This window comes from Oncorhynchus tshawytscha, unplaced genomic scaffold, assembly GCF_018296145.1.
Source record: "Oncorhynchus tshawytscha isolate Ot180627B unplaced genomic scaffold, Otsh_v2.0 Un_contig_10153_pilon_pilon, whole genome shotgun sequence".
Taxonomy (NCBI): Eukaryota; Metazoa; Chordata; class Actinopteri; order Salmoniformes; family Salmonidae; genus Oncorhynchus; species Oncorhynchus tshawytscha.
Window position 1 is genome coordinate 1 of NW_024608568.1, and position 67925 is coordinate 67925.

The 67925-nt window shown below is 44.7% G+C and overlaps 1 non-coding gene across 1 annotated transcript; it reads left to right on the plus strand.

Moving 5' to 3' along the window:
- Positions 1–27738: 27738 nt before the first annotated feature.
- trnas-gcu lies at positions 27739–27820 on the plus strand. The gene has a single exon. It is a non-coding gene; the product is annotated as a tRNA-Ser (tRNA).
- Positions 27821–67925: the final 40105 nt, after the last annotated feature.

Genomic DNA, 67925 nt, shown 5'->3' on the forward strand with positions numbered 1-67925 from the left:
TTTAGCTTTACGAGTGTTTCAACGATGTATCTTTCCTACAACTGCCGAAAATGTAACATGAGTTTCCCAAAACACCACGCAGAGAGAGTATGTATGCTAAGTGCGTCGATACTGATCGGATCGAATCAGCTTTCTCCATTCAAATTCTACCTTAACATTATAACTATTTCACAATACTGACAACGGATCAGCTGCTAGACAAATATGACCACATATGGTTGCAGTTATTGGGGAGGCTTATTCTAATGCTTACCCCCCTCCTCCCCCTCCCCCCTCCCTCCCCGTGCACTGAATCACCGCTCTGGCAAGTGATTGCGCACGTTAGGCTACACATCATGAAATATATTGAGACAAATTACAGAGACTAGTCTACAAGTAGCAAAATAAAACTCAATTGTTTGTATCAATTGCAAAGACATTGTCAACTTTGTATTTGTAGTCAACTTTGTTCTGAAGTTATCGGAGGTTACAGAGACACGGATAAACGTCTGTGATTCTGTGTTTAGCAGAGATCTTATTGTGTTGGCCAATAAAGTGACGCGAGAGGGCAAATAAGCATCTAACTACGCACTTAGCTGTTCTATGCGTAGTTCCGAGGCAGTCGGTAAATAACGAACGTTTTCAAGTTACCTTGGTTTTGGAAAACAGTTCGGGGATTTTGATTTAACGATGCTCCTAGGAAGGTTATAGCGAGGAACTTTGCCTGAATATGGTTTTGGGAAACCGGGCCCTACCCTCTTTGAAAATAACGTAAATGTTATCCTAGTTGATTTGATATAGACCTACCCTCTTTGAAAATAACAAATGTTATCCTAGTTGATTTGATAAAGGCCTACCCTCTTTGAAAATACCCTATACGTTATCCTAGTTGATTTGGAGTAATATTGTTCAGTATTATATTCATGTTACAATATCTTCAGTTCCAGCTGGTTTGGCTCTAGAGGTCGGTGTTGAGGTTGTCGTGAAGATCATTACAGCCAATCACAGTGGTCTACTACACAGAACATACAATCTCAGTTACAACAAGATAATCATTTCCCCTTCTATTTGGTCAGTTTTCGTTTCAGGAAAACAAAGTGTTTGCAGTACGGGATAACGTTGTGCTTATTGTGACTCTCAGGGAAATCACAATGTACACTTTTCAGTCAAGGATCAAGGTAAGATTGGCAGATGTTACCTTTGTCTGAGACACTCTCATAGTTGTTGTCATACGTGTTAGCCTACTTTAACTTGGTAACCCTCATTTATGTGCTTTCTGCCGAGCGCGGGTAAAATTAGTCGACCTATTTGTGCTTTGCCGATATAACTTGTCAGCTGTTCGGTGATACTTGTTGTGGTCTTCCACGTGTTGATAATCTTTCGTGCTAAGGGCTAGTTAGATACGTTGTCAAACTAACGTTCATACGAGCTATCTGTACTGTAAAGAACATGTAGGCCTAGGATTGTACATTCAACATTGTTAAAAAGTTATCCAACAGGCCAGTCTATTCAACTAGTTATATGGTTTATACTATTACGTTTACCTATTCAAATTATAATTGACATAAAGCTGACTTTTAAAAAAGACAAGTGTCCTACATGCTTTATTTTTGTAGAATACAGACAATCACATATAAATAACAGACACTGGGATGTAGAATACAGACAATGACAAGTAAATAACAGACACTGGGATGTAGAATACAGACAATGACAAGTAAATAACAGACACGGATGTAGAATACAGACAATGACAAATAAATAACAGACACTGGGATGTAGAATACAGACAATGACAAGTAAATAACAGACACGGATGTAGAATACAGACAATCACATATAAATAACAGACACGGATGTAGAATACAGACAATGACAAGTAAATAACAGACACGGATGTAGAATACAGACAATCACATATAAATAACAGACACGGATGTAGAATACAGACAATCACATATAAATAACAGACACTGGGCTGAATTTGTACACAATGCAATAATATTGTTTGATGATTGTGTCTGTGTGGTTCTAGTGATGATGATGATTGTGTCTGTGTGGTTCTAGTGATGATGATGGTGTCTGTGTGGTTCTAGTGATGATGATGATTGTGTCTGTGTGGTTCTAGTGATGATGATGATTGTGTCTGTGTGGTTCTACTGATGATGATTTGTGTCTGTGTGGTTCTAGTGATGATGATGATTTGTGTCTGTGTGGTTCTAGTGATGATGATGATTGGGTCTGTGTGGTTCTAGTGATGATGATGATTGTGTCTGTGTGGTTCTAGTGATGATGATGATTGTGTCTGTGTGGTTCTAGTGATGATGATGATTGGGTCTGTGTGGTTCTAGTGATGATGATGATTGGGTCTGTGTGGTTCTAGTGATGATGATGATTGGGTCTGTGTGGTTCTAGTGATGATGATGATTGGGTCTGTGTGGTTCTAGTGATGATGATGATTGGGTCTGTGTGGTTCTAGTGATGATGATGATTGGGTCTGTGTGGTTCTAGTGATGATGATGATTGGGTCTGTGTGGTTCTAGTGATGATGATGATTGTGTCTGTGTGGTTCTAGTGATGATGATGATTGGGTCTGTGTGGTTCTAGTGATGATGATGATTGGGTCTGTGTGGTTCTAGTGATGATGATGATTGGGTCTGTGTGGTTCTAGTGATGATGATGATTGTGTCTGTGTGGTTCTACTGATGATGATTTGTGTCTGTGTGGTTCTAGTGATGATGATGATTTGTGTCTGTGTGGTTCTAGTGATGATGATGATTGGGTCTGTGTGGTTCTAGTGATGATGATGATTGGGTCTGTGTGGTTCTAGTGATGATGATGATTGTGTCTGTGTGGTTCTAGTGATGATGATGATTGGGTCTGTGTGGTTCTAGTGATGATGATGATTGGGTCTGTGTGGTTCTAGTGATGATGATGATTGGGTCTGTGTGGTTCTAGTGATGATGATGATTGGGTCTGTGTGGTTCTAGTGATGATGATGATTGGGTCTGTGTGGTTCTAGTGATGATGATTGTGTCTGTGTGGTTCTAGTGATGATGATGATTGGGTCTGTGGTTCTAGTGATGATGATGATTGGGTCTGTGTGGTTCTAGTGATGATGATGATTGGGTCTGTGTGGTTCTAGTGATGATGATGATTGGGTCTGTGTGGTTCTAGGGATGATGATGATTGGGTCTGTGTGGTTCTAGGGATGATGATGATTGGGTCTGTGTGGTTCTAGGGATGATGATGACTGGGTCTGTGTGGTTCTAGTGATGATGACTGGGTCTGTGTGGTTCTACTGATGATGATTTGTGTCTGTGTGGTTCTAGTGATGATGATGATTTGTGTCTGTGTGGTTCTAGTGATGATGATGATTGGGTCTGTGTGGTTCTAGTGATGATGATTGGGTCTGTGTGGTTCTAGTGATGATGATGACTGGGTCTGTGTGGTTCTAGTGATGATGATGACTGGGTCTGTGTGGTTCTAGTGATGATGATGACTGGGTCTGTGTGGTTCTAGTGATGATGATGACTGGGTCTGTGTGGTTCTAGTGATGAAGATGATTGGGTCTGTGTGGTTCTAGTGATGATGATGATTGGGTCTGTGTGGTTCTAGTGATGATGATTGGGTCTGTGTGGTTCTAGTGATGATGACTGGGTCTGTGGTTCTAGTGATGATGACGATTGGGTCTGTGGTTCTAGTGATGATGATGATTGGGTCTTTGTGGTTCTAGTGATGATGATGATGATGATGATGGTGATTGTGTCTGTGTGGTTCTAGTGATGGTCAGCAGTGGTCATCAGAGGATCAGGAAGCTCATAGCCAGATGGGCAACAGAACTGTTGGTCAACGTGTCCTGTGATAGTATGTCCCTGACAACAGATCTGTTGGTCAACATGTCCTGTGATAGTATGTCCCTGACAACAGAGCTGTTGGTCAACGTGTCCTGTGATAGTATGTCCCTGACAACAGAGCTGTTGGTCAACGTGTCCTGTGATAGTATGTCCCTGTCAGCAGAGCTGTTGGTCAACGTGTCCTGTGATAGTATGTCCCTGACAACAGAGCTGTTGGTCAACGTGTCCTGTGATAGTATGTCCCTGTCAGCAGAGCTGTTGGTCAACGTGTCCTGTGATAGTATGTCCCTGACAACAGAGCTGTTGGTCAACGTGTCCTGTGATAGTATGTCTCTGACAACAGAGCTGTTGGTCAACGTGTCCTGTGATAGTATGTCCCTGACAACAGAGCTGTTGGTCAACATGTCCTGTGATAGTATGTCCCTGACAACAGAGCTGTTGGTCAACATGTCCTGTGATAGTATGTCCCTGACAACAGAGCTGTTGGTCAACATGTCCTGTGATAGTATGTCCCTGACAGCAGAGGAGGTGAAACATCTGTTTACCAGGTCTATAGGTAGGTAGTTTGGTCCTGTACTGTTGATGCTGTAGACAACTCGTCTATCCCTTAGTCTGCTCTGGTCCTGTACTGTTGATGCTGTAGACAACTCGTCTATCCCTTAGTCTGGTCTGGTCCTGTACTGTTGATGCTGTAGACAACTCGTCTATCCCTTAGTCTGGTCTGGTCCTATACTGTTGATGCTGTAGACAACTCGTCTATCCCTTAGTCTGGTCTGGTCCTATACGGTTGATGCTGTAGACAACTCGTCTATCCCTTAGTCTGGTCTGGTCCTATACTGTTGATGCTGTAGACAACTCGTCTATCCCTTAGTCTGGTCTGGTCCTATACTGTTGATGTTGTAGACAACTCGTCTATCCCTTAGTCTGGTCTGGTCCTATACTGTTGATGCTGTAGACAACTCGTCTATCCCTTAGTCTGCTCTGGTCCTATACTGTTGATGCTGTAGACAACTCGTCTATCCCTTAGTCTGGTCTGGTCCTATACTGTTGATGCTGTAGACAACTCGTCTATCCCTTAGTCTGGTCTGGTCCTATACTGTTGATGCTGAGAGAATGCCAAGAGTGTGCAAAGCTGTCATCAAGGCAAAGGGTGGCTACTTTGAAATTCCAAGATGGAGGAAAATCTGTCCTGAAGGACCTCATGGATCCTGAGACAAATTTGTTCTGCATGAGGAAAGATGCCTACGTACAAAGATTCAAATCTCTAGGTCTAACAGGGCAGCGGATATCAGGAGGTAAGTGAAAGTGCTTATAACAGCGCCACCTACAGGTCAATCGGTGCCATTCTTTTAGACCCACTTACTCATGGCTTCTAATTTCTGTGTCCCAAATTTAAAAAACAGTTACCAATCTATGCTTGAGTTATTTGACTATGTCAAGAAAATAACAATTAATTAAGAGAATAACAATATGTTTCACAGCCTCTCTGTCGACCTCTAATAACACCTGGTGTCTCTGTCAACCTCTAATAACACCTGGTGTCTCTGGCCATCTCTAATAACACCTGGTGTCTCTGGCAACCTCTAATAACACCTGGTGTCTCTGGCCATCTCTAATAACACCTGGTGTCTCTGGCAACCTCTAATAACACCTGGTGTCTCTGTCAACCTCTAATAACACCTGGTGTCTCTGGCCATCTCTAATAACACCTGGTGTCTCTGGCCATCTCTAATAACACCTGGTGTCTCTGTCAACCTCTAATAACACCTGGTGTCTCTGTCAACCTCTAATAACACCTGGTGTCTCTGGCCATCTCTAATAACACCTGGTGTCTCTGGCAACCTCTAATAACACCTGGTGTCTCTGTCAACCTCTAATAACACCTGGTGTCTCTGGCCATCTCTAATAACACCTGGTGTCTCTGGCCATCTCTAATAACACCTGGTGTCTCTGGCAACCTCTAATAACACCTGGTGTCTCTGTCAACCTCTAATAACACCTGGTGTCTCTGGCCATCTCTAATAACACCTGGTGTCTCTGGCAACCTCTAATAACACCTGGTGTCTCTGGCAACCTCTAATAACACCTGGTGTCTCTGTCAACCTCTAATAACACCTGGTGTCTCTGTCAACCTCTAATAACACCTGGTGTCTCTGGCCATCTCTAATAACACCTGGTGTCTCTGTCAACCTCTAATAACACCTGGTGTCTCTGTCAACCTCTAATAACACCTGGTGTCTCTGTCAACCTCTAATAACACCTGGTGTCTCTGTCAACTTCTAATAACACCTGGTGTCTCTGTCAACCTCTAATAACACCTGGTGTCTCTGTCAACCTCTAATAATACCTGGTGTCTCTGTCAACCTCTAATAACACCTGGTGTCTCTGTCAACCTCTAATAACACCTGGTGTCTCTGTCAACCTCTAATAACACCTGGTGTCTCTGTCAACCTCTAATAACACCTGGTGTCTCTGTCAACCTCTAATAACACCTGGTGTCTCTGTCAACCTCTAATAACACCTGGTGTCTCTGTCAACCTCTAATAACACCTGGTGTCTCTGTCCACCTCTAATAACACCTGGTGTCTCTGTCAACCTCTAATAACACCTGGTGTCTCTGGCAACCTCTAATAACACCTGGTGTCTCTGGCAACCTCTAATAACACCTGGTGTCTCTGGCAACCTCTAATAACACCTGGTGTCTCTGGCAACCTCTAATAACACCTGGTGTCTCTGGCAACCTCTAATAACACCTGGTGTCTCTGGCAACCTCTAATAACACCTGGTGTCTCTGGCAACCTCTAATAACACCTGGTGTCTCTGTCGACCTCTAATAACACCTGGTGTCTCTGTCGACCTCTAATAACACCTGGTGTCTCTGGCGACCTCTAATAACACCTGGTGTCTCTGTCAACCTCTAATAACACCTGGTGTCTCTGTCAACTTCTAATAACACCTGGTGTCTCTGGCAACCTCTAATAACACCTGGTGTCTCTGGCCATCTCTAATAACACCTGGTGTCTCTGTCGACCTCTAATAACACCTGGTGTCTCTGTCAACCTCTGATAACACCTGGTGTCTCTGTCAACCTCTAATAACACCTGGTGTCTCTGGCAACCTCTGATAACACCTGGTGTCTCTGTCAACCTCTAATAACACCTGGTGTCTCTGTCAACTTCTAATAACACCTGGTGTCTCTGTCAACCTCTAATAACACCTGGTGTCTCTGTCAACTTCTAATAACACCTGGTGTCTCTGGCAACCTCTGATAACACCTGGTGTCTCTGTCAACCTCTAATAACACCTGGTGTCTCTGTCAACTTCTAATAACACCTGGTGTCTCTGTCAACCTCTAATAACACCTGGTGTCTCTGTCAACTTCAAATAACACCTGGTGTCTCTGTCAACCTCTAATAACACCTGGTGTCTCTGTCAACCTCTAATAACACCTGGTGTCTCTGTCAACCTCTAATAACACCTGGTGTCTCTGTCAACCTCTAATAATACCTGGTGTCTCTGTCAACCTCTAATAACACCTGGTGTCTCTGGCAACCCTCTAACACCTGGTGTCTCTGTCAACCTTCTAATAACACCTGGTGTCTCTGGCAACCTCTAATAACACCTGGTGTCTCTGGCCATCTCTAATAACACCTGGTGTCTCTGTCGACCTCTAATAACACCTGGTGTCTCTGTCAACCTCTGATAACACCTGGTGTCTCTGTCAACCTCTAATAACACCTGGTGTCTCTGGCCAATCTCTAATAACACCTGGTGTCTCTGTCGACCTCTCATAACACCTGGTGTCTCTGTCAACCTCTGATAACACCTGGTGTCTCTGTCAACCTCTAATAACACCTGGTGTCTCTGGCAACCTCTAACACCTGGTGTCTCTGGCAACCTCTGATAACACCTGGTGTCTCTGTCAACCTCTGATAACACCTGGTGTCTCTGTCAACTTCTAATAACACCTGGTGTCTCTGTCAACCTCCAATAACACCTGGTGTCTCTGTCAACTCTAATAACACCTGGTGTCTCTGTCAACCTCTAATAACACCTGGTGTCTCTGTCAACCTCTAACACCTGGTGTCTCTGTCAACCTCTAATAACACCTGGTGTCTCTGTCAACCTCTAACACCTGGTGTCTCTGTCAACCTCTAATAACACCTGGTGTCTCTGGCAACCTCTAATAACACCTGGTGTCTCTGTCAACCTCTAATAACACCTGGTGTCTCTGTCAACTTCTAATAACACCTGGTGTCTCTGGCAACCTCTAATAACACCTGTGTCTCTGGCATCCCAATAACACCTGGTGTCTCTGTCGACCTCTAATAACACCTGGTGTCTCTGTCGACCTCTAATAACACCTGGTGTCTCTAGCAACCTCTAATAACACCTGGTGTCTCTAGCAACCTCTAATAACACCTGGTGTCTCTAGCAACCTCTAATAACACCTGGTGTCTCTGTCAACCTCTGATAACACCTGGTGTCTCTGTCAACCTCTGATAACACCTGGTGTCTCTGTCAACCTCTAATACCCCTGATGTCTCTGTCAACCTCTAATAACACCTGGTGTCTCTGTCAACCTCTAATAACACCTGGTGTCTCTGGCCATCTCTAATAACACCTGGTGTCTCTGTCAACCTCTAATAACACCTGGTGTCTCTGGCCATCTCTAATAACACCTGGTGTCTCTGTCAACCTCTAATAACACCTGGTGTCTCTGGCAGCCTCTAATAACACCTGGTGTCTCTGGCAACCTCTAATAACACCTGGTGTCTCTGGCAACCTCTAATAACACCTGGTGTCTCTGGCAACCTCTAATAACACCTGGTGTCTCTGGCAACCTCTAATAACACCTGGTGTCTCTGGCAACCTCTAATAACACCTGGTGTCTCTGTCGACCTCTAATAACACCTGGTGTCTCTGTCAACCTCTAATAACACCTGGTGTCTCTGACCTCTAATAACACCTGGTGTCTCTGTCAACTTCTAATAACACCTGGTGTCTCTGGCAACCTCTAATAACACCTGGTGTCTCTGTCAACTTCTAATAACACCTGGTGTCTCTGGCAACCTCTAATAACACCTGGTGTCTCTGGCCATCTCTAATAACACCTGGTGTCTCTGTCGACCTCTAATAACACCTGGTGTCTCTGTCAACCTCTGATAACACCTGGTGTCTCTGTCAACCTCTAATAACACCTGGTGTCTCTGGCCATCTCTAATAACACCTGGTGTCTCTGTCGACCTCTAATAACACCTGGTGTCTCTGTCAACCTCTGATAACACCTGGTGTCTCTGTCAACCTCTAATAACACCTGGTGTCTCTGGCAACCTCTGATAACACCTGGTGTCTCTGTCAACCTCTAATAACACCTGGTGTCTCTGTCAACTTCTAATAACACCTGGTGTCTCTGTCAACCTCCAATAACACCTGGTGTCTCTGTCAACTTCTAATAACACCTGGTGTCTCTGTCAACCTCTAATAACACCTGGTGTCTCTGTCAACCTCTAATACCCCTAATGTCTCTGTCAACCTCTAATAACACCTGGTGTCTCTGTCAACCTCTAATAACACCTGGTGTCTCTGGCCATCTCTAATAACACCTGGTGTCTCTGTCAACCTCTAATAACACCTGGTGTCTCTGGCAACTCTAATAACACCTGGTGTCTCTGGCAACCTCTAATAACACCTGGTGTCTCTGGCAACCTCTAATAACACCTGGTGTCTCTGTCAACCTCTAATAACACCTGGTGTCTCTGTCAACCTCTAATAACACCTGGTGTCTCTGGCCATCTCTAATAACACCTGGTGTCTCTGTCAACTTCTAATAACACCTGGTGTCTCTGTCAACTTCTAATAACACCTGGTGTCTCTGTCAACCTCTAATAACACCTGGTGTCTCTGTCAACCTCTAATAACACCTGGTGTCTCTGTCAACCTCTAATAACACCTGGTGTCTCTGTCAACCTCTAATAACACCTGGTGTCTCTGTCAACCTCTAATAACACCTGGTGTCTCTGTCAACTTCTAATAACACCTGGTGTCTCTGTCAACTTCTAATAACACCTGGTGTCTCTTTCAACCTCTAATAACACCTGGTGTCTCTGTCAACCTCTAATAACACCTGGTGTCTCTGTCAACCTCTGATAACACCTGGTGTCTCTGTCAACCTCTAACACCTGGTGTCTCTGTCAACCTCTGATAACACCTGGTGTCTCTGTCAACCTCTAACAACACCTGGTGTCTCTGTCAACCTCTAACAACACCTGGTGTCTCTGTCAACCTCTAACAACACCTGGTGGCTCTGTCAACCTCTAACAACACCTGGTGGCTCTGTCAACCTCTAACAACACCTGGTGGCTCTGTCAACCTCTAACAACACCTGGTGGCTCTGTCAACCTCTAACAACACCTGGTGGCTCTGTCAACCTCTAACAACACCTGGTGGCTCTGTCAACCTCTAACAACACCTGGTGGCTCTGTCAACCTCTAACAACACCTGGTGTCTCTGTCAACCTCTAACAACACCTGGTGTGTGTTGTAGTGTCTCTGTCAACCTCTAATAACACCTGGTGTCTCTGTCAACCTCTAATAACACCTGGTGTTTCTGTCAACCTCTAATAACACCTGGTGTCTGTCAATCTCTAATAACATCTGGTGTCTGTCAACCTCTAATAACACCTGGTGTGTGATGTAGTGTCTCTGTTAACCTCTAATAACACCTGGTCTCTGTCAACCTCTAATAACACCTGGTGTGTGTTGTAGTGCCTCTGTCAACCTCTAATAACACCTGGTGTCTCTGGCAACCTCTAATAACACCTGGTGTCTCTGTCAACCTCTAATAACACCTGGTGTCTCTGGCAACCTCTAATAACACCTGGTGTCTCTGGCAACCTCTAATAACACCTGGTGTCTCTGGCAACCTCTAATAACACCTGGTGTCTCTGGCGGCCTCTAATAACACCTGGTGTCTCTGGCAACCTCTAATAACACCTGGTGTCTCTGTCAACCTCTAATAACACCTGGTGTCTCTGTCAACCTCTAATAACACCTGGTGTCTCTGTCAACCTCTAATAACACCTGGTGTCTCTGTCAACCTCTAATAACACCTGGTGTCTCTGTCGACCTCTAATAACACCTGGTGTCTCTGTCGACCTCTAATAACACCTGGTGTCTCTGGCGACCTCTAATAACACCTGGTGTCTCTGGCAACCTCTAATAACACCTGGTGTCTCTGGCAACCTCTAATAACACCTGGTGTCTCTGGCAACCTCTAATAACACCTGGTGTCTCTGGCAACCTAATAACACCTGGTGTCTCTGTCAACTTCTAATAACACCTGGTGTCTCTGTCAACCTCTAATAACACCTGGTGTCTCTGTCAACCTCTAATAACACCTGGTGTCTCTGGCAACCTCTAATAACACCTGGTGTCTCTGGCAACCTCTAATAACACCTGGTGTCTCTGGCAACCTCTAATAACACCTGGTGTCTCTGGCGGGGCCTCTAATAACACCTGGTGTCTCTGGGGCCTCTAATAACACCTGGTGTCTCTGGCAACCTCTAATAACACCTGGTGTCTCTGGCAACCTCTAATAACACCTGGTGTCTCTGGCAACCTCTAATAACACCTGGTGTCTCTGTCGACCTCTAATAACACCTGGTGTCTCTGTCAACCTCTGATAACACCTGGTGTCTCTGTCAACCTCTGATAACACCTGGTGTCTCTGTCAACCTCTAACAACACCTGGTGTCTCTGTCAACCTCTGACAACACCTGGTGGCTCTGTCAACCTCTAACAACACCTGGTGGCTCAGTCAGCCTCTAACAACACCTGGTGGCTCTGTCAACCTCTAACAACACCTGGTGGCTCTGTCAACCTCTAACAACACCTGGTGGCTCTGTACCTCTAACAACACCTGGTGGCTCTGTCAGCCTCTAACAACACCTGGTGGCTCTGTCAGCCTCTAACAACACCTGGTGGCTCTGTCACCTCTAACAACACCTGGTGGCTCTGTACCTCTAACAACACCTGGTGGCTCTGTCAACCTCTAACAACACCTGGTGGCTCTGTCGGGGCCTCTAACAACACCTGGTGTCTCTGTCAACCTCTAACAACACCTGGTGTGTGTTGTAGTGTCTCTGTCAACCTCTAATAACACCTGGTGTCTCTGTCAACCTCTAATAACACCTGGTGTTTCTGTCAACCTCTAATAACACCTGGTGTCTGTCAATCTCTAATAACATCTGGTGTCTGTCAACCTCTAATAACACCTGGTGTGTGATGTAGTGTCTCTGTTAACCTCTAATAACACCTGGTCTCTGTCAACCTCTAATAACACCTGGTGTGTGTTAACCTCTAATAACACCTGGTGTGTGTTGTAGTGCCTCTGTCAACCTCTAATAACACCTGGTCTCTGTCAACCTCTAATAACACCTGGTGTGTGTTGTAGTGGACCATGGCCTTATATAGTGTATGTGAACCCTACTGTACCCTTCCCTCCCTCATCTCCTTGTGTACTTAGTTATTATGGTATATTAGTCTGTTGTATTACGGGATATTCGTCTATTATACAGGATGGAGACGGGGCCAGTTGTATTATGGGATATTCGTCTATTATACAGGATGGAGACGGGGCCAGTTGTATTATGGGATATTAGTCTGTTGTACAGGATGGAGATGGGGCCAGTTGTATTATGGGATATTAGTCTGTTATACAGGATGGAGACGGGGCTTGTTGTATTATGGGATATTAGTCTGTTGTACGGGATGGAGACTGGGCCTGTTGTATTATGGGATATTAGTCTGTTGTACAGGATGGAGACTGGGCCTGTTGTATTATGGGATATTAGTCTGTTATACAGGATGGAGACTGGGCCTGTTGTATTATGGGATATTAGTCTGTTGTACAGGATGGAGACTGGGCCTGTTGTATTATGGGATATTAGTCTGTTATACGGGATGGAGACGGGGCCTGTTGTATTATGGGATATTAGTCTGTTGTACGGGATGGAGACGGGGCCTGTTGTATTATGGGATATTAGTCTGTTGTACGGGATGGAGACGGGGCCTGTTGTATTATGGGATATTAGTCTGTTGTACGGGATGGAGACGGGGCCTGTTGTATTATGGGATATTAGTCTGTTGTACAGGATGGAGACGGGGCCTGTTGTATTATGGGATGGAGACGGGGCCTGTTGTATTTGTAGTTTTATTGCTTTAGTGTTTGTTGTTGTTTATTTGTTCTCCCCTGGTGTGGCAGTAACCCTGGCAACATGCAATTAAATGAGGGCAGGCAGGAGACACAGCAGCCAGCTAGGTTGGGAACGTATGCAGTGATGCAGTCACCACATCGCCTGTCTGTGTGTGTGTGTGAGTGTGTGTGTGTGCCTGTGTGTGTATATGCCTGTGTGTGTGTGTGTGTATATGCCTGTGTGTGTGTGTGTGTGCGCGCGCTTACTGGCTGGGAACCCGTCACGCTCCACCTCACACACCGAAGCGCTTTATGAAATCTGAAGCAAACATTTAGCACAGCGATTCCCTCCTCTTCTCCGATGTTTATCCCCCTCTTTCTCTGTCTGCTAACCAGGCAGGCAAAGGGACAACGAGGCAGGTTTCTGGTTGTGTGTAGCTGTCATCTCCATATGAAGAGGGGAGGGGGGGGTAACTGCTGGAGAGAGAGAGGCTTGTTTACAGTGTAGAACAGAATAGATGCGTCAGGGTGTAGAACAGAATAGATGCGTCAGAGTGTAGAACAGAATAGATATGTCAGACCCTTTCCTTCCCCTCCCTCCCTCCCTCCCTCCCTCCCTCCCTCCCTCCCTCCCTCCCTCCCTCCCTCCCTCCCTCTCTCCTCCCCCCCCCTCCCTCCCTCCCCTCCCTCTCCTTCCCTCTCCCTCTCTCTCCTTCCCCCTCTCCCCCCTCTCCTCCCTCCCCCCTCTCCCCCTCTCGTCCCTCCCCTCTCCTCCCTCCTCCTACTAACCCCTGTTCTATACTATAGCAGTATCTACTACTAACCCCTGTTCTATACTATAGCACTATCTACTACTAACCCCTGTTCTATAGTATCTACTACTAACCCCTGTTCTATATTATAGCAGTATCTACTACTAACCCCTGTTCTATACTATAGCACTATCTACTACTAACCCCTGTTCTATACTATAGTATCTACTACTAAACCCTGTTCTATATTATCTACTCCTAACCCCTGTTCTATAGTATCTACTACTAAGCCCTGTTCTATAGTATCTACTACTAACCCCTGTTCTATACTATAGTATCTACTACCAACCCCTGTTCTATAGTATTTACTACTAACCCCTGTTCTATAGTATCTACTACTAACCCCTGTTCTATACTATAGCAGTATTTACTACTAACCCCTGTTCTATAGTATTTACTACTAACCCCTGTTCTATAGTATCTACTACTAACCCCTGTTCTATAGTATCTACTACTAACCCCTATTCTATAGTATCTACTACTAACCCCTGTTCTATAGTATCTACTACTAACCCCTGTTCTATAGTATCTACTACTAACCCTGTTCTATAGTATCTACTACTAACCCCTGTTCTATAGTATCTACTACTAACCCCTGTTCTATAGTATCTACTACTAACCCCTGTTCTATAGTATCTACTACTAACCCCTGTTCTATAGTATCTACTACTAACCCCTGTTCTATAGTATCTACTACTAACCCCTGTTCTATAGTATCTACTACTAACCCTGTTCTATAGTATCTACTACTAACCCCTGTTCTATAGTATCTACTACTAACCCCTGTTCTATAGTATCTACTACTAACCCCTGTTCTATAGTATCTACTACTAACCCCTGTTCTATAGTATCTACTACTAACCCCTGTTCTATAGTATCTACTACTAACCCCTGTTCTATACTATAGCAGTATCTACTACTAACCCCTGTTCTATAGTATCTACTACTAACCCCTGTTCTATAGTATCTACTACTAACCCCTGTTCTATATTATCTACTACTAACCCCTGTTCTATAGTATCTACTACTAACCCCTGTTCTATAGTATCTACTACTAACCCCTGTTCTATAGTATATAGTATCTACTACTAACCCCTGTTCTATACTATAGCAGTATCTACTACTAACCCCTGTTCTATAGTATCTACTACTAACCCCTGTTCTATAGTATCTACTACTAACCCCTGTTCTATAGTATCTACTACTAACCCCTGTTCTATACTATAGCAGTATCTACTACTAACCCCTGTTCTATACTACAGCATCAACTACTAACCCCTGTTCTATACTATAGTATCTACTACTAACCCCTGTTCTATAGTATCTACTACTAACCCATGTTCTATACTATAGCACTATCTACTACTAACCCCTGTTCTATACTATAGCACTATCTACTACTAACCCCTGTTCTACAGTATCTACTACTAACCCCTGTTCTATAGTATCTACTACTAACCCCTGTTCTATAGTATCTACTACTAACCCCTGTTCTATAGTATCTACTACTAACCCCTGTTCTATAGTATCTACTACTAACCCCTGTTCTATAGTATCTACTACTAACCCCTGTTCTATAGTATCTACTACTAACCCCTGTTCTATAGTATCTACTACTAACCCCTGTTCTATAGTATCTACTACTAACCCTGTTCTATAGTATCTACTACTAACCCCTGTTCTATAGTATCTACTACTAACCCCTGTTCTATAGTATCTACTACTAACCCTGTTCTATAGTATAGCAGTATCTACTACTAACCCCTGTTCTATAGTATCTACTACTAACCCCTGTTCTATATTATAGCAGTATCTACTACTAACCCCTGTTCTATAGTATCTACTACTAACCCCTGTTCTATAGTATCTACTACTAACCCCTGTTCTATACTATAGTATCTACTACTAACCCTGTTCTATAGTATCTACTACTAACCCCTGTTCTATACTATAGTATCTATCTACTAACCCCTGTTCTATACTATAGCACTATCTACTACTAACCCCTGTTCTATACTATAGCAGTATCTACTACTAACCCTGTTCTATAGTATCTACTACTAACCCCTGTTCTATAGTATCTACTACTAACCCCTGTTCTATAGTATCTACTACTAACCCCTGTTCTATATTATAGCAGTATCTACTACTAACCCCTGTTCTATACTATAGTATCTACTACTAACCCCTGTTCTATAGTATCTACTACTAACCCCTGTTCTATACTATAGCAGTATCTACTACTAACCCCTGTTCTATAGTATCTACTACTAACCCCTGTTCTATACTATAGTATCTACTACTAAGTCCTGTTCTATAGTATCTACTACTAACCCCTGTTCTATACTATAGTATCTACTACTAACCCCTGTTCTATACTATAGCACTATCTACTACTAACCCCTGGTCTATACTATAGCAGTATCTACTACTAACCCCTGTTCTATAGTATCTACTACTAACCCTGTTCTATAGTATCTACTACTAACCCCTGTTCTATAGTATCTACTACTAACCCCTGTTCTATATTATAGCAGTATCTACTACTAACCCCTGTTCTATACTATAGTATCTACTACTAACCCCTGTTCTATACAATAGTATCTACTACTAACCCCTGTTCTATACTATAGCAGTATCTACTACTAACCCCTGTTCTATAGTATCTACTACTAACCCCTGTTCTATAGTATCTACTACTAACCCCTGTTCTATAGTATCTACTACTAACCCCTGTTCTATAGTATCTACTACTAACCCCTGTTCTATAGTATCTACTACCAACACCTGTTCTATAGTATCTACTACTAACCCCTGTTCTATACCATAGCAGTATCTACTACTAACCCCTGTTCTATACTATAGTAGTATCTACTACTAACACCTGTTCTATACTATAGTATCTACTACTAACCCCTGTTCTATAGTATCTACTACTAACCCCTGTTCTATAGTATCTACTCCTAACCCCTGTTCTATACTATAGCACTATCTACTACTAACCCCTGTTCTATATTATCTACTACTAACCCCTGTTCTATACTATAGCAGTATCTACTACTAACCCCTGTTCTATAGTATCTACTACTAACCCCTGTTCTATACTAGCAGTATCTACTACTAACCCCTGTTCTATCTACTACTAACCCCTGTTCTATAGTATCTACTACTAACCCCTGTTCTATAGTATCTACTACTAACCCCTGTTCTATAGTATCTACTACTAACCCCTGTTCTATATTATCTACTACTAACCCCTGTTCTATATTATCTACTACTAACCCCTGTTCTATATTATCTACTACTAACCCTGTTCTATAGTATCTACTACTAACCCCTGTTCTATACTATAGCAGTATCTACTACTAACCCATGTTCTATAGTATCTACTACTAACCCCTGTTCTATACTATAGCACTATCTACTACTAACCCCTGTTCTATACTATAGCAGTATCTACTACTAACCCCTGTTCTATAGTATCTACTACTAACCCCTGTTCTATGCTATGGCACTATCTACTACTAACCCCTGTTCTATACTATAGCACTATCTACTACTAACCCCTGTTCTATAGTATCTACTACTAACCCCTGTTCTATAATATCTACTACTAACCCCTGTTCTATAATATCTACTACTAACCCCTGTTCTATAGTATCTACTACTAACCCCTGTTCTATAGTATCTACTACTAACCCCTGTTCTATAGTATCTACTACTAACCCCTGTTCTATAGTATCTACTACTAACCCCTGTTCTATAGTATCTACTACTAACCCCTGTTCTATAGTATCTACTACTAACCCCTGTTCTATAGTATCTACTACTAACCCCTGTTCTATAGTATCTACTACTAACCCCTGTTCTATACAATAGTATCTACTACTAACCCCTGTTCTATACTATAGCAGTATCTACTACTAACCCCTGTTCTATAGTATCTACTACTAACCCCTGTTCTATAGTATCTACTACCAACCCCTGTTCTATAGTATCTACTACTAACCCCTGTTCTATAATATCTACTACTAACCCCTGTTCTATAGTATCTACTCCTAACCCCTGTTCTATACTATAGCAGTATCTACTACTAACCCCTGTTCTATAGTATCTACTACTAACCCCTGTTCTATAGTATCTACTACTAACCCCTGTTCTATAGTATCTACTACTAACCCCTGTTCTATAATATCTACTACTAACCCCTGTTCTATAGTATCTACTCCTAACCCCTGTTCTATATTATAGCAGTATCTACTACTAACCCCTGTTCTATAGTATCTACTACTAACCCCTGTTCTATAGTATCTACTACTAACCCCTGTTCTATACTATAGTATCTACTACTTAGTCCTGTTCTATAGTATCTACTACTAACCCCTGTTCTATACTATAGTATCTACTACTAACCCCTGTTCTATACTATAGCACTATCTACTACTAACCCCTGTTCTATACTATAGCAGTATCTACTACTAACCCCTGTTCTATAGTATCTACTACTAACCCCTGTTCTATAGTATCTACTACTAACCCCTGTTCTATAGTATCTACTACTAACCCCTGTTCTATATTATAGCAGTATCTACTACTAACCCCTGTTCTATACTATAGTATCTACTACTAACCCCTGTTCTATATCAACTAAGTATCTACTACTAACCCCTGTTCTATACTATAGCAGTATCTACTACTAACCCCTGTTCTATAGTATCTACTACTAACCCCTGTTCTATAGTATCTACTACTAACCCCTGTTCTATAGTATCTACTACTAACCCTGTTCTATACTATAGTATCTACTACTAACCCCTGTTCTATAGTATCTACTACTAACCCCTGTTCTATACTATAGTATCTACTACTAACCCTGTTCTATACTATAGCACTATCTACTACTAACCCCTGTTCTATACTATAGCAGTATCTACTACTAACTGCTGTTCTATAGTATCTACTACTAACCCCTGTTCTATAGTATCTACTACTAACCCCTGTTCTATAGTATCTACTACTAACCCCTGTTCTATATTATAGCAGTATCTACTACTAACCCCTGTTCTATACTATAGTATCTACTACTAACCCCTGTTCTATACAATAGTATCTACTACTAACCCCTGTTCTATACTATAGCAGTATCTACTACTAACCCCTGTTCTATAGTATCTACTACTAAACCCCTGTTCTATAGTATCTACTACTAACCCCTGTTCCATAGTATCTACTACTAACCCCTGTTCTATAGTATCTACTACTAACCCCTGTTCTATAGTATCTACTACTAACCCCTGTTCTATAGTATCTACTACTAACCCCTGTTCTATACTATAAGCAGTATCTACTACTAACCCCTGTTCTATACTATAGTAGTATCTACTACTAACACCTGTTCTATACTATAGTATCTACTACTAACCCCTGTTCTATAGTATCTACTACTAACCCCTGTTCTATAGTATCTACTCCTAACCCCTGTTCTATACTATAGCACTATCTACTACTAACCCCTGTTCTATATTATCTACTACTAACCCCTGTTCTATACTATAGCAGTATCTACTACTAACCCCTGTTCTATAGTATCTACTCCTAACCCCTGTTCTATACTATAGCAGTATCTACTACTAACCCCTGTTCTATAGTATCTACTACTAACCCCTGTTCTATAGTATCTACTACTAACCCCTGTTCTATAGTATCTACTACTAACCCCTGTTCTATATTATCTACTACTAACCCCTGTTCTATATTATCTACTACTAACCCCTGTTCTATAGTATCTACTACTAACCCCTGTTCTATACTATAGCAGTATCTACTACTAACCCATGTTCTATAGTATCTACTACTAACCCCTGTTCTATATAGTATCTACTACTAACCCCTGTTCTATACTATAGCAGTATCTACTACTAACCCCTGTTCTATAGTATCTACTACTAACCCCTGTTCTATACTATAGCACTATCTACTACTAACCCCTGTTCTATACTATAGCACTATCTACTACTAACCCCTGTTCTATATATCTACTACTAACCCCTGTTCTATAGTATCTACTACTAACCCCTGTTCTATAGTATCTACTACTAACCCCTGTTCTATAGTATCTACTACTAACCCCTGTTCTATAGTATCTACTACTAACCCCTGTTGTATAGTATCTACTACTAACCCCTGTTCTATAGTATCTACTACTAACCCCTGTTCTATAGTATCTACTACTAACCCCTGTTCTATAGTATCTACTACTAACCCCTGTTCTATAGTATCTACTACTAACCCCTGTTCTATATTATAGCAGTATCTACTACTAACCCCTGTTCTATACTATAGTATCTACTACTAACCCCTGTTCTATACAATAGTATCTACTACTAACCCCTGTTCTATACTATAGCAGTATCTACTACTAACCCCTGTTCTATAGTATCTACTACTAACCCCTGTTCTATAGTATCTACTACCAACCCCTGTTCTATAGTATCTACTACTAACCCCTGTTCTATAGTATCTGCTACTAACCCCTGTTCTATAGTATCTGCTACTAACCCCTGTTCTATAGTATCTACTACTAACCCCTGTTCTATAGTATCTACTACTAACTCCTGTTCTATAGTATCTACTACTAACTCCTGTTCTATAGTATCTACTACTAACCCCTGTTCTATATTATAGCAGTATCTACTACTAACCCCTGTTCTATACAATAGTATCTACTACTAACCCCTGTTCTATACTATAGCAGTATCTACTACTAACCCCTGTTCTATACTATAGCAGTATCTACTACTAACCCTGTTCTATAGTATCTACTACTAACCCCTGTTCTATAGTATCTACTACCAACCCCTGTTCTATAGTATCTACTACTAACCCATGTTCTATAATATCTACTACTAACCCCTGTTCTATAATATCTACTACTAACCCCTGTTCTATAGTATCTACTACTAACCCCTGTTCTATAGTATCTACTACTAACCCCTGTTCTATAGTATCTACTACTAACCCCTGTTCTATAGTATCTACTACTAACTCCTGTTCTATAGTATCTACTACTAACCCCTGTTCTATAGTATCTACTACTAACCCCTGTTCTATAGTATCTACTACTAACCCCTGTTCTATATTATAGCAGTATCTACTACTAACCCCTGTTCTATACTATAGTATCTACTACTAACCCTGTTCTATACAATAGTATCTACTACTAACCCCTGTTCTATACTATAGCAGTATCTACTACTAACCCCTGTTCTATAGTATCTACTACTAACCCCTGTTCTATAGTATCTACTACCAACCCCTGTTCTATAGTATCTACTACCAACCCCTGTTCTATAGTATCTACTACTAACCCCTGTTCTATAGTATCTACTACTAACCCCTGTTCTATAGTATCTACTACTAACCCCTGTTCTATACTATAGTATCTACTACTTAGTCCTGTTCTATAGTATCTACTACTAACCCCTGTTCTATACTATAGTATCTACTACTAACCCCTGTTCTATACTATAGCACTATCTACTACTAACCCCTGTTCTATACTATAGCAGTATCTACTACTAACTGCTGTTCTATAGTATCTACTACTAACCCCTGTTCTATAGTATCTACTACTAACCCCTGTTCTATAGTATCTACTACTAACCCCTGTTCTATATTATAGCAGTATCTACTACTAACCCCTGTTCTATATTATAGCAGTATCTACTACTAACCCCTGTTCTATACTATAGTATCTACTACTAACCCCTGTTCTATACAATAGTATCTACTACTAACCCCTGTTCTATACTATAGCAGTATCTACTACTAACCCCTGTTCTATAGTATCAACTACCAACCCCTGTTCTATAGTATCTACTACTAACCCTTGTTCCATAGTATCTACTACTAACCCCTGTTCTATAGTATCTACTACTAACCCCTGTTCTATAGTATCTACTACCAACACCTGTTCTATAGTATCTACTACTATCCCCTGTTCAATACCATAGCAGTATCTACTACTAACCCCTGTTCTATACTATAGTAGTATCTACTACTAACCCCTGTTCTATAGTATCTACTACTAACCCCTGTTCTATACTATAGTATCTACTACTTAGTCCTGTTCTATACTATAGTATCTACTACTAACCCCTGTTCTATACAATAGTATCTACTACTAACCCCTGTTCTATACTATAGCAGTATCTACTACTAACCCCTGTTCTATAGTATCTACTACTAACCCTGTTCTATAGTATCTACTACCAACCCCTGTTCTATAGTATCTACTACTAACCCCTGTTCTATAATATCTACTACTAACCCCTGTTCTATAGTATCTACTCCTAACCCCTGTTCTATATTATAGCAGTATCTACTACTAACCCCTGTTCTATATTATAGCAGTATCTACTACTAACCCCTGTTCTATAGTATCTACTACTAACCCCTGTTCTATACAATAGTATCTACTACTAACCCCTGTTCTATACTATAGCAGTATCTACTACTAACCCCTGTTCTATAGTATCTACTACCAACCCCTGTTCTATAGTATCTACTACTAACCCCTGTTCTATAGTATCTACTACTAACCCCTGTTCTATACTATAGTATCTACTACTTAGTCCTGTTCTATAGTATCTACTACTAACCCCTGTTCTATACTATAGTATCTACTACTAACCCCTGTTCTATACTATAGCACTATCTACTACTAACCCCTGTTCTATACTATAGCAGTATCTACTACTAACTGCTGTTCTATAGTATCTACTACTAACCCCTGTTCTATAGTATCTACTACTAACCCCTGTTCTATAGTATCTACTACTAACCCCTGTTCTATATTATAGCAGTATCTACTACTAACCCCTGTTCTATACTATAGTATCTACTACTAACCCCTGTTCTATACAATAGTATCTACTACTAACCCCTGTTCTATACTATAGCAGTATCTACTACTAACCCCTGTTCTATAGTATCTACTACCAACCCCTGTTCTATAGTATCTACTACTAACCCCTGTTCCATAGTATCTACTACTAACCCCTGTTCTATAGTATCTACTACTAACCCCTGTTCTATAGTATCTACTACCAACACCTGTTCTATAGTATCTACTACTAACCCCTGTTCTATACCATAGCAGTATCTACTACTAACCCCTGTTCTATACTATAGTAGTATCTACTACTAACACCTGTTCTATACTATAGTATCTACTACTAACCCCTGTTCTATAGTATCTACTCCTAACCCCTGTTCTATACTATAGCACTATCTACTACTAACCCCTGTTCTATATTATCTACTACTAACCCCTGTTCTATACTATAGCAGTATCTACTACTAACCCCTGTTCTATAGTATCTACTACTAACCCCTGTTCTATATTATCTACTACTAACCCCTGTTCTATATTATCTACTACTAACCCCTGTTCTATAGTATCTACTACTAACCCCTGTTCTATACTATAGCAGTATCTACTACTAACCCATGTTCTATAGTATCTACTACTAACCCCTGTTCTATACTATAGCACTATCTACTACTAACCCCTGTTCTATACTATAGCAGTATCTACTACTAACCCCTGTTCTATAGTATCTACTACTAACCCCTGTTCTATACTATAGCACTATCTACTACTAACCCCTGTTCTATACTATAGCACTATCTACTACTAACCCCTGTTCTATACTATAGCACTATCTACTACTAACCCCTGTTCTATAATATCTACTACTAACCCCTGTTCTATAATATCTACTACTAACCCCTGTTCTATAGTATCTACTACTAACCCCTGTTCTATAGTATCTACTACTAACCCCTGTTCTATAGTATCTACTACTAACCCCTGTTCTATAGTATCTACTACTAACCCCTGTTCTATAGTATCTACTACTAACTCCTGTTCTATAGTATCTACTACTAACTCCTGTTCTATAGTATCTACTACTAACCCCTGTTCTATAGTATCTACTACTAACCCCTGTTCTATAGTATCTACTACTAACCCCTGTTCTATATTATAGCAGTATCTACTACTAACCCCTGTTCTATACTATAGTATCTACTACTAACCCCTGTTCTATACAATAGTATCTACTACTAACCCCTGTTCTATACTATAGCAGTATCTACTACTAACCCCTGTTCTATAGTATCTACTACTAATCCCTGTTCTATAGTATCTACTACCAACCCCTGTTCTATAGTATCTACTACTAACCCCTGTTCTATAATATCTACTACTAACCCCTGTTCTATAATATCTACTACTAACCCCTGTTCTATAGTATCTACTACTAACCCCTGTTCTATAGTATCTACTACTAACCCCTGTTCTATAGTATCTACTATTAACCCCTGTTCTATAGTATCTACTACTAACCCCTGTTCTATAGTATCTACTACTAACCCCTGTTTTATACCATAGCAGTATCTACTACTAACCCCTGTTTTATACCATAGCAGTATCTACTACTAACCCCTGTTCTATACTATAGCAGTATCTACTACTAACCCCTGTTCTATACTATAGCAGTATCTACTACTAACCCCTGTTCTATAGTATCTACTACTGACCCCTGTTCTATATTATCTACTACTAACCCCTGTTCTATAGTATCTACTACTAACCCCTGTTCTATACTATAGCAGTATCTACTACTAACCCCTGTTCTATACTATAGCAGTATCTACTACTAACCCCTGTTCTATCGTATCTACTACTAACCCCTGTTCTATACTATAGCACTTTCTACTACTAACCCCGGTTCTATACTATAGCAGTATCTACCAATAACCCCTGTTCTATAGTATCTACTACTAACCCCTGTTCTATACTATAGCAGTATCTACTACTAACCCCTGTTCTATACTATAGCAGTATCTACTACTAACCCCTGTTCTATCGTATCTACTACTAACCCCTGTTCTATACTATAGCACTTTCTACTACTAACCACTGTTCTATACTATAGCAGTATCTACTACTAACCCCTGTTCTATAGTATCTACTACTAACCCCTGTTCTATACTATAGCAGTATCTACTACTAACCCCTGTTCTATACTATAGCAGTATCTACTACTAACCCCTGTTCTATACTATAGCACTTTCTACTACTAACCCCGGTTCTATACTATAGCAGTATCTACCAATAACCCCTGTTCTATAGTATCTACTACTAACCCCTGTTCTATAGTATCTACTACTAACCCCTGTTCTATAGTATCTACTACTAACCCCTGTTCTATACTATAGCACTATCTACTACTAACCCCGGTTCTATACTATAGCAGTATCTACTACTAACCCCGGTTCTATACTATAGCAGTATCTACCAATAACCCCTGTTCTATAGTATCTACTACTAACCCCTGTTCTATAGTATCTACTACTAACCCCTGTCCTATAGTATCTACTACTAACCCCTGTTCTATAATATCTACTACTAACCCGTTCTATACTATAGCACTATCTACTACTAACCCCGGTTCTATACTATAGCAGTATCTACCAATAACCCCTGTTCTATAGTATCTACTACTAACCCCTGTTCTATAATATCTACTACTAACCCCTGTTCTATAGTATCTACTACTAACCCCTGTTCTATAGTATCTACTACTAACCCCTGTTCTATAGTATCTACTACTAACCCCTGTTCTATACTATAGCACTATCTACTACTAACTCCTTGTGACGTAGAAGTCCGTCACTGGCCGCGGGCAGCATTTGGTTCTTTAACGCACACACATATTCATCACTCCTCCCTGCGCCATTATACCATAAGTTAACAATGTGGGTCGACACACAATTAAACTTCTGTCTTGGTACATGCATTTCACACTTGTCAATGTTCATATTTGAGAGATACAATAATTATTATACTTATCAATGTTGTGGATGAGCGCATTGTTTGTTTGTTCTGTTCCTCTCTCTCCATCTCTGTAGCTTCTGGGTATGCTGGAAAAGGACCCGAGCTAAGGGAATTGGGTTGGCTTTATAGTGCCTGTCCCAAATGGCTCATTAATGCATATGGGCATATTGAAAGATATTGTCAGTAATGATGTAATGTTGTAAATGTTATGTTGTGATATTGTTTAAAACCGTGTTGCAATGTATATCCTTTAGTATGTTTAGTTCATGGAAAATGTAGGTTTGTATTGTTAATTTATTAATTAATTAGGGTTAATTGTTCTGAGGGGAGGGGCTAGCCCTACAAAAGGAGCCTCTCTCCAGTCTCTAAGGGGGATTTTTTGGATTGAGCTGTGGATGGGGCAGCATTGTTGTTAAGCTGTCCCATAAGGTAGACGTTGATGGCAGTACTGTTATTTTCTGTTCCGGAATCACTTGTAAATAAAGACCTTTGCACAGAAGAACTTTTGCGGTTCCGCCATCTTTTTATTTTTATAGAGGTTAGGTTATCCAGTTTAGCCATCTGGCCTACTCTACGTGACATATGGTGGCAGTGGTGGGATGGCGTACCGCAAATCAGTGAATTCCAACAAGAGAGGTAAAGGAATGCGTACAGGATTGCATTCCCAGCAACAGCATCAACTGTCAGAAAAGGTACCTGAAGTTGAACCGGGGTGGAATACCATGGAATCGTCTGGTGAAGAAGAGGTCAAGTATGAGAAACTAGGAGCCCGACCGCGGGGCCAAAGACAACCAGAACTGGGTGAGCTGCTGACTGAAGGAGCAGTTGGGGGACCAGAACCACACCCAACCATGGTAACCCTTTTTCAGCAACTTTTCACCTGCCTTGAGAGGAGGGACGAAGACCTCAAGCAGGAGTTACGTGGCCTACGCCAATCTATCCTCACAGCTCCCCACCAGGCGGAACTCGTCAGTGAGAGCCCAAGATTGGGTCTTCCAACACCAGGACGACAAAGGCTCGATGCAGCAGGGACTTCAACTCCACAGCAGGCACCCCAAGCAGTAATGAGGCCAGCACCAGGAGACCAGTCCAGCAGTGTTAACGTCCATCTTCCAGCATTCCTGAGGAAGGAGCCAAAGATGCCCTCATACCAGCAGGGGAGGACATTGAAAACTACCTGCTGAGGTTTGAGCGCATGGCTAAGACGTGGCAGTGGCCTGAGGTAGAGTGGGCCTGCAGGCTTGTCCCATTGCTCACGGGCAAGGCCTTAGAGGCTTACACAGCAATGGATGAGGGGCTGGCCAATGTCTACAAGGGCTTGAAGGAAGCGCTGCTGGTGAAGTTTGACATCTCACCGGAAACCTACCGTCAACGCTTCAGAGCTGCATCAACGCCATCGGGTGAGTCGCCGACAGAGACGTACCACCGCCTCAAGGGTCTCTACCGACGATGGGTTCGACCGGGGGAGAAGACACAGGACGAAATCGGGGAGGTCATCATCCTCGAGCAACTTCTACAAGTTCTACCACATGACATTCGAACCTGGGTCCGAGAGCACGAGCCCAAGGACGGGCTTATGGCGGTCAAGCTTGCACTGCAGTATCTTAATGCACGTAAAGGGGGCCCACCACAACCTGCAGCACCCGCTCCAAGGAGTCTCAGAGACACAAGGGACATCAGAAACGCCAGAGATGGTGGAGGTAACTCTGGGGGTTATGTGTCTGGGAGGGAGGTAAGGGATCATGCAGTTCGCTCTGATGGGAGGGGTCTGACCTGTTTTTACTGCCGGCAGCAGGGGCACAAAGCTTCAATGTGTCCGCTACGTAAATCCAAGCTCTCAGGTTACTGTTATGTACCCAGAGAGGGGGATGGTGTTCAGAATAGACAGACTCGGGAAGGGTCATGCTTGGTACCTGTAAAAGTGAATGGTAAAAGTCTTACTGCAATGATTGACACCGGCAGTTCCCTGTCATTGATCAGAAAAGGTAGGGATGAGGTGGCCGAGTGGTTAAGGCGATGGACTGCTAATCCATTGTGTTCTGCATGCATGGGTTCGAATCCCATCCTCATCGTGTAACAATTTAAATTCTCAAGCATTTCGCTACACTCGCATTAACATCTGCTAACCATGTGTATGTGACAAATAAAATTTGATTTGTAATGTACCTGTTAATGACATTGATTATGGTCATCAGACACTGATCCAATGTGTCCATGGTGACCAGTCACAGCAGCCCACAGCTGAGCTCACAGTTGAGATTCAGGGTCAGAAATACCTCCTCAAAGTTGGGGTAATGGAGAAGCTACCTTTTGAGATGATTTTGGGGAGGGATGTGCCTGTACTCTCTGATCTGTTGGGAAGTGTGGGGGGTCAGCTATATGAGCAGTCGGTTTGCCAGTCTGATGTTCAGATGGCATGTTCAGTTGTCACTCGTGCCCAGGCCAAAGCTGGTTTACAACCTCTGCCTGACTTGTGTGATAGTCTGTGCGAGGGGGGAACCAAAGGGCCCAGAAAGTCACGTCGCCAGCGGCGTCTTGAGAAGTATGTGGGAACCCCTGTACCTGTTGCTGATGTGTCTGGGTTAGAGGTGCAATGGGATGTTCCACAAAATTTTGCTACACTGCAGAAGTCTGACGCAACCTTGAAATGTTTGTTTGACAAGGCCTTAGCTGGGGACAGTCAATCTTTATGTGGGGGGATTTACACAGTAGACAACCACATACTCTACCTTGGGTCAGAGGCAGATAGCAGGAAGTTGGTGGTGCCATCTACCTGTAGACCACTTGTTCTCAAACTTGCACATACAGTTCCATGGGCAGGCCATCTAGGGCAACATAAGACCTATCTTAGGCTAGGGTCCCGTTTCTTTTGGCCCTCCATGTATACTGATGTACAAAAATACTGCAAATCATGCCCCACGTGCCAGAAAACCAGTGCTGTCCGTAGGTCTGAACGGGCTCCTCTATGTTCACTGCCAGTTATCTCTACCCCATTCAAGAGAATTGCAATGGACATTGTTGGACCCTTGGAGAAGAGTAGTGCAGGTTACAAGTATATATTGGTGATCTGTGACTATGCCACCCGGTTCCCAGAAGCCTTCCCACTCCGTTCCATAACCACTCCAAAGATAATCAGTGCTCTTGTTCAGCTCTTCTCTCGTGTAGGAATCCCAGATGAAATCCTGACGGACCAAGGGACAAACTTCACCTCGCGACTGATGGTTCAACTCCACCGACAGCTGGGCATTAAAGGCTTGAGGACTACTCCCTACCATCCCCAAACGGATGGGCTCGTAGAGAGATTCAATCAAACGCTCAAGAACATGCTGAGGAAGTTTGTGGCTGACACTGGTAAAGACTGGGATAAGTGGTTACCCTTTCTGCTTTTTGCTTACAGGGAGGTGCCTCAGGCATCGACAGGTTTCTCGCCATTCGAACTCCTCTATGGATGGCAAGTGCAAGGACCACTGGATCTGCTGAAGAAGTGCTGGGAAGGTTCCCCAGTAGCTACCTCAGGACAGGGGATTGTCCAGTATGTCCTCCAGATGCGAGACAGGTTGGAACGGTACCGAGAGGAAGCTAGAGCAAACCTTCAGCAAGCCCAGAAGGCCCAGAAGAGAGGCTATGACCAGCACGTTCGCCACAGAGAGTTTGAGGCAGGACAGAAAGTCCTGCTCCTCCTTCCCTCGTCTACCAGCAAGCTCCTTGCGCAATGGCAAGGACCGTACCTAATCGGGAGGAAGATGGGCCCAGTGACCTACGAGGTGCTGGACCCGGACAAGGGTAAGAAGAAGCAAACCTACCATGTGAACCTTCTCAAGGCCTGGGAGGAGAAAGAGGAACTCTCCAAAGGAAAGTCCTTTCTGGTCCGCAGAGTAGAAGAGGATGAGTCGGAGGGAGTCACAGAGGCATGGAAAGAACGAGCAGAAGTCATACTGGCTCACCTGGAAGAAGACAAGCAAGATGAGCTGAAGCAGCTGTTTGGCAAGTATCCAGCCCTCTTCAGTCAGAGACCAGGAAGAACCAAAGTCCTGGAACACGTCATTCGTTTGAAACCTGGCCAGAACCCTGTCCGCCAGCATCCTTACCGTGTGCCTGAGAGGCTGGTGGTAGCCCTCAAGGAAGAGGTCCACACCATGATAGAGATGGATGTTGTCGAGCCATCTTCAAGTGAATGGAGCAGCCCTATTGTCATTGTCCCAAAGAAGGATGGCTCTTTGCGCGTCTGCATGGACTTCCGTAAGGTGAATGCCATCTCCCAGTTTGATGCCTATCCCATGCCCCGCATTGACGACTTACTGGAGAGAATAGGTAGAGCTCATTACATCACCACATTGGATCTCTGCAAAGGGTACTGGCAGGTGCCCCTGGATGAACAATCCAAGGCCTACACTGCATTCCGGACGCCAATGGGCCTGTTCCAGTTCAAGGTCATGCCGTTTGGCCTTCATGGGGCCCCTGCGACTTTCCAGAGGCTGATGGACAAGGTCCTCCAGGACTGTGACGATTACTGTGCTGCTTACTTGGACGACGTGGTGATCTACAGCCACTCCTGGGAGGAGCACATACAGCATCTTAGCAGCGTCCTGGGGAAGATCCATGAAGCAGGCCTCACGCTTAACCTCCTGAAGTGTGAGTGGGCGAAACAGGAGACAAAGTACCTGGGTTACCAGCTGGGTAAGGGTGAAGTTCGGCCTCAGGTGGAGAAAGTGGAGTCCATCAGGAATAGCCCTCAACCCAGAACCAAGACACAGGTGAAGTCCTTCCTAGGTCTGGCAGGGTGGTACCGGAGATTCATTCCACAGTTTTCGACCATCGCTGGCCCCTCTGACCAACCTCACTTCGAAGGGGGCCAGCAACCCTGTGAAGTGGACTGAGGAGTGTGAGGAAGCCTTCATGACACTGAAAAAACGACTGTGCTCATTCCCTGTTCTCCAGACCCCTGATTTTAAGAAGAGATTTCTTGTGCAGGTGGACGCTTCGGCTGTAGGAATTGGAGCTGTACTGGCCCAAGGGGAGCCAAGAGAGGAGCTTCCTGTGCTGTACCTGAGTCGGAAGCTGTTGCCCAGGGAAACCAGGTATTCTACAATCGAAAAGGAGTGCCTGGCTATAAAGTGGGCCCTAGATAGCCTCCGTTACTACCTTCTTGGGAGGGAATTTGACCTGCACACGGACCACAGAGCACTGACCTGGATCCAGACCATGAAGGACCGGAATTCTCGTGTGACCAGGTGGTATCTGGAGCTCCAGCCCTTCAGGTTCTGTGTCCGTCACAAGGCAGGAAAAGAGAACGTTACTGCGGACTACCTATCAAGGCTCCCGAACATGGTCGCTTCAGGAGAGGAGGAAGGTAATGTGACGTAGAAGTCCGTCACTGGCCGCGGGCAGCATTTGGTTCTTTAACGCACACACATATTCATCACTCCTCCCCGCGCCATTATACCATAAGTTAACAATGTGGGTCGTTAACAATGTGGGTTCTATACTATAGTATCTACGACTAACCCCTGTTCTATAATATCTACTACTAACCCCTGTTCTATAGTATCTACGACTAACCCCTGTTCTATAATATATACTACTAACCCCTGTTCTATAGTATCTACTACTAACCCCTGTTCTATAGTATCTACTACTAACCCCTGTTCTATAGTATCTACTACCAACCCCTGTTCTATAGTATCTACTACCAACCCTGTTCTGTTCTATAGTATCTACTACTAACCCCTGTTCTATAGTATCTACTACCAACCCCTGTTCTATAGTATCTACTACTAACCCCTGTTCTATAGTATCTACTACTAACCCCTGTTCTATAGTATCTACTACTAACCCCTGTTCTATAGTATCTACTACTAACCCCTGTTCTATAGTATCTACTACTAACCCCTGTTCTATAGTATCTACTACTAACCCCTGTTCTATAGTATCTACTATTAACCCCTGTTCTATAGTATCTACTCCTAACCCATGTTCTATACTATAGCACTATCTACTACTAACCCCTGTTCTATATTATCTACTACTAACCCCTGTTCTATACTATAGCAGTATCTACTACCAACCCCTGGTCTATAGTATCTACTACTAACCCCTGTTCTATACTATAGCAGTATCTACTACCAACCCCTGTTCTATAGTATCTACTACTAACCCCTTTTTCTATAGTATCTACTACTAACCACTTTTTCTATAGTATCTACTACTAACCCCTGTTCTATAGTATCTACTACTAACCCCTGTTCTATAGTATCTACTACTAACCCCTGTTCTATAGTATCTACTACTAACTCCTGTTCTATAGTATCTGCTACTAACCCCTGTTCTATAGTATCTGCTACTAACCCCTGTTCTAATGTATCTGCTACTAACCCCTGTTCTATAGTATCTACTACTAACCCCTGTTCTATACTATAGCACTTCTCATTCTGGTGGTAGAGTCTTATCTCAGCAGGAGCAGCAGGGGAGGACGGGATTACACTTCCCCCTTGGCTACACACACACACGCACACACACACACAAACGTATCCTCTCCTCTCAGCACTCTCTGTCCTCCACCACCAAACCATGTCCCTCTGTAGATGGCAACATCCTCCCGTGTTCCCATTCGCCAAACACAGCTTCCTGTCTGATGCACCATGTTCCCTATATAGTGCACTACTTCTGGCCAACACCTTATGGGAGTAATGCACTATTTAGGGAAGAGACCGCCATTTGTAATGCACTATTTAAGGGAAAGATGCTCGCATTTGTAGTGCACTTTTTAGGGAAGAGGCCACCATTTGTAGTGCACTATTTAGGGAAGAGGCCGCCATTTGTAGTGCACTATTTAGGGAAGATGCCGCCATTTGTAGTGCACTATTTAGGGAAGAGGCCGCCATTTGTAGTGCACTATTTAGGGAAAAGAGTGCACTGCCATTTGTAGTGCACTATTTAGGGAAGAGGCCGCCATTTGTAGTGCACTATTTAGGGAAGAGGCTGCCATTTGTAGTGCACTATTTAGGAAGAGGTTGCCATTTGTAGTGCACTATTTAGGGAAGAGGTTGCCATTTGTAGTGCACTATTTAGGGAAGAGGCCGCCATTTGTAGTGCACTATTTAGGGAAGAGGTTGCCATTTGTAGTGCACTATTTAGGGAAGAGGTTGCCATTTGTAGTGCACTATTTAGGGAAGAGGTTGCCATTTGTAGTGCACTATTTAGGGAAGAAGGGTTGCCATTTGTAGTGCACTATTTAGGGAAGAGGTTGCCATTTGTAGTGCACTATTTAGGGAAGAGGTTGCCATTTGTAGTTATTTAGGTTGCCATTTGTAGTGCACTATTTAGGGAAGAGGTTGCCATTTGTAGTGCACTATTTAGGGAAGAGGTTGCCATTTGTAGTGAACTGCCATTTTTATTTAGGGAAGAGGCTGCCATTTGTAGTGCACTATTTAGGGAAGAGGTTGCCATTTGTAGTGCACTATTTAGGGAAGAGGTTGCCATTTGTAGTGCACTATTTAGGGAAGAGGCTGCCATTTGTAGTGCACTATTTAGGGAAGAGGTTGCCATTTGTAGTGCACTATTTAGGGAAGAGGTTGCCATTTGTAGTGCACTATTTAGGGAAGAGGTTGCCATTTGTAGTGCACTATTTAGGGAAGAGGCTGCCATTTGTAGTGCACTATTTAGGGAAGAGGTTGCCATTTGTAGTGCACTATTTAGGGAAGAGGTTGCCATTTGTAGTGCACTATTTAGGGAAGGCTGCCATTTGTAGTGCACTATTTTTGCCATTTGTAGTGATTTAGGGAAGGTTGCCATTTGTAGTGCACTATTTAGGGAAGAGGTTGCCATTTGTAGGCACTATTTAGGGAAGATGCTGCCATTTGTAGTGCACTATTTAGGGAAGAGGTTGCCATTTGTAGTGCACTATTTAGGGAAGAGGTTGCCATTTGTAGTGCACTATTTAGGGAAGAGGTTGCCATTTGTAGTGCACTATTTAGGGAAGAGGCTGCCATTTGTAGTGCACTATTTAGGGAAGAGGCTGCCATTTGTAGTGCACTATTTAGGGAAAGATGCAGCCTGAGTCATTACCTCAGAGTCTGAGGTGTCTTCCGTCGCTGCTGCTGGTATCACCCATCTCTCACACACACAGTATTCTCTCTTTTAACTAAATTAACAGGGTGTGAACGATTCCTCTACATTACCAGGGTGTGAACGATTCATCTAAATTACCAGGGTGTGAATGATTCATCTAAATTACCAGGGTGTGAATGATTCATCTAAATTACCAGGGTGTGAATGATTCATCTAAATTACCAGGGTGTGAATGATTCATCTACATTACCAGGGTGTGAACGATTCATCTACATTACCAGGGTGTGAACGATTCATCTAAATTACCAGGGTGTGAACGATTCATCTACAAAGCGGGAACGCAGCCACTTATTGATTTACAAACAGAGTATCACAGTATCATTTCCTTCAGATCAGCACTGCTGTGCTCTCTGTTTGTGTTCCGAATGGTACCCTACTCCCTATTTCACAGTATGTTTGTGTTCCGAATAGTAACCTACTCCCTATTTCACAGTATGTATGTGTTCCGAATGGTACCCTACTCCCTATTTCACAGTATGTTTGTGTTCCGAATGGTACCCTACTCCCTATTTCACAGTATGTTTGTGTTCCAAATGGTACCCTACTCCCTATTTCACAGTATGTTTGTGTTCCGAATGGTACCCTACTCCCTATTTCACAGTATGTATGTGTTCCGAATGGTACCCTACTCCCTATTTCACAGTATCTGTGTGTTCTGAATGGTACCCTACTCTCTATTTCATAGTATGTTTGTGTTCCGAATGGTACCCTACTCCCTATTTCACAGTATGTTTGTGTTCTGAATGATACACAGAGATGGCCGCCTCGCTTCGCGTTCCTAGGAAACTGTGCAGTTTTTTTGTTATTTTACATGTTATTTCTTACATTAGTACCCCGGGTCATCTTAGGTTTCATTACATACAGTCGAGAAGAACTACTGAATATAAGAGCAGCGTCAACTCACCATCAGTACGACCAAGAATATGACTTTCGCGAAGCGGATCCTGTGTTCTGCCTTTCAACCAGGACAAGGGAATGGATCCCAGCCGGCGACCCAAAAAAACGACTTCGTAAAAGAGGGAAACATAGCGGTCTTCTGGTCAGACTCCGGAAACGGGCACATCGTGCACCACTCCCCAGTATACTTCTCGCCAATATCCAGTCTCTTGACAACAAGGTTGATGAAATCCGAGCAAGGGTAGCATTCCAGAGGGACATCAGAGACTGTAACGTTCTTTGCTTCACGGAAACATGGCTCACTGGAGAGACGCTATCGGAGTCGGTGCAGCCAGCTGGTTTCTCCACGCATCGCGCCGACAGAAACAAACATGGCTCACTGGAGAGACGCTATCGGAGTCGGTGCAGCCAGCTGGTTTCTCCACGCATCGCGCCGACAGGAACAAACATGGTAAGAAGAGGGGCGGGGGCGTATGTCTTATGGCTAACGTGACGTGGTGTGGTCACAAAAGCATACAGGAACTCAAGTCCTTCTGTTCACCTGATTTAGAATTCCTCACAATCAAATGTCGACCGCATTATCTACCAAGGGAATTCTCTTCGATTATAATCACAGCCGTATATATTCCCCCCCAAGCAGACACATCGATGGCTCTGAACAAACTTTATTTGACTCTTTGCAAACTGGAATCCATACATCCTGAGGCTGCATTCATTGTAGCTGGGGATTTTAACAAGGCTAATCTGAAAACAAGACTCCCTAAATTGTATTAGCATATCGATTGCGCAACCAGGGCTGGCAAAACCTTGGATCACTGCTATTCTAACTTCCGCGACGCATATAAGGCCCTGCCCCGCCCAACTTACGGAAAAGCTGACCACGACTCCATTTTGTTGATCCCTGCCTACAGACAGAAACTAAAACAAGAAGCTCCCGCGCTGAGGTCTGTCCAACGCTGGTCCGACCAATCTGATTCCACACGCCAAGACTGCTTCCATCACGTGGTCTGGGATATGTTTCGTATTGCGTCAGACAACAACATTGACGAATACGCTGATTCGGTGAGCGAGTTCATTAGAACGTGCGTTGAAGATGTCGTTCCCATAGCAACAATTAAAACATTCCCTAACCAGAAACCGTGGATTGATGGCAGCATTCGTGTGAAACTGAAAGCGCGAACCACTGCTTTTAATCAGGGCAAGGTGACCGGAAACATGACCGAATACAAACAGTGCAGCTATTCCCTCCGCAAGGCAATCAAACAAGCTAAGCGTCAGTACAGAGACAAAGTAGAATCTCAATTCAACGGCTCAGACACAAGAGCTATGTGGCAGGGTCTACAGTCAGTCATGGATTACAAAAAGAAAACCAGCCCCGTCACGGACCAGGATGTCTTGCTCCCAGACAGACTAAATAACTTTTTTACCCGCTTTGAGGACAATACAGTGCCACTGACACGGCCTGCAACCAAAACATGCGGCCTCTCCTTCACTGCAGCCGAGGTGAGTAAAACATTTAAACGTGTTAACCCTCGCAAGGCTGCAGGCCCAGATGGCATCCCCAGCCGCGCCCTCAGAGCATGCGCAGACCAGCTGGCTGGTGTGTTTACGGACATATTCAATCAATCCCTATCCCAGTCTGCTGTTCACACATGCTTCAAGAGGGCCACCATTGTTCCTGTTCCCAAGAAAGCTAAGGTAACTGAGCTAAACGACTACTGTAGCACTCACTTCCGTCATCATGAAGTGCTTTGAGAGACTAGTCAAGGACCATATCACCTCCACCCTACCTGACACCCTAGACCCACTCCAATTTGCTTACTGCCCAAATAGGTCCACAGACGATGCAATCTCAACCACACTGCCCTAACCCATCTGGACAAGAGGAATACCTATGTGAGAATGCTGTTCATCGACTACAGCTCGGCATTTAACACCATAGTACCCTCCAAGCTCGTCATCAAGCTCGAGACCCTGGGTCTCGACCCCGCCCTGTGCAACTAGGTACTGGACTTCCTGACGGGCCGCCCCCAGGTGGTGAGGGTAGGCAACAACATCTCCACCCCGCTGATCCTCAACACTGGGGCCCCACAAGGGTGCGTTCTGAGCCCTCTCCTGTACTCCCTGTTCACCCACGACTGCGTGGCCACGCACGCCTCCAACTCAATCATCAAGTTTGTGGACGACACAACAGTGGTAGGCTTGATTACCAACAACGACGAGACGGCCTACAGGGAGGAGGTGAGGGCCCTCGGAGTGCGGTGTCAGGAAAATAACCTCACACTCAACGTCAACAAAACTAAGGAGATGATTGTGGACTTCAGGAAACAGCAGATGGAACACCCCTATCCACATCGATGGAACAGTAGTGGAGATGGTAGCAAGTTGGCTGAAGAAATTCGGCTTGTCACCAAAAGCACTCACAAACTTCTACAGATGCACAATCGAGAGCATCCTGGCGGGCTGTATCACCGCCTGGTACGGCAACTGCTCCGCCCACAACCATAAGGCTCTCCAGAGGGTAATGAGGTCTGCACAACGCATCACCGGGGGCAAACTACCTGCCCTCTAGGACACCTACACCACCCGATGTTACAGGAAGGCCATAAAGATCATCAAGGACAACAACCACCCGAGCCACTGCCTGTTCACCCCGCTATCATCCAGAAGGCGAGGTCAGTACAGGTGCATCGAAGCTGGGACCGAGAGACTGAAAAACAGCTTCTATCTCAAGGCCATCAGACTGTTAAACAGCCACCACTAACATTGAGTGGCTGCTGCCAACACACTGACTCAACTCCAGCCACTTTAATAATGGGAATTGATGGGAAATGATGTAAAATATATCACTAGCCACTTTAAACAATGCTACCTAATATAATGTTACTTACCCTACATTATTCATCTCATATGTATACGTATATACTGTACTCTATATCATCTACTGCAACCTTATGTAATACATGTATCACTAGCCACTTTAACTATGCCACTTTGTTTACATACTCATCTCATATGTATATACTGCACTCGATACCATCTACTGTATCTTGCCTAAGCTGCTCTGTACCATCACTCATTCATATATCTTTATGTACATATTCTTTATCCCCTTACACTTGTGTGTATAAGACAGTAGTTTTGGAATCGTTAGTTAGATTACTTGTTGGTTATTACTGCATTGTCGGAACTAGAAGCACAAGCTACACTCGCATTAACATCTGCTAACCATGTGTATGTGACAAATGAAATTTGATTTGATACCCTACCCCCTTTTTCGTGGTATCCAAGTGCTACGATCTAGTCTCATCGCTACAACTCCCGTACGGGCTTGGGAGAGACGAAGGTCGAAAGTCCTCCGATACACAACACAACCAAGCCGCACTGCTTCTTAACACAGCGCGCATCTAACCCGGAAGCCAGCCGCACCAATGTGTCGGAGGAAACACCGTACACCTGGCAACCTAGCGTGCACTGCGCCTGGCCCGCCACAGAAGTCGCTGGTGCGCGATGAGACAAGGATATCCCTACCGGCCAAGCCCTCGCTAACCCTGACGACGCTAGGCCAATTGTGCGTCGCCCCACAGACCTCCCGGTGGCGGTCGGTTGCGACAGAGCCTGGGCGCGAACCCAGAGTCTCTGGTGGCACAGCGCCCTTAACCACTGCTCCACCCGGGAGGCCCGTAATGACCCCCCCCTCCCCTCCACTCTCCTCATTCTCCAGGTAATGAACCCCCCTCTCCTCTGTCTCCAGGTAATGACCCCCCCCCCTCCTCCACTCTCCTCTGTCTCAGGTAATGATCCCCCTCCCTCTGTCTCCAGGTCCCCCTCTCCTCTGTCTCCAGGTAATGACCCCCCCTCCCCCTTTCCCTCTCCTCTGTCTCTGTCTCCAGGTAATGACCCCCTCTCCTCTGTCTCCAGGTAATGACCCCCCCCCCTCTGTCTCCACTCTCCTCTTCTCAGGTAATGACCCCCATCTCCTCTTTCTCTAGGTAATGACCCCCCCCTCTCCTCTGTCTCCAGGTAATGACCCCCCCCCCCATCTCCTCTGTCTCCAGGTAATGACCCCCCATCTCCTCTGTCTCCAGGTAATGACCCCCCCTCCCTCCATCTCCTCTGTCTCCAGGTAATGACCCCCCTTCTCCTCCACTCTCCTCTGTCTCCAGTTAATGACCTCCTCCACTCTCCTCTGTCTCCAGGTAATGACCCCCCCCTCTGTCTCCACTCTCCTCTGTCTCCTGGTAATGACCCCCCCCTCCTCCTCCACTCTCCTCTGTCTCCTCCAGGTAATGACCCCCCTCCTCTGTCTCCCCCCTCTCCTCCACTCTCCTCTGTCTCCAGGTAATGACCCCCCCCCCCCCTCTCCTCTGTCTCCAGGTAATGACCCCCCCTCCTCCACTCTCCTCTGTCTCCAGGTAATGACCCCCCTTCCCCCCACTCTCCTCTGTCTCCAGGTAATGACCCCCCTCTCCTCTGTCTCCAGGTAATGACCCCCCCCCTCCTCCACTCTCCTCTGTCTCCAGGTAATGACCCCCCCTCTCCTCCCTCTCCTCTGTCTCCTGGTAATGACCCCCCTTCTCCTCCATCTCCTCTGTCTCCTGGTAATGACCCCCCCCTCTCCTCCACTCTCCTCTGTCTCCTGGTAATGACCCCCCCCCCCTTCTCCTCCACTCTCCTCTGTCTCCTGGTAATGACCCCCTCTCCTCCACTCCTCTGTCTCCAGGTAATGACCCCCCCCCCTCCACTCTCCTCTGTCTCCAGGTAATGACCCCCCCCATCTCCTCTGTCTCCCTCCTCTACTCTCCTCCACTCTCCTCTGTCTCCAGGTAATGACCCCCCCCCCTCTCTCCTCTACCCCCCTCTCCTCTGTCTCCACCCCCCCCTCTCTCCTCTGTCTCCAGTCTAATGACCCCCCTCCTCTGTCTCCAGGTAATGACCCCCCCCCCTCTGTCTCCAGGTAATGACCCCCCCTCTCTCCTCTACTCTCCTCCACTCTCCTCTGTCTCCAGGTAATGACCCCCTTCTCCTCCACTCTCCTCTGTATCCAGGTAATGACCCCTCCCCCAGCAGTCCTGTAGTTTAGCATCTGCTTCATCTGACCATTTTTTATAGACCGAGTCACTGGTGCTTCCTGCTTTAATTCTTGCTTGTAAGCAGGAATCAGGAGGATATAGTTGTGTTCGGATTTACCAAATGGAGAGCGAGGGAGAGCTTTGTACGTGTCTCTGTGTGTGGAGTAAAGTTGATCTAGATTTTTTCTCCCCTCTGGTTGCACATTTAACATGTTGATAGAAATTAGGATCTGTGTAATCTGAAGGAAATATGTGTCTCTAATATGGCCATATATTGTGCAGGAGGTTAGGAAGTGCAGCTCAGTTTCCACCTCATTTTGTGGGCAGTGTGCACATAGCCTGTCTTCTCTTGAGAGCCATGTCTGCCTACGGCGGCCTTTCTCAATAGCAAGGCTATGCTCGCTGAGTCTGTACATAGTCAAAGCTTTCCTTAAGTTTGGGTCAGTCACAGTGGTCAGGTATTCTGTCTCTGTGTACTCTCTGTTTAGGGCCAGTCACAGTGGTCAGGTATTCTGTCTCTGTGTACTCTCTGTTTAGGGTCAGTCACAGTGGTCAGGTATTCTGTCTCTGTGTACTCTCTGTTTAGGGTCAGTCACAGTGGTCAGGTATTCTGTCTCTGTGTACTCTCTGTTTAGGGTCAGTCACAGTGGTCAGGTATTCTGTCTCTGTGTGCTCTCTGTTTAGGGCCAGTCACAGTGGTCAGGTATTCTGTCTCTGTGTACTCTCTGTTTAGGGCCAGTCACAGTGGTCAGGTATTCTGTCTCTGTGTACTCTCTGTTTAGGGTTTAGTGGTCAGGTATTCTGTCTCTGTGTACTCTCTGTTTCAGTCACAGTGGTCAGGTATTCTGTCTCTGTGTACTCTCTGTTTAGGGTCAGTCACAGTGGTCAGGTATTCTGTCTCTGTGTACTCTCTGTTTAGGGTCAGTCACAGTGGTCAGGTATTCTGTCTCTGTGTACTCTCTGTTTAGGGCCAGTCACAGTGGTCAGGTATTCTGTCTCTGTGTACTCTCTGTTTAGGGTCAGTCACAGTGGTCAGGTATTCTGTCTCTGTGTACTCTCTCAGTCTGTTTAGGGCCAGTCACAGTGGTCAGGTATTCTGTCTCTGTGTACTCTCTGTTTAGGGCCAAATAACATTCTATTCTGTCTTTGCTCTGTTTTTCAGTAAATTCTTTCCAATACTCTCTGTTTCAAATAATTATCTTTCCAATTGTCAAGTAATTATCTTTTAGTTTTCTCATGATTTGGTTAGATCTAATTGTGTGTTGCTGTCCAATACCAGCTTGCTTAGGGGGCTCTTCTCCAGGTTAATTTCTCTGTAGGTCTCTCTCTCTTCCCCCTGACTCTTTCTCTCTGTCTGTGCTCTGTGTGTCAAGTAATGGACAATGTAGGTTACTAACGGCAAGCAATTGACAAGTCCATCACGGCGAAACGACCGGGCTAGTGGCAGACAGAGCAGAGGACAACGACCGGGCTAGAGGCAGACAGAGCAGAGGACAACGACCGGGCTAGAGGCAGACAGAGCAGAGGACAACGACCGGGCTAGAGGCAGACAGAGCAGAGGACAGACCGGGCTAGAGGCAGACAGAGCAGAGGACAACGACCGGGCTAGAGGCAGACAGAGCAGAGGACAACGACCGGGCTAGAGGCAGACAGAGCAGAGGACAACGACCGGGCTAGAGGCAGACAGAGCAGAGGACAACGACCGGGCTAGAGGCAGACAGAGCAGAGGACAACGACCGGGCTAGCGGCAGACAGAGCAGAGGACAACGACCGGGCTAGCGGCAGACGGAGCAGAGGACAACGACCGGGCTAGCGGCAGACGGATCAGAGGACAACGACCGGGCTAGCGGGCAGACAGATCAGAGGACAAGATCAGAGGACCGGGCTAGAGGCAGACAGATCAGAGGACAACGACCGGGCTAGAGGCAGACAGATCAGAGGACAACGACCGGGCTAGCGGCAGACAGAGCAGAGGACCGGAGTGACAGTTGCAGTCATTGGCAGCACGTGAATAAGGTCCACCTTCTACCCCTCACACTGTTTCTCCCTCTACCGCTCGCTCGCGTTCCCATTCTCTCTCTCGCTCTCTCTGTATCTCTCTCTCTTTCCTCGTCCTCTCATTCTCAGTGTAATCAGTTTCCCTCTGCGGAGAAAGACCAAGAGAAAGCAAGCAGGACACTTTTTTTACAGCTTGTTTGTGCCTCTGATCTGACCACAATGAAATCCTGGCAGCTGACTGGAGTGGTGGGAGATGTCCTTCAGGTAGGAACACTTGCAGTGAAACAGAGAAACGGGAATGAGTGTAGCGAGGTAGAGGAGGAGAGGAATTTAACATGCAAACATGGAATGCTTTCAGTGCAGCAGTGTGGCTGTTTTCAGCATGGACTGATCACCCATCTCACTCTCGGTCTCTCGCTGTTTCTCTGTCTCTCTGTCTCTCTCTCTCTCCATCTGTCTCTCTCTCTCATGCTCGGTCTCTCTCTCTCATGCTCCGTCTCCGTCTCTCGCTCTTTCTCTCTCTCTCTCTGTCTCGCTGTTTCTCTGTCTCTCTCTCTGTCTCGCTGTTTCTCTGTCTCTCTCTCTGTCTCTCGCTGTTTCTCTGTCTCTCTCTCTGTCTCTCGCTGTTTCTCTGTCTCTCTCTGTCTCTCGCTGTTTCTCTGTCTCTCTCTCTCTCTCTCTCTCATGCTCTCTCTCTCTCTCTCTCTCATTGCTCTCTCTCTCTCTCTCTCATCTCTCTCTCTCTCTCTCTCTGTCTCTCTCTCTCTCATGCTCTCTCTCTCTGTCTCTCTCTCTCTCTCTCATGCTCTGTCTCTCTCTCATGCTCATGCTCTCTCTCTCTCTCTCTCTGTCTCTCTCTCTCTCTCTCTCTCATGCTCTGTCTCTCTCTCATGCTCTCTCTCTCTGTCTCTCTCTCTCATGCTCTGTCTCTCTCTCATCTCTCTCTCTCTCATGCTCTGTCTCTCTCTCTCTCTCTCTGTCTCTCTCTGTCTCACTCTTTCTCTGTCTCGCTCTGTCTCTCTCTTCCTCTTCCTCCTTATCCCACTGAAGGTATGTTTTATTTACAGTTATAATCTGTTTTGCTGTGTGTGTGTGTGTGTGTTTTGCCTGAAGAGCAGTAGCCTACCTGAACCAGTGATGGAATGACTGGGAAGATGAACTACTTTGACAGGTGTGGACTGTGTTCAGCTCAGCATTCTGACTCTCCTCTCCTGCTGCACGGTAAACGGTTAGACCTCGTTAAAATGTTGTTCCCCGGTGTCGCCCCATTCGTTTAGGCATGCGTTACCATCATCAGCTCTTCTTCCATTGATGAAATGACCTTTCCGTTGATAAATGGTGTTTTATCCTGAGTTGAAGAGGTGCACTATGGGAAGTAATGACTATTCTAACAGGAAGAGAGAGTTTAGTATCCAGCTGACAGGGGTCTAATAATAAAGTGTAGAGACCAGAGCTGGTCTTATGAAACACACTGATTAGACTCTATGAAGGATACTGCGTTAGATTAGGCTTTATTACTGGTGCTCCCGATATCACAACGCGAGTGGCCAATCAAAGCTCACCATAGCATCCAACCCCTACTGGATTGGCTGACAATGGCTGTTGATACACTACCTAGTTTGCTTGCTTGTTAGCACCCACCTGAGGGCGAGGTCAGCGTGGCTGGGCGGGAGGTCAGCGTGGCTGGGCGGGAGGTCAGCGTGGCTGGGCGGGAGGTCAGCGTGGCTGGGCGGGAGGTCAGCGTGGCTGGGCGGGAGGTCAGCGTGGCTGGGCGGGAGGTCAGCGTGGCAGTTTTATATTTCTGTAATGGTCCAAAACTAGTGGTTTACAAAACTAGTGGTTTACTAGCTGGTAGAACTAGTGGTTTACTAGCTGGTAGAACTAGTGGTTTACTAGCTGGTAGAACTAGTGGTTTACTAGCTGGTAGAACTAGTGGTTTACTAGCTGGTAGAACTAGTGGTTTACTAGCTGGTAGAACTAGTGGTTTACTAGCTGGTAGAACTAGTGGTTTACTAGCTGGTAGAACTAGTGGTTTACTAGCTGGTAGAACTAGTGGTTTACTAGCTGGTAGAACTAGTGGTTTACTAGCTGGTAGAACTAGTGGTTTACTAGCTGGTAGAACTAGCTGGTGGTTTACTAGCTGGTAGAACTAGTGGTTTACTAGCTGGTAGAACTAGTGGTTTACTAGCTGGTAGAACTAGTGGTTTACTAGCTGGTAGAACTAGTGGTTTACTAGCTCTAACAGCTGATACCAGATAACCTTTTGTTGTGTTTTCTGCTGTCCCCACAGATATTGGCATTAAGTCGGCCTATGCACATTGCTTCACCGTGTGTGTGTGTGTGTGTGTGTGTGCACCACAGGAACCCGTTGTACAGTATAATTTCCCCAATGATAGAATGAATCAACTACATCCGTCTTCAGTGGTGAAAAATTATATGGCAATTGAACCTTCTGTCACAGGACCACTTCTTCTCATGACCATCACTGTGTTGGTGTATTCAGACTGTGTTCGGTTATTGCACCAGTATGGATAGATATGGGTGTGTAGCATCCTTCACTGAGCCACCTCTGCTTCACTGACTAGACTGCTATCATCCCAAACTGCGTTCCTCTGTGTACACTTGGACCCTGAGTAGTTGATGGTCTTTATTGCTATCATCCCAAACTGCATTCCTCTGTGTACACTTGGACCCTGAGTAGTTGATGGTCTTTATTGCTATCATCCCAAACTGCGTTCCTCTGTGTACACTTGGACCCTGAGTAGTTGATGGTCTTTACTGCTATCATCCCAAACTGCGTTCCTCTGTGTACACTTGGACCCTGAGTAGTTGATGGTCTTTATTGCTATCATCCCAAACTGCGTTCCTCTGTTTACACTTGGACCCTGAGTAGTTGATGGTCTTTATTGCTATCATCCCAAACTGCGTTCCTCTGTGTACACTTGGACCCTGAGTAGTTGATGGTCTTTACTGCTATCATCCCAAACTGCGTTCCTCTGTGTACACTTGGACCCTGAGTAGTTGATGGTCTTTATTGCTATCATCCCAAACTGCATTCCTCTGTGTACACTTGGACCCTGAGTAGTTGGTCTTCATTGCTTGGCCTTCCTATCTCCAGGTTTCATAAACAAGTCATTTATTTCAGGTGTTTTCCAGACTGCTGCTACTCTGATCTTACTAGAGCATGTATGGAAGCTCCACTGTTTCCATGGAAACATAATCTAGAGCATGTCTGGAAGCTCCACTGTTCCCATGGAAACATAATCTAGAGCATGTCTGGAAGCTCCACTGTTCCCATGGAAACAGAATCTAGAGCATGTCTGGAAGCTCCACTGTTCCCATGGAAATATAATCTAGAGCATGTCTGGAAGCTCCACTGTTCCCATGGAAACAGAATCTAGAGCATGTCTGGAAGCTCCACTGTTCCCATGGAAATAGAATCTAGAGCATGTCTGGAAGCTCCACTGTTTCCATGGAAATAGAATCTAGAGCATGTCTGGAAGCTCCACTGTTCCCATGGAAATATAATCTAGAGCATGTCTGGAAGCTCCACTGTTCCCATGGAAATAGAATCTAGAGCATGTCTGGAAGCTCCACTGTTTCCATGGAAATAGAATCTAGAGCATGTCACTCCATGGAAATAGAACTAGAGCATGTCTGGAAGCTCCACTTCCCATGGAAATAGAATCTAGAGCATGTCTGGAAGCTCCACTGTTTCCATGGAAATAGAATCTAGAGCATGTCTGGAAGCTCCACTGTTCCCAACGCCAGGCTCGGGGTTATTATGTTATGATCAAGCTCTATTATAGCTCCCAGTCCATATCCACCTGATATATTCACCCTCCACCACACCCACAAATTAGGGAAATCAAACATTCCTGCCTATTGACCCCCATTGTAAAAGAACCAACTACGTTGTTGATTTTTTGTTGTTGTACAGAAATAACAAAACGTGTCTCAAAGCTGCTGTGTTGTCAATGTACCAGGTAAAAAATAAGTGACCTACGGTTCACAATGCTCCCACGGAGGGAAATAGAGCCTGCGAGAAGAGCCCTGTGGCTTCAGGCTATTCGGTGTGGGAGAGTGGGATATAAACACAGTGTCCAATTAGGCTACATGTAGTGTTTAATGTTCCGGTTGCTAGCTTGCTAACACTCACTCACGTGGCTGCTAGCTAACACTCACTCACGTGGCTGCTAGCTAACACTCACTCACGTGGCTGCTGGCTAACACTCACTCACGTGGCTGCTGGCTAACACTCACTCACGTGGCTGCTAGCTAACACTCAACAGCTAACACTCACTCACGTGGCTGCTGCTAACACTCACTCACGTGGCTGCTGGCCAACACTCACTCACGTGGCTGCTGCACGTGGCTAACACTCACTCGTGGCGTGGCTGCTGGCTAACACTCACTCACGTGGCTGCTGGCTAACACTCACTCACGTGGCTGCTGGCTAACACTCACTCACGTGGCTGCTGGCTAACACTCACTCACGTGGCACTCACTCACGTGGCTGCTGGCTAACACTCACTCACGTGGCTGCTGGCTAACACTCACTCACTCACTCACTCACGTGGCTGCTGGCTAACACTCACACTCACTCACGTGGCTGCTGGCTAACACTCACTCACGTGGCTGCTGGCTGCTAACACTCACTCACGTGGCTGCTGGCTAACACTCACTCACGTGGCTGCTGGCTAACACTCACTCACGTGGCTGCTGGCTAACACTCACTCACGTGGCTGCTAGCACACCATCATGAAAAGGGGCATGAGGAAAGCCCTACAATGTAAAACTACAATTTTTTTTGCTTAGTGAGAATGCTTGGGAGTAAAGTCATCTTTTCTTAAATGTGGTTTTGGACAGCACCTTCAGAAAGCATTTATACACCCCTTGACTTTTCCCACATTTTGTTGAGTTAAAGTAGGATTAAAATGGATTGAATTGTAATTTTGGGATTTGCCCAAAACATAATGCTTTGTATTGAAGACAAAAATGTTAATTTCATCGCCAATTTATTTTGTAGTATTACTACAGTGCCTTATTGCAAACAGGAAGCATGCTTTTGAATATCTTTATTCTGTACAGGCTTCCTTCTTTTCACTCTGTCATTTAGGTTAGTATTGTGGAGTAACTACAATGTTGTTGATCCATCCTCAGTGTTCTCCTATCACAGCCATTAAACTCTGTCATTTAGGTTAGTATTGTGGAGTAACTACAATGTTGTTGATCCATCCTCAGTGTTCTTTTATCACAGCCATTAAACTCTAACTGTTTTAAAATCACCTTTGACCTCATGGTGAAATCCCTGAGCGGTTTCCTTCCTCTCCGGCAACCAGGGGTGGAAAAAGAACCCAATCGTCATACTTGAGTAAAAGTAAAGATACCTTAAAAGAAAATGACTCATGTAAATGTCACCCCGACTTTTTGAGTAAAAGTCTAAAAGTGTTTGGTTTTATAAATGTACTTAAGTATCAAAGTAAAAGTATAAATCATTTAAAATGTATTATATTAAGCAAACCAGACGACACGATTTTCTTGTTTTCTTTATTTACGGATAGCCAGGATCAACACTCAGACAACTTACAAAGGATTTGAGTGGTGTGAATACTTTTTGAAGGCATTGTAATTGACTTAAACAAGCAGACAACAAGACAATTGCAAGTTTGTGTTGCAAGCCAATGGGGTAACCTAGGTAACGACTAGTTGTTACAACGCAGAGGACTTTAGGTCTAGATTCTAGAACAACACCAGACATTCTTACATTATCATGGTTCTATAGACTGTAAAGGTGACAGACACAGGAGAGGACTGAGGTCTAGATTCTAGAACAACCCAGACATTCTTAATGTTTGGGAAATATGGTTCATATAGTCTATGAAATTCCATAATGGCAAAAGTGTTAAAAGATTTTTTTAAAACCATTTAAGAGATCTCTGAGATCACCTTTTGATGTTTGGGAAACACAATCAGGGCTATTTATTAACAGATTCATAATCAGAAAATTTAAAAGATCTCTGAGATCAGAACCATTTAAGATCTCTGAGATCTCTGAGATCAGAACTCTATTTATTAACAGATCTCTGAGATCAGATCTCTATTTATTAACAGATCTCTGAGATCAGAACTCTATTTATTAACAGATCTCTGAGATCAGATCTCTATTTATTAACAGATCTCTGAGATCAGAACTCTATTTATTAACAGATCTCTGAGATTAGAACTCTATTTAACAGATCTCTGAGATCAGAACTCTATTTATTAACAGATCTCTGAGATCAGAACTCTATTTAACAGATCTCTGAGATCAGAACTCTATTTAACAGATCTCTGAGATCAGAACTCTATTTCACCTTTTACATTTGTTTTAACTTGAGTTCAGAGTTTCCAATGTGTTTCAGTTTTGACTTCACTATATTTAGCAAGTTTTCAAATCTCCCCAGCAACTTTTATTGGTTAAAGAAGCTAGTAGTAAGAAATTCCGCTACTTTTTCAGGCTGCCTTTGGGAAGTTTTGACGCTGAAAGTTTATATGGTTTTGATAGCATTTAGTGTCTTTTCCCACTCAATTCTGCCACAGGGGAGAAGCTGTCTGTGCAAAGGAAGTCACATCACATCAAATCCTATTTTGTCACATGTGCCACATACAACAGGTGTAGACTTTACCCTGAAATGCTTATGAGCCCTTCCCAACGATACGGTTTAAAACTAATAATATAAATAAAATAACAAGAGGAATAAAATCAAATACACAAGAATGGAGCTACACTGTATACAGGAAGTACCAGATCAATGTGCAGCTATATACAGGAAGTACCAGATCAATGTGGAGCTATATACAGGAAGTACCAGTACCAGATCAATGTGGAGCTATATACAGGAAGTACCAGTACCAGATCAATGTGGAGCTATATACAGGAAGTACCAGTACCAGATCAATGTGGAGCTATATACAGGAAGTACCAGTACCAGATCAATGTGGAGCTATATACAGGAAGTACCAGTACCAGATCAATGTGGAGCTATATACAGGAAGTACCAGTACCAGATCAATGTGGAGCTATATACAGGAAGTACCAGACCAGATCAATGTGGAGCTATATACAGGGAGTACCAGTACCAGATCAATGTGGAGCTATATACAGGAAGTACCAGTACCAGATCAATGTGGAGCTATATACAGGAAGTACCAGTACCAGATCAATGTGGAGCTATATACAGGAAGTACCAGTACCAGATCAATGTGGAGCTATATACAGGAAGTACCAGATCAATGTGGAGCTATATACAGGAAGTACCAGATCAATGTGGAGCTATATACAGGAAGTACCAGATCAATAGCAGAGGGAGTCAATGTGGAGCTATGTACAGGGTACCAGTACCAGATCAATGTGGAGCTATATACAGGAAGTAGCAGTACCAGATCAATGTGGAGCTATGTACAGGAGTACCAGTACCAGATCAATGTGGAGCTATATACAGGGAAGTACCAGGACCAGATCAATGTGGAGCTATATACAGGAAGTACCAGTACCAGATCAATGTGGAGCTATATACAGGAAGTACCAAGTATCAAGTGGACTAGATCACAGGAGTACCAGATCAATATAAGGTAAGTAGATACCAGATGAATGCGTGGGTAAAGAGACTAGGCATCAGGATAGATAATAATAAGGTATTTGTGGAGATATGCATACAGGAAGTACCAGTGCCAGATCAATGTGACTAGGCATCAGAGTACCAGATAAGAGGTAAGGTATTTGAGGTAGATATGTACATGAATGCAGGGTAAAGTGACTAGACATCAGGATAGATAATAATAAGGTATTTGAGGTAGATATGTGCATGAAGGCAGGGTCAAGAGACTAGACATCAGGATAGATAATAGTAAGGTATTTGAGGTAGATATGTGCATGAAGGCAGGGTCAAGAGACTAGGCATCAGGATAGATAATAATAAGAGTAAAATAAAGAACAGAGTATCAGCAGCATATGAGTGTAAACGTGTGTGAGGCCAATTGGTTCTGTGACGTTGTCGCAAAACCTCATCAAGCGACTTCTAGCAACAAATCAAGGAACAAAAAGCGATTCTCACCAAAAATAGTTGACAATTAAAATTGTCAATGGAATGATGTTGAACGTCTGTTGGGCTGTTCTCCATCTAGCTATCTCTAGTACATGTTCTCCATCTAGCTAACTCTAGTACATGTTCTCCATCTAGCTAACTCTAGTACATGTTCTCCAACTAGCTAACTCTAGTACATGTTCTCCATCTAGCTAACTCTAGTACATGTTCTCCAACTAGCTAACTCTAGTACATGTTCTCCAACTAGCTAACTCTAGTACATGTTCTCCATCTAGCTAACTCTAGTACATGTTCTCCATGTTCTCTAGTAGTACATGTTCTCCATGTACATCTCCATCTAGCTAACTCTAGTGCATGTTCTGTAGCTAACTCTAGCATGTTCTCCATCTAGCTAACTCTAGTACATGTTCTGTTCTCCATCTAGCTAACTCTAGTACATGTTCTCCAGTGAAATAGCTAACTCAGTAATGTTCTCCCAGTGAAATAGCAGCCCAGTGAAATAGCAGCCCAGTGAAATAGCAGCCCAGTGAAATAGCAGCCCAGTGAAATAGCAGCCCAGTGAAATAGCAGCCCAGTGAAATAGCAGCCCAGTGAAATAGCAGCCCAGTGAAATGGTGGTGATGGAGGGAGAATAACTATAACACTGTGCTGTCAGGGTCGATTCTTCACCAGGCTCCGAGGCCTCAGTAGAGGAAGATACTGATGATGATGATGATGATGACTAGACCCTGAGTAGAAGAAGATACTGGTGTACTGATGATGATGATGACTAGACCCTGAGTAGAGGAAGATGATGATGAGATGAGTAGACGAAGATACTGATGATGATGATGATGACTAGACCCTGAGTAGAGATACTGATGAAGATACTGAGTGATGATGATGATGACTAGACCCTGAGTAGAGGAAGATACTGATGATGATGATGATACTAGACCCTGAGTAGAGGAAGACACATGATGATGATGAAGACTAGACCCTGAGTAGAGGAAGATACTGATGATGATGATGGTGAAGACTAGACCCTGAGTAGAGGAAGATACTGATGATGATGGTGATGCTGACCTGACCCTGAGTAGAGGAAGATACTGATGATGATGATGGTGAAGACTAGACCCTGAGTAGAGGAAGATACTGATGATGATGATGATGATGATGACTAGACCCTGAGTAGAGGAAGATACTGATGATGATGACTAGACCCTGAGTAGAGGAAGATACTGATGATGATGACTAGACCCTGAGTAGAGGAAGATACTGATGATGATGACTAGACCCTGAGTAGAGGAAGATACTGATGATGATGACTAGACCCTGAGTAGAGGAAGATACTGATGATGATGATGACTAGACTCTACATAGTGCACTACTTTCGACCAGAGCTTATGGCACCCTGTTCCCTATATAGTGCACTACTTTGGACCAGAGCTTATGGCACCCTGTTCCCTATATAGTGCACTACTTTGGACCAGAGCTAATGGGGCATTCCGTTTTGAGAATAGGGTGCCGTTTGGGATGTCGTAGCAGCAGGGTGAGATGAGGTGGAGTTATTCACTGGACAGAGCAGAACAGAGAAGAACAGAGTCTGCATTAAGGACAGAATAACCCCCAGACACTGTTCAGTTTAACTCACAGAATCAGCATGTTCTCAGAGACACGTCAAAACTCTCTCTCTTTCTCTCTCTCTCTTTCTCTCTTTCTCTCTCTCTCTTTCTCTCTCTTTCTCTCTTTCTCTCTCTCTCTCTTTCTCTCTTTGGACCTCTCTCTCTTTCTCTCTTCCTCTCTCTCTCTGGACTTTCTCTAATGGGGCATTCCGTTTTGAGAATTCTTATTCTCTCTCTCTCTCAGCTCTTTCTGAGGTGGAGTTATTCATTCTGGACGTTGGCAGAACAGAGAAGAAAGTCTCTGCTTTAAGGAAGCATTAGTGCTGGGTGAATAAAACACAATTAAATGTCTGTGTGTTTAACTCACAGAATCACTGTCTCTCAAAGTCAGCTCAGATGATTCTCTCTCTCTTTTTTCTCTCTCTTTCTCTCTTTCTCTCTCTCTCTTTTCTCTCTTTCTCTCTTTCTCTCTCTCTCTTTCTCTCTTTCTCTCTCTCTCTTTCTCTCTCTTTCTCTCTTTCTCTCTCTCTCTCCCACCCCCCCTCCTCCTCGTTCTCTCTAAACGCTGACTGTTCACATGCTGTGTTCACGCTATTCCATTCTGTCTCTGCAGCGTTGGCTACTTCTCTCTCATCTCCGGGACTGAGGAAAGTCTCTTATCAAAATGCTAATGTGCTTTAGAGGAAGCATTAGTGCTGGGTGAATAAAACACAATTAAATGTCTGTGTGTTTAATCTGGGAAGAGTGGATGGTGTTAACCACTATCTCCTCCAAAGTCAGGGCTGGGCTGGGACCAGTCTACAGCAGACACTGGGCTGGTTAACACTGTCTACAGCAGACACTGGGCTGGTTAACACTGTCTACATGATTGGACCGTCGTCTCACCTCGGCCTACAGCAGACACTGTATTTTAACACTGTCACATCAGACACTGGGCTGTTAAAGCTGAAAGCAACAAAAGGAAGACTGGGCTGGTTAACACTGTCTACAGCAGACACTGGGCTGGTTAACACTGTCTAACAGCAGACACTGGGCTGGTTAACACTGTCTACAGCAGACACTGGGCTGGGCTGGTTAACACTGTCTACAGCAGACACTGGGCTACTACAGCAGACACTGGGCTGGTTAACACTGTCTACAGCAGACACTGGGCTGGTTAACACTGTCTACAGCAGACACTGGGCTGGGCTGGTTAACACTGTCTACAGCAGACACTGGGCTGGTTAACACTGTCTACAGCAGACACTGGGCTGGTTAACACTGTCTACAGCAGACACTGGGCTGGTTAACACTGTCTACAGCAGACACTGGGCTGGTTAACACTGTCTACAGCAGACACTGGCAGCTGGGCTGGTTAACACTGTCTACAGCAGACACTGGGCTGGTTAACACTGTCTACAGCAGACACTGGGCTGGTTAACACTGTCTACAGCAGACACTGCTGGTTAACACTGTCTACAGCAGACACTGGGCTTAACACTGTCTACAGCAGACACTGGGCTGGTTAACACTGTCTACAGCAGACACTGGGCTGGGTTAACACTGTCTACAGCAGACTCTGGGCTGGTTAACACTGTCTACAGCAGACACTGGGCTGGTTAACACTGTCTACAGCAGACACTGGGCTGGTTAACACTGTCTACAGCAGACACTGGGCTGGGCTGGTTAACACTGTCTACAGCAGACACTGGGCTGGTTAACACTGTCTACAGCAGACACTGGGCTGGTTAACACTGTCTACAGCAGACACTGGGCTGGGCTGGTTAACACTGTCTACAGCAGACACTGGGCTGGCTGGTTAACACTGTCTACAGCAGACACTGGGCTGGTTAACACTGTCTACAGCAGACACTGGGCTGGTTAACACTGTCTACAGCAGACACTGGGCTGGTTAACACTGTCTACAGCAGACACTGGGCTGGTTAACACTGTCTACAGCAGACACTGGGCTGGTTAACACTGTCTACAGCAGACACTGGGCTGGTTAACACTGTCTACAGACAGACACTGTCTACAGGGCTGGGCTGGTTAACACTGTCTACAGCAGACACTGGGCTGGTTAACACTGTCTACAGCAGACACTGGGCTGGGTTACAGCAGACACTGTCTACAGCAGACACTGGGCTGGTTAACACTGTCTACAGCAGACACTGGGCTGGTTAACACTGTCTACAGCAGACACTGGGCTGGGTTAACACTGTCTACAGCAGACACTGGGCTGGTTAACACTGTCTACAGCAGACACTGGGCTGGTTAACACTGTCTACAGCAGACACTGGGCTGGTTAACACTGTCTACAGCAGACACTGGGCTGGTTAACACTGTCTACAGCAGACACTGGGCTGGTTAACACTGTCTACAGCAGACACTGGGCTGGTTAACACTGTCTACAGCAGACACTGGGCTGGTTAACACTGTCTACAGCAGACACTGGGCTGGTTAACACTGTCTACAGCAGACACTGGGCTGAGCTGGTTAACACTGTCTACAGCAGACACTGGGCTGGTTAACACTGTCTACAGCAGACACTGGGCTGGGCTGGTTAACACTGTCTACAGCAGACACTGGGCTGGTTAACACTGTCTACAGCAGACACTGGGCTGGGTTAACACTGTCTACAGCAGACACTGGGCTGGGTTAACACTGTCTACAGCAGACACTGGGCTGGTTAACACTGTCTACAGCAGACACTGGGCTGGTTAACACTGTCTACAGCAGACACTGGGCTGGGTTAACACTGTCTACAGCAGACACTGGGCTGGTTAACACTGTCTACAGCAGACACTGGGCTGGTTAACACTGTCTACAGCAGACACTGGGCTGGGCTTAACACTGTCTACAGCAGACACTGGGCTGGTTAACACTGTCTACAGCAGACACTGGGCTGGGCTGGTTAACACTGTCTACAGCAGACACTGGGCTGGTTAACACTGTCTACAGCAGACACTGGGGCTGGTTAACACTGTCTACAGCAGACACAGTTAACACTGTCTACAGCAGACACTGGGCTGGTTAACACTGTACAGCAGACAGTTAACACTACAGCAGGCTGGGCTGGTTAACACTGTCTACAGCAGACACTGGGCTGGGCTGGTTAACACTGTCTACAGCAGACACTGGGCTGGTTAACACTGTCTACAGCAGACACTGGGCTGGTTAACACTGTCTACAGCAGACACTGGGCTGGGCTGGTTAACACTGTCTACAGCAGACACTGGGCTGGTTAACACTGTCTACAGCAGACAGACACTGACACTGGGCTGGTTAACACTGTCTACAGCAGACACTGGGCTGGTTAACACTGTCTACAGCAGACACTGGGCTGGGCTGGTTAACACTGTCTACAGCAGACACTGGGCTGGTTAACACTGTCTACAGCAGACAGCAGACACTGGACACTGGGCTTAACACTGTCTACAGCAGACACTGGGCTGGTTAACACTGTCTACAGCAGACACTACAGCAGACACTGGGCTGGTTAACACTGCCTACAGCAGACACTGGGCTGGTTAACACTGTCTACAGCAGACACTGGGCTGGTTAACACTGTCTACAGCAGACACTGGGTTAAGCTGGTTAACACTGTCTACAGCAGACACTGGGTTAAGCTGGTTAACACTGTCTACAGCAGACACTGGGTTAAGCTGGTTAACACTGTCTACAGCAGACACTGGGTTAAGCTGGTTAACACTGTCTTCAGCAGACTCTGGGCTGGGCTGGTTAACACTGTCTACAGCAGACACTGGGCTGATCTGGTTAACACTGTCTACAGTAGATACTGGGCTGGGCTGGTTAACACTGTCTACAGCAGACACTGGGCTGGTTAACACTGTCTACAGCAGACAGTTAACACTGTCTACAGCAGACACTGGGCTGGTTAACACTGTCTACAGCAGACACTGGGCTGGTTAACACTGTCTACAGCAGACACTGGGCTGGTTAACACTGTCTACAGCAGACAGCAGACACTGGGCTGGTTAACACTGTCTACAGCAGACACTGGGCTGGTTAACACTGTCTACAGCAGACACTGGGCTGGGCTGGTTAACACTGTCTACAGCAGACACTGGGCTGGCTAACACTGTCTACAGCAGACACTGGGCTGGTTAACACTGTCTACAGCAGCAGACACTGGGCTGGGCTGGTTAACACTGTCTACAGCAGACACTGGGCTGGTTAACACTGTCTACAGCAGACACTGGGCTGGTTAACACTGTCTACAGCAGACACTGGGCTGGGCTGGGTTAACACTGTTAACACTACAGCAGACACTGGGCTGGTTAACACTGTCTACAGCAGACACTGGGCTGGTTAACACTGTCTACAGCAGACACTGGGGTTAACACTGTCTACAGCAGACACTGGGCTGGTTAACACTGTCTACAGCAGACACTGGGCTGGTTAACACTGTCTACAGCAGACAGTTAACACTGTCTACAGCAGACACTGGGCTGGTTAACACTGTCTACAGCAGACACTGGGCTGGTTAACACTGTCTACAGCAGACACTGTCTACAGGACACTGGGCTGGTTAACACTGTCTACAGCAGACAGACACTGTCTACAGCAGACACTGGGCTGGTTAACACTGTCTACAGCAGACACTGGGCTGGGCTGGTTAACACTGTCTACAGCAGACACTGGGCTGGTTAACACTGTCTACAGCAGACACTGGACTGGTTAACACTGTCTACAGCAGACACTGGGCTGGGTTAACACTGTCTACAGCAGACACTGGGCTGGGCTGGTTAACACTGTGCTGGTTAACACTAGGATGGTAGATTAGCTGAGTGTGAAGGAGGATTCAACTACTAGTCTGGGTACATGAGAGAGATTTAGTCGACCATACACAACACACACTCCAAAGCATTGTTATCTGACAGTCCCATATGAAGTCTGCTTGCCATGTTTAAAATAAATCAAATCAAATTCTAATGGTCACATACACACATTTAACAGATGTTGCTGGTGCAGGGAATCATATTGGTTTAAATCTTCACAGAGCTGTTATTAAAGAGTCTGTTTGTGTGATATTGTCATCTTTAATGATGGAGATAGCTGAGTGTGTCACTACTAGTCTGCTGTGTGGATACTGTTGTCTGACATTCCTTTATGAATGGCCTTTAAAAGGATGAAACCAGTGGAGCTTTAACAGATGTTGCTGGTGAGGAGCTTCTCTGTCATTGTCTGTTTGGTGTTTCACATCCCTGCTGGATACTGGGACACTGTAGGATGAAACCAGTGGAGCTTTGAGAGGAGCTTCTCTGTCATTGGTGGGTTTCACATCCCCTTACTGGGACACACTCACTCACTCACTCACTCACTCACTCACTCACTCACTCTATATCCTGGTTTGATGTTATCTGTGCCATGGGCAGCAGTGGGCCGTTTGCCAGGAACTTTACATTTTACACAACCTTTGACAGCTCTCTCTGTGTGTGTGTGTGTGTGTGTGTACTACTACTGAAAGACCATGATTGCGTAATGAAATGGAAGTAGAGAATAGAACTACTCTGAAACAGCCGAAGTGGTTCTTCAACCTGAATACTGGTGTTTTTAAGAGAGCGTTGTAACGCTGGTTGGTATTTCAGTGTATAAAGCAGCAATTGTATGTGGTTTACAGCCTAAATACTGACTCATGACAGGGTCTATGGAGAATATTTATTTCTGTGGAATTCCAACTTCATATTTGTCATTGCTTTATTTAGACAGATTAGAAACGGGACTGAAAGTGGGACAGGAATTAAACCCCTGACTTCTGGTGCAGTAAAATTGTACATTTTTAATTGGTATTTTACACCCTCAACCACACTGTAAATAATTATTACGAGGGAATTGAAATTGACAACAAACCAAAAAAAAAAAAATAAAATAATTATATATACACACTCATATACTATATAAATATGTACTATATATACTATATAAAAATGAATGCATGTCATTTCAATGTTTTTTTTTTCACTTCATTTTACCAAAACAATTACTGCTCAAAATGGAAGCATATTTTTTTGTAGCATAACCAAGATCGAGAAAATGGATTGGAACTCATTGGAAGTCTGGTTGTCTTCTCTTTGCACTTCCTATCTCGTCACATGGTTCTGTTTTTTTAGAGGATTGTGGGTAATTCAAATTATTATTTTTTGACTTTATCAATTTTTTTTACACGATGTTGAATGACTGTTTTGAAGAAAGTACAACCGTCAGGCAGATTTGTTGTATCACGAGATGTAACGGATGGTGATGAAATCACAACCGTCAGGCAGAATGACGTAACGGATGGTGATGAAATCACAACCGTCAGGCAGAATGACGTTAACGGATGGTGATGAAATCACAACCGTCAGGCAGAATGACGTAACGGATGGTGATGAAATCACAACCGTCAGGCAGAATGACGTAACGGATGGTGATGAAATCACAACCGTCAGGCAGAATGACGTAACGGATGGTGATGAAATCACAACCGTCAGGCAGAATGACGTAACGGATGGTGATGAAATCACAACCGTCAGGCAGAATGACGTAACGGATGGTGATGAAATCACAACCGTCAGGCAGAATGACGTAACGGATGGTGATGAAATCACAACCGTCAGGCAGAATGACGTAACGGATGGTGATGAAATCACAACCGTCAGGCAGAATGACGTAACGGATGGTGATGAAATCACAACCGTCAGGCAGAATGACGTAACGGATGGTGATGAAATCACAACCGTCAGGCAGAATGACGTAACGGATGGTGATGAAATCACAACCGTCAGGCAGAATGACGGTAACGGATGGTGATGAAATCACAACCGTCAGGCAGAATGACGTAACGGATGGTGATGAAATCACAACCGTCATGGTGAGGCAGAATGACGTAACGGATGGTGATGAAATCACAACCGTCAGGCAGAATGACGTAACGGATGGTGATGAAATCACAACCGTCAGGCAGAATGACGTAACGGATGGTGATGAAATCACAACCGTCAGGCAGAATGACGTAACGGATGGTGATGAAATCACAACCGTCAGGCAGAATGACGTAACGGATGGTGATGAAATCACAACCGTCAGGCAGAATGACGTAACGGATGGTGATGAAATCACAACCGTCAGGCAGAATGACGTAACGGATGGTGATGAAATCACAACCGTCAGGCAGAAGGCAGAATGACGTCAGGCAGAAACGGATGGTGATGAAATCACAACCGTCAGGCAGAATGACGTAACGGATGGTGATGAAATCACAACCGTCAGGCAGAATGACGTAACGGATGGTGATGAAATCACAACCGTCAGGCAGAATGACGTAACGGATGGTGATGAAATCACAACCGTCAGGCAGAATGCGTAACGGATGGTGATGAAATCACAACCGTCAGGCAGAATGAATAACGTAACGGATGGTGATGAAATCACAACCGTCAGGCAGAATGACGTCAACGGATGGTGATGAAATCATGTTGTAAAACCTGTCCTTACTGCCGGGGGCATTGAATGACGTCAAACGGATGGTGATGAAATCACAAATGGCAGAAAACATAAATCAGTGATGAAATCAAACCTCAGGCAGAAGATGTCATCTGATTCTGCACCAACCCAGCCCAGATGGTGATGAAAACAACCAGGCAGAATTTCTAACGGATGGTGATGAAATCACAGTCCGTCAGGCAGAATATTTCCGTGAACGGATGGTGATGAAATCACAACCTTCAGGCAGATTGACTTTGATGGTGATGAAATCACTACCTTCTGGCAGAATATAACGGATTGATGAAATCTTATCCTTCACCTGGTACGGTTTGATGTCTCAACCTCAGGCCTTCACCTAACGGATGGTGTTGAAATGTCTCCTTCAGGCAGTATGTTGCTGTGGTCTCCAACCTTCACCAAACGGATGGTGATCTCCTTCACCTGGTATGATGGTGATGAAATCACAACCTTCACCTGGTGTGATGCTGATGAAATCACAACCTCCTTCACCTGGTGTGATGGTGTGAAATCACAACCTCCTTCACCTGGTATGTTGCTGTGTCTCCTCTCCTTCACCTGGTATGTTGCTGTGTCTCCTTCACCTGGTATGTTGCTGATGAAATCTTCAACCTGCAGAATATGTTGCTGTCTGAAATCACTCTCCTTCACCTGGTATGTTTCTGTCTCTCCACTCCTTCACCTGGTATGTTGCTGTCTCCCTCTCCTTCACCTGGTATGTTGCTGTCTCACCTCTCCTTCACCTGGTGATGTTGCTGTGAAACATTCTCCTTCACCTGGTTTGATTCTGTGTCTACCCTCCTTCACCTGGTTTGTTCTGTCAGTCCTCTGGGATGGTTCTCCTTCACCTGGTATGTTGCTGTGTCTGATCTCCCTCACCTGGTATGTTGCTGTGTCTCCTCTCCTTCACCTGGTATGTTGCTGTCTCTCCTCTACTTCACCTGGTATGTTGCTGTGTCACCTCTCCTTCACCTGGTATGTTGCTGTGTCTCCTCTCCTTCACCTGGGTGTTGCTGTGTCTCCCTTCACCTGGTATGTTGCTGTCTCCTCTCCTTCACCTGGTATGTTGCTGTGTCTCCTCTCCTTCACCTGGTATGTTGCTGTGTCTCCTCTCCTTCACCTGGTATGTTGCTGTGTCTCCTCTCCTTCACCTGGTATGTTGCTGTCTCACCCTCTCCTTCACCTGGTATGTTTGCTGTCTCTCCTCTCCTTCACCTGGTATGTTGCTGTCTCACCTCTCCTTCACCTGGTATGTTGCTGTCTCTCCCTCTCCTTCACCTGGTATGTTTCTGTCTCTCCACTCCTTCACCTGGTATGTTGCTGTCTCACCTCTCCTTCACCTGGTATGTTGCTGTCTCTCCTCTCCTTCACCTGGTATGTTGCTGTCTCACCTCTCCTTCACCTGGTATGTTGCTGTCTCTCCTCTCCTTCATCTGGTATGTTGCTGTCTCACCTCTCCTTCACCTGGTATGTTGCTGTCTCTCCTCTCCTTCACCTGGTATGTTGCTGTCTCCTCTCCTTCACCTGGTGTGTTTCTGTGAACTCCTCTAGCAGACCTGGCAAAACATTTTGGTCCGTCTGTTTCATTCCTCACCTTTGCTTTCGTCTACTTCCTATTGCTTCCCAGGGTCCTTCACCAGAAGTATGTTGCTGTCTCTCCTCTCCTTCACCTGGTATCATGGATAAACTGTTCACCATTTGTCAGTCATCCATCCTGGTATGTTCTGTCACTCCTCTCCTTCACCTGGAAATGTTCAAACAGCTGTATCCTCTCTGGGAGTACACACACACACACCACACACACAGGCTGTCTCACACAGGCACACCTGGTATGTTGCACACTCCTCACACTTCACCTGGTATGTTGCTGTCTCACCTCTCCACACTGGTATGGCTGCACACATTCACCAATGTTGCTTACTCACCTCTCCTTCACCTGGTATGTTGCATTAGCCTCGACTTCAATAAGTAGAACTCTCCTTCACCTGGTGGGTTTGTCTCTCCTCTCCTTCACCTGGTATGTAGCTAGTGTCTGTCTCCTTCTGTCTCTCACCATCCTTCACCTGGTAGGATGCATTCCTCTCCTTAGAGAAAAGGGTTCTAAAATGGTTCTTTCACCAGAGGGATTGCTGTCTCACCAAGAACCTTCCTCACCTGGAAGTTGCTATTCTCCTTCACCTGGTGTGTTGCTGTCTCTCCTCTCCTTCACTGCTGTCTCCTTCCTTCATCTGGTGTGTTGCTGTCTCACCTCTCCTTCACCTGGTGTGTTGCTGTCTCTCCTCTCCTTCATCTGGTATGTTGCTGTCTCATCTCTCCTTCACCTGGTGTGTATTCATTAGTGAACACTGTAGCAGACTGTGGCAAAACATTTTGGTCCGTCTGTTTCATTCCATTTGTTTCCGTTTACTTCCTATTGCTTCCCAGGGTGAAACACAGAAGCCATTTTGTGTCTGACGGAGCCTTCAGCCCCGGTGCTCATGGATAAACTGTTTGCCGTTTGTCAGTCATCCATCGTGATCGTCATCACTGTCTTTCTACTGGGAAATCTTCAAACAGCTGTATCCTCTCTGGGAGTACACACACACACACACACACAGGCACACACACACACACGCACACACACACAGACACACACACACACAAGGGCACACATACACAAAGTGCACTTACACACACTCCCTCGTGTATCTCATTAGCCATCGACTCAATAAGTAGAACTGCCACAGCTGTCAGGGCCAGCCACGCTGCATCTGGAGTAGCTAGTGTCTGTCTATCTGTCTGCACCATACTGTAGCTAGAGGATACATTCTTAGAGAAAAGGGTTCTAAAATGGTTCTTTCCAGAGGGATAGGGTTCTACCAAGAACCGTTATCATCTGAAGAACTGTTTTTGTAAGACAAGAAGGATTCCCTTTGAAGGCGAGAAGGATTCCCATGGAAGACCAGAAGGATTCCCTTGGAAGACCAGAAGGATTCCCTTGGAAGACCAGAAGGATTCCCTTGGAAGCAAGAAGGATTCCATTGGAAAGCAAGAAGGATTCCATTGGAAGGCAAGAAGGATTCCATTGGAAGGCAAGAAGGATTCCATTGGAAGGCAAGAAGGATTCCATTGGAAGGCAAGAAGGATTCCATTGGAAGGGCAAGAAGAATTCCATTGGAAGGGAAGAAGAATTCCATTGGAAGGGCAAGAAGGATTCCATTGGAAGGCCAGAAGGATTCCATTGGAAGGCAAGAAGGATTCCATTGGAAGACAAGAAGGATTCCATTGGAAGGGCAAGAAGAATTCCATTGGAAGCAAGAACCCTATAGCATTATTATACAGAACCCTGTAGAGTTATTATACAGAACCCTGTAGAGCTATTATACAGAACCCTGTAGAGCTATTATACAGAACCCTGTAGAGCTATTATACAGAACCATGTAGAGCTATTATACAGAACCCTGTAGAGCTATTATACAGAACCCTGTAGAGTTATTATACAGAACCCTGTAGAGTTATTATACAGAACCCTGTAGAGTTATTATACAGAACCTGTATAATAACTCTACAGGTTCCTGTATAATAACTCTACAGGGTTCTGTATTATAACGCTACGGTTCTGTATAATACCTCTATAGAGGTCTGTATAATAACCTTACTCTATAGGGGTCTGTATAATAACCTGACTCTATAGGGGTCTGTATAATAACCTGACTCTACAGGGGTCTGTATAATAACCTGACTCTATAGGGGTCTGTATAATAACCTGACTATATAGGGTTCTGTATAATAACCTTATTCTATAGGGTTCTGTATAATAACCTTATTCTATAGGGTTCTGTATAATAACCTTACTCTGTAGGGTTCTGTATAATAACTATATAGGGTTCTGTGTAATAACCTTACACTATAGGGGTCTGTATAGTGACTCTATAGGGTTCTGTATAATAACCTTATTATATAGGGTTCTGTATAATAACTCTATAGGGTTCTGTATAATAACTCTACAGGTTCCCTATAGGGTTCTGTATAATAACTGTATAATAACCTATCTATAGGGTTCTGTATTATAACGCTAAGGTTCTGTATAATAACCTTACTCTATAGGGGTCTGTATAATAACCTTATTCTGTAGGGTTCTGTATAATAACTCTACAGGTTCCTGTATAATAACTCTATAGGGTTCTGTATAATAACCTTACTCTGTAGGGTTCTGTATAATGACTATATAGGGTTCTGTTTAATAACCTTACTATATAGGGTTCTGTATAATAACCTTACTCTGTAGGGTTCTGTATAATAACTATATATGGTTCTGTATAATAACCGTATTCTATAGGGTTCTGTATAATAACCTTACACTATAGGGGTCTGTATAGTGACTCTATAGGGTTCTGTATAATAACCGTATTATATAGGGTTCTGTATAATAACTCTATAGGGTTTTGTACAATAACGCTATAGGTTCTGTATAATAACCTTACTCTATAGGGTTCTGTATAATAACCTTATTCTGTAGGGTTCCTGTATAATAACTCTATAGGGTTCTGTATAATAACCTTATTCTATAGGGTTCTGTATAATAAACTCTATAGGGTTCTGTATAATAACCTTACTCTATATGGTTCTGTATAATAACCTTACTATATAGGTTTCTGTATAATAACTATATAGGGTTCTGTATAATAACCTTATTCTATAGGGTTCTGTATAATAACCTTACTCTGTAGGGTTCTGTATAATAACTATTCTATAGGGTTCTGTATAATAACCTTAGGGTTCTGTAGGTTCTGTTCTATATAATAACTCTATAGGGTTCTGTATAATAACCTTATTCTATAGGGTTCTGTATAATAACTCTATAGGGTTCTGTATAATAACCTTATTCTATAGGGTTCTGTATAATAACCTTACTCTATAGGGTTCTGTATAATAACCTTACTATATAGGGTTCTGTATAATAACCTTATTCTATAGGGTTCTGTATAATAACCTTATTCTATAGGGTTCTGTATAATAACTCTATAGGGTTCTGTATAATAACTATAAGGTTCCGTATAATAACTCTATAGGGTTCTGTATTATAACTTATTCTAAAGGTTCTGTATAATAACCTTACTCTATAGGGTTCTGTATAATAACCTTACTCTGTAGGGTTCTGTATAATAACCTTATTCTATAGGGGTCTGTATAATAACCTTACTCTATAGGGTTCTGTATAATAACCTGACTCTGTAGGGTTCTGTATAATAACCTGACTCTGTAGGGTTCTGTATAATGACTCTATAGGGTTCTGTATAATAACCTTACTCTGTTGGGTTCTGTATAATGACTATATAGGGTTCTGTTTAATAACCTTACTATATAGGGTTCTGTATAATAACCTTACTATATATGGTTCTGTATAATAACCTTACTATATAGGTTTCTGTATAATCACCTTATTCTATAGGGTTCTGTATAATAACCTTACTCTGTAGGGTTTTTTAATACAATAACTATATAGGGTTCTCTATAATAACCTTACTCTGTAGGGTTCTATTTAATAACTATATAGGGTTCTGTGTAATAACCTTACACTATAGGGGTCTGTATAATGACTATATAGGGTTCTGTATAATAACCTTATTATATAGGGGGTCTGTATAATAACAGGGTTCTACTTATTCTATAGGGTTCTGTATAATAACCTTATTCTATAGGGTCTGTATAATAACCTTACTCTATAGGGGTCTGTATAATAACCTGACTCTATAGGGGTCTGTATAATAACCATACTCTGTAGGGTTCTGTATAATGACTATATAGGGTTCTGTATAATAACCTTACTATATAGGGGTCTGTATAATAACCTTACTCTATAGGGTTCTGTGTAATAACCTTACTCTATAGGGTTCTGTGTAATAACCTTACTATATAGGGTTCTCTATAATTTCCTTACTATATTGGGTTATGTGTAATAACCTTACTATATAGGTGTCTGTATAATGACTCTATAGGGTTCTGTGTAATAACCTTACTCTATAGGGGTCTGTATAATGACTTTATAGGGTTCTGTATAATAACTATATAGGGTTCTGTGTAATAACCTTACTCTATAGGGGTCTGTATAGTGACTCTATAGGGTTCTGTATAATAACCTGACTCTATAGGGGTCTGTATAATAACTATATAGGGTTCTGTGTAATAACCTTACTCTATAGGGCCCCTGCACATTGACTCTGTACCGGTACTCCCCTGCACATTGACTCTGTACCGGTACCCCCTGCACATTGACTCTGTACCGGTACCCCTACACATTGACTCTGTACCGGTGCCCCTGCATATTGACTCTGTACCGGTACCCCCTACACATTGACTCTGTACCGGTACCCCTGCACATTGACTCTGTAGGGTACCCCTGCACATTGACTCTGTACCTATATAGGGGCCCCTGCACATTGACTCTGTACCGGTACCCCCTCGCACATTGACTCTGTACCGGTAACCCCTGCACATTGACTCTGTACCGGTACCCCTGCACATTGACTCTGTACGGTACCCCCTGCACATTGACTCTGTACCGGTACCCCCTGCACATTGACTCTGTACCGGGTACCCCCTGCACATTGACTCTGTACCGGTACCCCCTGCACATTGACTCTGTACCGGTGCCCCAGCACATTGACTCTGTGTACCGGTACCCCAGCACATTGACTCTGTACCGGTACCCCCCCCCAGCACATTGACTCTGTACCGGTGCCCCAGCACATTGACTCTGTGCAGTGCCCCTGCACATTGACTCTGTACCGGTACCCCCGCACATTGACTCTGTACCGGTACCCCTGCACATTGACTCTGTACGGTACCCCCTGCACATTGACTCTGTGCCGGTACCCCCAGCACATTGACTCTGTACCGGTACCCCAGCACATTGACTCTGTACTATATTGGGTACTGTGTAATAGCACATTGACTCTGTACCGGTACCCCAGCACATTGACTCTGTACCGGTTGCACATTGACTCTGTACCGGTACCCCTGCACATTGACTCTGTACCGGTACCCCCCTGCACATTGACTCTGTACCGGTACCCCAGCACATTGACTCTGTACCGGTACCCCTGCACCCGGTACCCCCCTGCACATTGACTCTGTACCGGTGCCCCCTGCACATTGACTCTGTACCGGTGCCCCCGCACATTGACTCTGTACCGGTACCCCCTGCACATTGACTCTGTACCGGTACCCCCTGCACATTGACTCTGTACCGGTACCCCCTGCACATTGACTCTGTACCGGTACCCCCAGCACATTGACTCTGCCGGTACCCCCCAGCACATTGACTCTGTACCGGTACCCCCCTGCACATTGACTCTGTACCGGTACCCCTGCACATTGACTCTGTACGGTGCCCCAGCACATTGACTCTGTACCGGTGCCCCCCGCACATTGACTCTGTACCGGTACCCCCGCACATTGACTCTGTACCAGTACCCCCGCACATTGACTCTGTACCGGTACCCCCTGCACATTGACTCTGTACCGGTACCCCCAGCACATTGACTCTGTACGGTACCCCCCAGCACATTGACTCTGTACGGTACCCCCCAGCACATTGACTCTGTACAGTACCCCCAGCACATTGACTCTGTACGGTACCCCCAGCACATTGACTCTGTGACTCCGGTACCCCCAGCACATTGACTCTGTACCAGTACCCCCAGCACATTGACTCTGTACTCTTGGTACCCCCAGTTATTGACTCTGTACCGGTACCCCAGCACATTGACTCTGTACCGGTACCCCCAGCACATTGACTCTGTACCGGTACCCCCCAGCACATTGACTCTGTACCGGTACCCCCAGCACATTGACTCTGTACCGGTACCCCCAGCACATTGACTCTGTACCGGTACCCCCAGCACATTGACTCTGTACCCGGTGTCTCTGTACGGTACCCCCCAGCACATTGACTCTGTGCAGTACCCCCAGCACATTGACTCTGTACGGTACCCCCAGCACATTGACTCTGTACACCCCCAGCACATTGACTCTGTACCGGTACCCCCCAGCACATTGACTCTGTACCGGTACCCCCAGCACATTGACTCTGTACCGGTACGGTGCCCCTGCACATTGACTCTGTACCGGTACCCCAGCACATTGACTCTGTACCGGTACCCCCTGCACATTGACTCTGTACCGGTACCCCCTGCACATTGACTCCCAGCACATTGACTCTGTACCGGTACCCCAGCACATTGACTCTGTACTGGTACCCCAGCACATTGACTCTGTACCGTACCCCCACACATTGACTCTGTACCGGTACCCCAGCACATTGACTCTGTACCAGTACCCCAGCACATTGACTCTGTACCGGTACCCCAGCACATTGACTCTGTACCGGTACCCCTGCACATTGACTCTGTACCGGTACCCCCCACACATTGACTCTGTACGGTACCCCAGCACATTGACTCTGTACGGTGCCCCCATATTGACTCTGTACGGTACCCCTGCACATTGACTCTGTACGGTACCCCAGCACATTGACTCTGTACCGGTACCCCTGCACATTGACTCTGTACCGGTACCCCCCATTGAGCACATTGACTCTGTACGGGTACCCCAGCACATTGACTCTGTACCGGTACCCCTGCACATTGACTCTGTGCATTGACCGGGGTACCCCAGCACATTGACTCTGTACGGTACCCAGCACATTGACTCTGTACCATTGACTCTGTACAGTACCCCCAGCACATTGACTCTGTACGGGGCCCCCAGCACATTGTCTCTGTACCGGTACCCCAGCACATTGACTCTGTACCGGTACCCCTGCACATTGACTCTGTGCCGGTGCCCCAGCACATTGACTCTGTACCAGTACCCCAGCACATTGTCTCTGTACGGTACCCCTGCATTAGGCTCTGTACCGGTGCC